This window comes from Carcharodon carcharias, chromosome 31 (assembly GCF_017639515.1).
Source record: "Carcharodon carcharias isolate sCarCar2 chromosome 31, sCarCar2.pri, whole genome shotgun sequence".
Lineage (NCBI taxonomy): Eukaryota > Metazoa > Chordata > Chondrichthyes > Lamniformes > Lamnidae > Carcharodon > Carcharodon carcharias.
In genome coordinates this window covers 26,338,969-26,410,605 of record NC_054497.1, presented here as the reverse complement: position 1 = coordinate 26,410,605, position 71,637 = coordinate 26,338,969, and the positions used below count along the sequence as shown (strand labels likewise).

The window sequence follows — 71,637 nt, the reverse complement described above, 5'->3', positions numbered from 1 at the left end:
CACCACTCCCCCACACCCCACTCCCCCACCACCACCACTCCCCCACACCCCACTCCCCCACCACCACCACTCCCCCACCCCCCACTCCCCCACCACCACCACAGTCCCACCCCACCACCACCACCACCACTCCCCCACCCCCCCACCACCACCACTCCCCCACCCCCCACTCCCCCACCACCACCACAGTCCCACCCCACCACCACCACCACCACTCCCCCACCCCCCACCACCACCACCACTCCCCCACACCCACACCCCACTCCCCCACCCCCCACCCCCCCACCACCACCACAGCCCCAACCACCACCACTCCCCCACCCCCCACTCCCCCACCACCCACCCCCCCACCCCCCACCCCACCACCACTCCCCCACCACCACCACAGTCCCACCCCACCACCACCACCACCACTCCCCCACCCCCCACCCCCCCACCACCACCACTCCCCCACCCCCCACTCCCCCACCCCCCCACCCCCCCACCACCACCACTCCCCCACCCCCCACTCCCCCACCCCCCCACCCCCCCACCACCACCACTCCCCACCCCCCACTCCCCCACCACCACCACAGTCCCACCCCACCACCACCACCACCACTCCCCCACCCCCCACTCCCCCACCACCCACCCCCCACCCCCCCACCCCCCACCACCACCACTCCCCCACCCCCCACTCCCCCACCACCACCACAGTCCCACCCCACCACCACCACCACCACTCCCCCACCCCCCCACCACCACCACCACCACAGTCCCACCCCACCACCACCACCACCACTCCCCCCACCCCCCCCACCACCACCACCACCACAGTCCCACCCCACCACCACCACCACCACTCCCCCACCACCACCACTCCCTCACCCCCCACCCCCCACCACCACCACCACTCCCCCACCCCCCACCCCCCCACCACCAACACAGCCCCTCCCCCCCACCACCACCACTCCCTCACCCCCCACCCCCCCACACCCCCACCCCCACCACCAACACAGCCCCTCCCCCCCACCACCACCACTCCCTCACCCCCCACCCCCCCACCACCACCACAGCCCCAACCACCACCACTCCCCCACCACCACTCCCCCACCACCCACCCCCCCACCCCCCACCACCACCACCAACACAGTCCCACCCCACCACCACCACCACTCCCCCACCCCCCACCCCCCACCACCACCACCACTCCCCCACCCCCCACCCCCCACCACCACCACCACCCCCCCACCCCCCACCACCACCACCAACACAGTCCCACCCCACCACCACCACCACTCCCCCACCCCCCACCCCCCCCACCACCACCACTCCCCCACACCCACACCCCACTCCCCCACCCCCCACCCCCCCACCACCACCACAGCCCCAACCACCACCACTCCCCCACCCCCCACTCCCCCACCACCACCACAGTCCCACCCCACCACCACCACCACCACTCCCCCACCCCCCACTCCCCCACCACCCACCCCCCCACCCCCCACCACCACCACCAACACAGTCCCACCCCACCACCACCACCACTCCCCCACCCCCCACCCCCCACCACCACCACCACTCCCCCACCCCCCACCCCCCCACCACCACCACAGCCCCAACCACCACCACTCCCCCACCCCCCACTCCCCCACCACCCACCCCACCACCCCCCACCACCACCACTCCCCCACACCCCCACCCCCACCACCAAAACAGTCCCACCCCCCCACCACCACCACAGCCCCAACCACCACCACTCCCCCACCCCCCACTCCCCCACCACCCACCCCACCACCCCCCACCACCACCACTCCCCCACACCCCCACCCCCACCACCAACACAGTCCCACCCCACCACCACCACCACTCCCTCACCCCCCCACCACCCACCCCCCCACCCCCCCACCACCACCACCCCCCCACCCCCCCACCACCACCACTCCCCCACCCCCCACCACCACCACTCCCCCACTCCCCAATCCCCCACTCCCCAACCAACCTGGTATCTGTCAAGTGAACCTTCTCTGAACTGTCTCTCACGCATTTATATCCTTTCTTAAAGAAGGAGACCATTTTGTGGGACAAATTTCCTAACTTTCTTTTTGCCGGTGATAACTGCAAGCCCCTGGTCTCTCTCTGTCTGGATACTTTAATACAATTTGTACACTCTGTGTGGCTGGTGACAGGTTTTTGATCTACACAGCATCAAAGTCTATGGGGAACAGGCAGGAAAGTGGAGCTGAGGCCACAAGGGTTGTGAATCTTTGGGACTCAGTTCCTCAGAGAGTGGGGGAGGCTGGGCCATTCAATAATGTTAAGGCAGAGGTGCTTAGATTCTTGACTAACAAGGGGGGAGGTGAAAGGTTATCGGGAGTAGGCGGAAATGTGGAGTTAAGGCCACAATCAGGTCGGCCATGATCTCATTGAATGGTGGAGCAGGCTCGATGGGCTGAAGGGCCTGCTCCTGCTCCTAATTTGTATGATCTTTTGCTACTGGACTCTCTCCGATAAACATGTCAGGAGACTCTGCGCTGTGGGTTGCCAAATCGGTTTGCACATATTCCTGGAAGTGTCATCACGAGACTTCCCATCCCTAAATGTCTCACTCCGTCAAATATTATCCCCCCTCCCCCCCCACAAGCCTCCCGCTGCCCACCCCACCACTCCCACCCATTCTATAGCATCACAGTGCTGTCCGCACTGAAGGACGCCGTTCAGCCTAGTGTACCCGTGCTGGATCTTTGAAAGCGGGGACAGGGTCCCACTCCCCTGTCCCGTCCCTCTCCGCCCTCAAATGTTTTAATAAGTGAGGAATTAAAATGTTTGGAGAAACTGAGGGAAACACACTTTCTTAAACATCCCACGGATCTCTCTCTCCCGCCTGTTGCTGACTGAAGGCACAGCTTCACTTCATTGCCGCCATACACAGCTTTCAATTCTTGGGTTATTAGTCGGGCGCATGGTCCTCCTCCGGTGCCCAGCTCCACCAGGCTGCCGAGATCAGAATCAGTGCCAGACATCCAGGGAGACTGTGAGATACCAGGGGTGACCATGTATCTCCAGGAGGGTGTGACCACACAGCAGTGACAGGTTGCAAAGTCTCTGCTTACTAAAAGGTCAGGGAGTGATGGTGCAGGAGGGCGGGGGGAGCACAGATGTTTCGAGAAAGGCAACATGGTGAGGTACTTGAGGGACAGACCCTGATCCTGAGTGACTCCTTCAGTCTCTAAGCCCCGTTGCCAAGTGGCAGGTCGTGGGCTCTGTGTTGCTGAGTCAGTCAGAAGCCTGAGGCCTGTGTTGTGCAGGGGGAGGCCCTTGATGTAAGGCTGAAAGCCTGAGGCCTGTGTTGTGCAGGGGGAGGCCCTTGATGTAAGGCTGAAAGCCTGAGGCCTGTGCTGTGCAGGGGGAGGCCCTTGATGTAAGGCTGAAAGCCTGAGGCCTGTGCTGTGCAGGGGGAGGCCCTTGATGTAAGGCTGAAAGCCTGAGGCCTGTGCTGTGCAGGGGGAGGCCCTCTATGTAAGACTGAAAGCCTGAGGCCTGTGTTGTGCAGGGGGAGGCCCTTGATGTAAGGCTGAAAGCCTGAGGCCTGTGCTGTGCAGGGGGAGGCCCTTGATGTAAGGCTGAAAGCCTGAGACCTGTGTTGTGCAGGGGGAGGCCCTTGATGTAAGGCTGAAAGCCTGAGACCTGTGTTGTGCAGGGGGAGGCCCTTGATGTAAGGCTGAAAGCCTGAGGCCTGTGCTGTGCAGGGGGAGGCCCTTGATGTAAGGCTGAAAGCCTGAGGCCTGTGCTGTGCAGGGGGAGGCCCTTGATGTAAGGCTGAAAGCCTGAGGCCTGTGCTGTGCAGGGGGAGGCCCTTGATGTAAGGCTGAAAGCCTGAGGCCTGTGCTGTGCAGGGGGAGGCCCTCTATGTAAGACTGAAAGCCTGAGGCCTGTGTTGTGCAGGGGGAGGCCCTTGATGTAAGGCTGAAAGCCTGAGGCCTGTGCTGTGCAGGGGGAGGCCCTTGATGTAAGGCTGAAAGCCTGAGGCCTGTGTTGTGCAGGGGGAGGCCCTTGATGTAAGGCTGAAAGCCTGAGGCCTGTGCTGTGCAGGGGGAGGCCCTTGATGTAAGGCTGAAAGCCTGAGGCCTGTGCTGTGCAGGGGGAGGCCCTTGATGTAAGGCTGAAAGCCTGAGGCCTGTGCTGTGCAGGGGGAGGCCCTTGATGTAAGGCTGAAAGCCTGAGGCCTGTGCTGTGCAGGGGGAGGCCCTCTATGTAAGACTGAAAGCCTGAGACCTGTGTTGTGCAGGGGGAGGCCCTTGATGTAAGGCTGAAAGCCTGAGGCCTGTGCTGTGCAGGGGGAGGCCCTTGATGTAAGGCTGAAAGCCTGAGGCCTGTGTTGTGCAGGGGGAGGCCCTTGATGTAAGGCTGAAAGCCTGAGGCCTGTGTTGTGCATGGGGAGGCCCTTGATGTAAGGCTGAAAGCCTGAGGCCTGTGCTGTGCAGGGGGAGGCCCTTGATGTAAGGCTGAAAGCCTGAGGCCTGTGCTGTGCAGGGGGAGGCCCTTGATGTAAGGCTGAAAGCCTGAGGCCTGTGTTGTGCAGGGGGAGGCCCTTGATGTAAGGCTGAAAGCCTGAGGCCTGTGTTGTGCATGGGGAGGCCCTTGATGTAAGGCTGAAAGCCTGAGGCCTGTGCTGTGCAGGGGGAGGCCCTCTATGTAAGACTGAAAGCCTGAGGCCTGTGCTGTGCAGGGGGAGGCCCTTGATGTAAGGCTGAAAGCCTGAGGCCTGTGCTGTGCAGGGGGAGGCCCTCTATGTAAGACTGAAAGCCTGAGGCCTGTGCTGTGCAGGGGGAGGCCCTCTATGTAAGACTGAAAGCAAATCCTTGCCCGATAAGAGGACAGACTAAAATCTAGGTGACCGATTGATCTTAAACAGGCTCCGCTGCCTGGATCAGTCCCTAATGCAACAAGGAAGGTGAGGTTAGGCAGCCTGGAAAAGCAGCTGAGCCAACACTCGGGCTGCCGGAGGTGGGGACGGGGCAGAGGGACGTTGGGGGTCACTCTCCACAAACTTCCACAGCTCACCCTCCAACCTCAGCTGAGGAGGGGGCAGAACACCAGGGTTTGCAAACTCCCTCAGCCGAGGTGATGACTTATCAGTGCAAGAAGCCTGTCTTAGCCCTCCGCCTGCCCTCCCCCCACTCTCCTGCCCTCCCCTCCTTGCCCCACCCCCTCTCTCCCCATTCAGTAGTGAACTTGTCGCAGGGTCCAATTGATACAGCCCCTACTTCGTAACCACCGCCACCTTACTCGGACGTGCCAATGGTGAATAGTTCCACAGTGTCCCACCGACACAGGGTCAAAATCAGCCACTTTGCTGAGTTTGATACAGGAGGAGGCCATTCAGCCCCTTAAATCTCCCCACCCCCAACAATCTCCCCACCCCCAACAATCTAAACCCTTAAATCTATTCCACCATTGAACTGGGCCATAGTTATCTGCATTCTAACTCCACCCAGCTATCTAGGCTCTGTAACCCATTGCCCCGCTTACCTAACAAGAATCTACCAATCCCAATTTAGAAATTTTCAATTGAACACCAGCCTCAACATCTTTTTTTTTGGGGGGGGGGCGGCGGTGGAGAGAGTTCCTCTCCCCTCTGTGTGAAGAAGTGTTTCCTGACATCACCCCTGAACAGCCTAGCTTTCATTGTAAGGCTCTGTCCCCTCGTTCTGGACTCCCCCATATCCCCCCTCAACCTCATCCCCCCCACCGGCAGCCTCCATCCCGTTGCCCTCTGTCCCGTCCAGTACCAGGATGACCAGGTCAAGCCGGTGGACCTCCTGCCACGTCTCCCTCTGGAGTCGCAATGACCCGGCCGCTAGGCCTCGGCTCAGTGGCATCAAGCTCTCATTCCCCCGGTGACCCCTGACTGACATCCAGAACGGGTCGAAGGAGGAGCCCAGAAGCTTCATCAGCCTCTTGGAGTTGAGTCCCTTGGTCTCGGTGAGTAATGATAATGGGTCTTTGCTCAGGGAGAGGGAGAAGGGCCTAACCGGGTCTGAAGCCTTCATCCTGATCCAAGAACTCTCAGCTTCAGGGCCTGGGTGTGGAGGAGGGTTCGGATTCATTCTCATCCTACCCGCCTGGGCATCTGAAGAGTGACTTTGCTTCTGTGCCAACGACCTGGGCTGCACACAAAGGAGCAGAACTGTGATGTGACAGGACACGAGGGCCAGGCCGGAATAAGAGAATTCTGGAGGCATCTGGAGCGGTTTCTGTCACTGACAGCCCGTGTGTGAGTTTTAGTCACCAGAAGCTTCATTTAAACCCACAGATGATCACGGTGTCCTCGACAATCAGACAGAGCAAAGCCTTTGCCAAATATTTCAGTCTGCAGGTGGAAAGGCTGCAGAGACAATAGGCTCAACAGTGAGGCAGCGAAACAACCCACACAGCAACGACTAACCTTCACCGCCCAGCAGTGATCTCCTTAGTCTCTGTAGGTGGGTGGCCCATCATTACAGCCCTCCCAGCCCCCTGTACCCCCACCAGGAGCACAGCAGCGGGTCTGGCACAATTTCCAAGTGTGCAGGTGATACAGCACTCGGAAGTGTTGTGAACTGTGAGGTGGATGGTGACAGACATCAAGAGGACGTGGACAGGCTGGTGGAAGGGAGAGATTAAAGTTAATGCAGAGAAGTGTGAAGTGGTTCATTTCAGTAAGATGGACAAGGAGAGGCAATACAAAATAAAGGGTCCAATTCTAAAGGGGTTTCAGGAGCAGAGAGACCCTGGGGTCTATGTGCAGTAATTATTGAAGGGGGCAGGACAGGTTGAGAAAGTGGGATCCTGGACTTTCTAAATAGAGACGTGTGGCTAGAATGTTCTGGTCCCTCTTGTGGGCAGGATCGTCCGGTTCTGCTGAAGACAGCAGGCCGCTGGATGGCCAACCCCATTTTCGGGCCCTGACCCCAACATTGACAAGGCCAGAAAGTTCCATAAGGATGTTTTCTCTCTTCCGGTGTTGCCCCTCTCTCCTTTAAATCTGCCATCATTATCATCCCTCTCCTCAAAAAATCAACCCTTGACCCCTTGCCCTATCGCCCTATCTCCAACCTCTCTTGCCTCTCCAAAGTCCTCAGTTGTGTTGTCACATCCCAAACCTGCATCTTTCCTGGAACCCTGTGTTTGAATCCCTCCAATCAGGTCCTGCTCCTGCCACAGTTCTGAATTAGCTCTTATTAAAGTCACAAATGACATCCGATGTGACTGTGACGAAGATAAACTTTCCCTCCTCGTCCTTCTTGTCCTGTCCGCAGCCTTTGACATGTTTAACCACACCATCCTCCTCCAATGCATCTCCACTGTCGTCCAGCTGGGTGTGACTGCTCTCGCCTGGTTTCATTATCATCCATCTAATCGTAGTCAGAGAATCGTTTGCAATGGCTTCCCTTCCCACTTCGGCACCATTCCCTCTGGTGTCCCCCGAGGATCTATCCTTGACCCCTCCTATTTCTCATCTACTCATCAGTGACATCATCCGTTAGTTTTCACACGTACGCAATGACCCCCAGCTCTACCTCACCACCACCTCTCTCGACTCCCCCGCTGTTGCTAATGTATCATACTGCTTATCCGGCATCCAGTACAGGATGAGCAGAAATTTCCTCCAGTTAAATACAGGGAAAACTGAAGCTATCGTTCTCACTCCCCAAGACAAACTCCATTCCCTAGCTACCGACTCCATCCCTCTCTTTAGCAACAGTCTGAGATTAAGCCAGTCTATTCGCAATCTTGGTGTGACATTTGACCTCGAGATGAGCTTCCAACCTCATATTCGGGTCATCTCTAAGTCGGCTTATTTCCACCTTAGTAACATTGCCCAACTCCGCCCTGGGTCAGCTTATCTGCTGCTGAAACCCTCATTAGTGACTCCGTGACCTCTAGATTTGACTTGGCTGCTCTCCAACATTCTATCCTCCATAACCTAAGGTCATCCAAAACTCTGCTGCCTGCGTCTTAACTCACACCAAGTCCCATTCCCCTATCACCCCTGTTCTCGCTGACTTACACTGGCTCCCAGTCACGCAATGCCTCGATTGTAAAATTCTCATCCTTGTTTTTAAATCCCACCATGGCCTCACCCCTCCCTATCTCTGTAATCTCCTCCAGCCCCACAACCCTCTGCGATATCTGTGCTACTCTAATTCTGGCCTCTTGCACATCCCTGATTATAATCGCTCCACCATTGGCGGCTCTGCCTTCAGCTGCCTGGGCCCCAAGGGAGGAATTCCCTCCCTAAACCCCTCTGCCTCTCTGCCTCACTTTTCTCCTTTAAGACACTCCTTAAAACCTACCTCCATGACCAAGACTTCGGTGACCTGACCTAATATCTCCTTACGTGGCCCGGTGTTTTGTTTTATAATGCTCCTGTGAAGCACCCTGGGACGTTTCATTACATGAAGGAACTATATCAATAGAAGTTGTTGTGGTAATGATGGACCTTTATAAAATTCTGGTTCAGTTTCGCCTCTTTATGAAGCATGTGAAGGCTTTGGAGATGGTTCCCAGGATGGCGGACTCTGGTGGTGAGGTTTACCTGGGGAAACTGAGGCTGTTTTCCTTAGAGGAGGAGTTTGAGTGGAGATTTGATAGAGTTGTTCAAAATTATGAGGGGGCTGGGCAGAGTAAATACCGAGGATATAATCGTAGCTCAATTGGGAGCGCACATGTTTCTAAACCTAGATAGGTGCTGGGTACAAGGCCCCTCCGGCTCTTGAGCAGGAAAGCTGAAGCTGATGCTCTGGTGTAGTCACACTGAGGGGGTGCTGCCCTGTCTGAGGTGTTGTCTTTTGGCTGAGATGTTAAATCGAGGCCCCTTCTGCCTGCGTGGGCGGCTACAAAGGATCCTGTGGCATCATTTGGAAGAGAAGCAGGGGAATTCTTCCCAGTGTCCTGGCCATTACTTATCCCTCAATCGACATCACAAAAAAAAACCAGATCATCTAGTCCTTATCACGTTGCTGGTTGTGGGATCTTGCTGTGCTGCAACATTTCCGACATTAGAACGGTGACTACCCTTCAAAAAAAGGAATGTCCCCATTGTCTGTAAAGGGATTTGAGATGTCCGGCCATTGTGTAAAGCGCTATATAAATGCAGGCATCTTTCTTCTTCATTGTCGGAGGGGGTGGGGTCCAGAACCAGAGGACGCCAACTTAAAACAGAAGAACCAATGGGGAAAGGAGGAAGAGCTTTCTCACACTGTGATTGGTTGGGAGCTGGAGTGCAGACTCTGAGAGGGTGGTGGAGGCAGATTTAATCGTGGTTTTCAATAGAGAATTGGATTATTGCCCGAAAGAAAGTGCAGGGTTTATGGGGAGACAGTTGGGGGAGTGGCACTCGGTGAATTGCTCCTTCAGCAGAGGTATGGCAAGCTGAGCGCCCTTATTCTGGGCTGTAACCATCCTGTGCTTCTGCAATCTCAGTCATTCACCACGCCTGTATCCTCCAATCCAATGCGGGGAGTGGCTCGGATCTGGAACTCGCCGCCCGAAATTGTGCTGGAGGCAGGTTCAATTGCAGCTTTCAGAAGGGAATCGGGTAAGAGGAAACGCTTGCAGGCGAAAGGGTGGGACGTGGGACAAACTGAGACGCTCTCACCAAGAGCCGGCACAGGCATGACGGGCTGAATGGCCTCCTTCTGTACGGTCACTATTCTATGATTCAGTGGAAGACCCTGGGTCCCTGGATCGGCCTCCGACCACAGACAGACTGCTACGTTGTGACGTCACTACAGCCTCGATGTTCAAAGCGAGTGAGTGGGGGGACTATCAGGAATCACAGAGGGTTGGGAATGTGTGAGTCCCATTCGAATGGACCTCAGGAGAAGTTGTTTCCCGCTCGCGAGAAGAGGTCGGATCGAGCGTTCGGTCGCTGCTGGGCTGGAAACTCAGATGCACAAGGCAGGGCTCGGACAATCGAGGAGAGTGGCAACAAGGCTCTGATTGGATAGCGCGGAGGAGTCAGATTATCCAATGGGTGGGGGGGATGGAGCCAGATTGTCAAAGGGAGGAGTCAAATTGTCTGGGTGGTGTCAGGTTACAGTGGGTCAGGTTATCGGTGGGGTCAGATTCTGAGATTGTCTGAGAGATCAGATTGTGTGGGGGAGGTGAGATTGTGAAGGGGTCAGATTGTGAGGAGGGTGAGTTTGTAAGTGGGTCTGATTGTTGGAGGGCGGTGAGGTTGTTTGGGGTGGTGAGATTGGCAGGGGGTAGTTAGATTATGTGGGGTGGTGAGATTGTTGGGGGCGGGGAGATTGTTGGGGGTGGGGAGATTGTTGGGGGTGGGGAGATTGTTGGGGGTGGGGAGGTTGTTGGGGGTGGGGAGGTTGTTGGGGGCGGGGAGATTGTTGGGGACGGGGAGATTGTTGGGGGTGGGGAGATTGTTGGAGGGCGGTGAGGTTGTTTGGGGTGGTGAGATTGGCAGGGGGTAGTTAGATTATGTGGGGTGGTGAGATTGTTGGGGACGGGGAGATTGTTGGGGGTGGGGAGATTGTCGGGGGTGGGGAGATTGTTGGGGGTGGGGAGGTTGTTGGGGGTGGGGAGATTGTTGGGGGTGGGGAGGTTGTTGGGGGTGGGGAGGTTGTTGGGGGTGGGGAGATTGTTGGGGGTGGGGAGGTTGTTGCGGGTGGGGAGGTTGTTGGGGCGGGGAGGTTGTTGGGGGCGGGGAGGTTGTTGGGGGTGGGGAGATTGTTGGGGGTGGGGAGGTTGTTGGGGGTGGGGAGGTTGTTGGGGGTGGGGAGATTGTTGGGGGCGGGGAGATTGTTTGGGGGCGGGGAGATTGTTGGGGGTGGGGAGATTGTTGGAGGTGGGGATGTTGTTTGGGGGTGGGGAGATTGTTGGTGGTGGGGAGATTGTTGGGGGTGGGGATGTTGTTTGGGGGTGGGGAGATTGTTGGGGGTGGGGAGATTGTTGGTGGTGGGGAGATTGTTGGGGGTGGGGAGATTGTTGGGGGTGGGGAGATTGTTGGGGGTGGGGAGACTGTTGGGGGCGGAGAGATTGTTGGGGGTGGGGAGGTTGTTGGGGGTGGGGAGGTTGTTGGGGGTGGGGAGATTGTTGGGGACGGGGAGATTGTTGGGGTGGGGAGGTTGTTGGAATGGGGAGTTTGTTGGGGGTGGGAAGATTGTTGGGGACGGGGAGATTGTTGGGGTGGGGAGGTTGTTGGGATGGGGAGATTGTTGGGGGTGGGGAGATTTTTGGGGGCGGGGAGATCGTTGGGGGTGGGGAGATTGTTGGGGACGGGGAGATTGTTGGGGTGGGGAGGTTGTTGGAATGGGGAGATTGTTGGGGGTGGGAAGATTGTTGGGGACGGGGAGATTGTTGGGGTGGGGAGGTTGTTGGGGGCGGGGAGATCATTGGGGGTGGGGAGATTGTTGGGGGCAGAGAGGTTGTTGGGGTGGGGAGATTGTTGGGGGTGGGGAGATTGTTGGGGGTGGGGAGATTGTTTGGGGGTGGGGAGATTGTTTGGGGGTGGGGAGGTTGTTGGGGACGGGGAGATTGTTGGGGGTGGGGAGATTGTTGGGGGCGGGGAGTTTGTTGGGGGTGGGGAGATTGTTGGGGGTGGGGAGGTTGTTGGGGGTGGGGAGATTGTTGGGGGTGGGGAGATTGTTGGGGGTGGGGAGATTGTTGGAGATGGGGAGATTGTTGGGGGTGGGGAGATTGTTGGGGGTGGGGAGATTGTTGGTGGTGGGGAGATTGTTGGGGGTGGGGAGATTGTTGGGGCGGGGAGATTGTTGGGTGTGGGGAGATTGTTGGGGGCGGGGAAGTTGTTGGGGGTGGGGAGATTGTTGGGGGTGGGGAGATTGTTGGGGGTGGGGAGATTGTTTGGGGGTGGGGAGGTTGTTGGGGACGGGGAGATTGTTGGGGGTGGGGAGGTTGTTGGGGGCGGGGAGATTGTTGGGGGCGGGGAGATTTTTGGGGGTGGGGAGGTTGTTGGGGGTGGGGAGATTGTTGGGGGTGGGGAGATTGTTGGAGATGGGGAGATTGTTGGTGGTGGGGAGATTGTTGGGGGTGGGGAGTTTGTTGGGGGTGGGGAGATTGTTGGGGGTGGGGAGGTTGTTGGGGGCGGGGAGATTGTTGGGGGTGGGGAGATTGTTGGGGCTGGGAGATTGTTGGGGACGGGGAGATTGTTGGGGGTGGGGAGATTGTTGGGGACGGGGAGATTGTTGGGGGTGGGGAGATTGTTGGGGCTGGGAGATTGTTGGGGGCGGGGAGATTGTTGGGGGTGGGGAGATTGTTGGGGACGAGGAGATTGTTGGGGGTGGGGAGATTGTTGGGGGTGGGGAGATTGTTGGGGGCGGGGAGATTGTTGGGGGCGAGGAGATTGTTGGGGGTGGGGAGATTGTTGGGGGCTGGGAGATTGTTGGGGACGGGGAGATTGTTGGGGGTGGGGAGATTGTTGGGGCTGGGAGATTGTTGGGGATGGGGAGATTGTTGGGGGTGGGGAGGTTGTTGGGGGTGGGGAGATTGTTGGGGGCTGGGAGATTGTTGGGGATGGGGAGATTGTTGGGGGTGGGGAGATTGTTGGGGCTGGGAGATTGTTGGGGATGGGGAGATTGTTGGGGATGGGGAGATTGTTGGGGACGGGGAGATTGTTGGGGGTGGGGAGATTGTTGGGGGTGGGGAGATTGTTGGGGGTGGGGAGATTGTTGGGGACGGGGAGATTGTTGGGGGCTAGGAGATTGTTGGGGGTGGGGAGATTGTTGGGGGCTGGGAGATTGTTGGGGCTGGGAGATTGTTGGGGATGGGGAGATTGTTGGGGATGGGGAGATTGTTGGGGACGGGGAGATTGTTGGGGGTGGGGAGATTGTTGAGGGTGGGGAGATTGTTGGGGGTGGGGAGATTGTTGGGGGTGGGGAGATTGTTGGGGGTGGGGAGGTTGTTGGGTGTGGGGAGATTGTTGGGGGTGGGGAGATTGTTGGGGGTGGGGAGATTGTTGGGGGCGGGGAAGTTGTTGGGGGTGGGGAGATTGTTGGGGGTGGGGAGATTGTTGGGGGTGGGGAGATTGTTTGGGGGTGGGGAGGTTGTTGGGGACGGGGAGATTGTTGGGGGTGGGGAGGTTGTTGGGGGCGGGGAGGTTGTTGGGGGCGGGGAGATTTTTGGGGGTGGGGAGGTTGTTGGGGGTGGGGAGATTGTTGGGAGTGGGGAGATTGTTGGAGATGGGGAGATTGTTGGTGGTGGGGAGATTGTTGGGGGTGGGGAGATTGTTGGGGGTGGGGAGATTGTTGTGGGTGGGGAGGTTATTGGGGGCGGGGAGATTGTTGGGGGCGGGGAGATTGTTGGGGCTGGGAGATTGTTGGGGACGGGGAGATTGTTGGGGGTGGGGAGATTGTTGGGGCTGGGAGATTGTTGGGGATGGGGAGATTGTTGGGGGTGGGGAGGTTGTTGGGGCTGGGGAGATTGTTGGGGGCTGGGAGATTGTTGGGGACGGGGAGATTGTTGGGGGTGGGGAGATTGTTGGGGGTGGGGAGATTGTTGGGGATGGGGAGATTGTTGGGGATGGGGAGATTGTTGGGGACGGGGAGATTGTTGGGGGTGGGGAGATTGTTGGGGGTGGGGAGATTGTTGGGGCTGGGAGATTGTTGGGGACGGGGAGATTGTTGGGGGTGGGGAGATTGTTGGGGGTGGGGAGATTGTTGGGGGCTGGGAGATTGTTGGGGCTGGGAGATTGTTGGGGATGGGGAGATTGTTGGGGATGGGGAGATTGTTGGGGACGGGGAGATTGTTGGGGGTGGGGAGATTGTTGGGGGCTAGGAGATTGTTGGGGACGGGGAGATTGTTGGGGGTGGGAGATTGTTGGGGATGGGGAGATTGTTGGGGGTGGGGAGATTGTTGGGGGTGGGGAGGTTGTTGGGGGTGGGGAGATTGTTGGGGGTGGGGAGGTTGTTGGGGGTGGGGAGATTGTTGGGGATGGGGAGATTGTTGGGGATGGGGAGATTGTTGGGGGTGGGGAGGTTGTTGGGGGATGGGAGATTGTTGGGGACGGGGAGATTGTTGGGGGTGGGGAGATTGTTGGGGGTGGGGAGATTGTTGGGGGATGGGAGATTGTTGGGGACGGGGAGATTGTTGGGGGTGGGGAGATTGTTGGGGCTGGGAGATTGTTGGGGACGGGGAGATTGTTGGGGGTGGGGAGGTTGTTGGGGGTGGGGAGATTGTTGGGGGTGGGGAGATTGTTGGGGGTGGGGAGATTGTTGGGGCTGGGAGATTGTTGGGGACGGGGAGATTGTTGGGGGTCAGCCCTCGGTGGTTTGGGGACAGGGTGCGGGTCTGTCGATTGCATGGAAGGGACAGGCTGAATGATCGAGCCGGGTGAAACCCTCCTCTCCTCCTGACCCACGAGCAGTGCTGGAAAAACCTTTACCTGCTCCATCTGGCAGTTCCCATCTCCCTCCCACTGTCGGGTTTCCTCTGCTCTGGGAAAGCTGGGTCCACAAATGTTAAAACCAAAGTGGTGATAACATCTGAGACAGGCAGCCTCATTTAAACATGATAATCAATGTCCCACCTCTCCCGCGTGGGTTGTTCATCCAACCTCAAATCAATGAGTTCACCCGGGAGTTGGGATGCTCACAGCGGGTTTCTCTTTTTTATTTCATATTTTATTCACCTTATCCCTCTCCTGGGGGATGGGGAATTGGGGTTAAGATTCCCCCAGTGTTTCTCTTCTTGCTGGGTTCTCCCTGAAGGGCTTGAGGTTTCACACCTAGAGGCCAGTGACACAGGCTCTGATCGAAACATTACAGCACAGGAGGAGGCCATTCGCCCCATCAATGCCAGTGTCAGTTGTATGAAAGAGTCTCCAATTAGTCCCACATCCCTGCCCTTTTCCCCATATCCCTGCAAATCATTCCTCTTCGAGCGTTTATCCAATTCCCTTTTGAAAGTCAATATTGAATCTGCTTCCCCTGCCCTTTCAGGCAGCACATTCCAGATCAGAGTAACCTCCTATTCTTCCCCAATTTCGCCAATTTTGTGTCCTCTGGGTTATTGACCTTCAGCCATTTAGAAACAGTTTATCCAACTTAATTCTGGCTAAATTCTGTCATGCTTCTTAACACCATGACCAAATCTCCCCTTAATCTTCTCTGCTCTAAGGAAAACAATCCCAGCTTCTCCTGTCTCTCCACATTAACTGAAGCTATTTGAGAAATGTAGGAATTGAGAAACCTAAAGAGTAGGCCGCAGCCTGCGTTGGAGGTTGTAAAGAATGGAGTCGGCAGATGTGGAAAATCAAGCAATGTTCAGGTGAGGGTTTAACACAAGTTTTGCCAATTCTGATCAGATATATTCATCAGGTGACCTTGTGCTTCCTTCTGCCATGCCCCGTCAGACACCATTTTCCCTTCTCCAATATCTTTATTCCTCAATTTCTAAAGTGTTCTAAGATTTAAAAAAATTTTTTTTTAATGCTCCTTTCATTTTCCCCTGAGTGACGCATATCCAGGACGATCCTGGAGAGTTGGCAAGCCTACTGAACACAGTACCAAGTAAAAGAAAGGAAGGGTGCTTGGAGAATTCCTGCCTCAATATCCCAGAAAGGGCGTCTGTGCTGTACACTTCCGGCCCCAGAGTCGGGATTACCTGACACTACAACAAGATTCTGGCTTTTGTATTTCGATACAGGAAGTCTCCATCATAACCCCTCCCCACCTCCCCCCACTCCACCATCTCTGGTCTAAAGGCTCTTGTCTCTACTCTTGACATCAAGGATACATCAGCTTGTGTACCGTTTCACTAAATGCGAAACACCTTCATTAAATCTCTCAGCAATTGTACACACTCACAATGAAACTGCTTGCTTAAGAATCCCACGAGCTAGGGTCCATCTCAGGTGACCAGTCCTTCTCCCAGCACAACTTCGGAATAGCTAACCAGGCTGTTCTACCGATTGCAGTAACAATGTCCCTGAGGGCTGTGTCTTCATACGCCTCCCTGACCCTGGCCCTTGGCTTATAAGGTAATTCCTTAAATTGGATCATCTGATTGGGTTATTGGTTATTAAGCCCACCCTGGCCATTGCGACCACCTCTACATGGTCCTATCCTGCCCTCGGTAGGGTGGGGTGTCTCTAGGTGCACGCCCACAATGGGGGGTGTCTCCAGGTGCATGCCCACAATGGGGGGTGTCTCCAGGTGCATGCCCACAGTGGGGGGTGTCTCCAGGTGCACGCCCACAGTGGGGGGTGTCTCCAGGTGCATGCCCACAATGGGGGGTGTCTCCAGGTGCATGCCCACAATGGGGGGTGTCTCCAGGTGCATGCCCACAGTGGGTGCTGTCTCCAGCTGTATGCCCACAATGGGGGGTGACTCCAGGTGTATGCCCACAATGGGGGGTGTCTCCAGGTGCATGCCCACAGTGGGTGGTGTCTCCAGGTGTATGCCCACAATGGGGGGTGTCTCCAGATGCATGCCCACAATGGGGGGTGTCTCCAGGTGCATGCCCACAGTGGGTGGTGTCTCCAGGTGTATGCCCACAATGGGGGGTGTCTCCAGATGCATGCCCACAATGGGGGGTGTCTCCAGGTGCATGCCCACAGTGGGTGGTGTCTCCAGGTGTATGCCCACAATGGGGGGTGTCTCCAGGTGCATGCCCACAGTGGGTGGTGTCTCCAGGTGCATGCCCACAATGGGGGGTGTCTCCAGGTGCATGCCCACAGTGGGTGGTGTCTCCAGGTGTATGCCCACAATGGGGGGTGTCTCCAGGTGCATGCCCACAGTGGGTGGTGTCTCCAGGTGCATGCCCACAATGGGGGGTGTCTCCAGGTGCATGCCCACAGTGGGTGGTGTCTCCAGGTGTATGCCCACAATGGGGGGTGTCTCCAGATGTATGCCCACAATGGGGGGGTGTCCAATACAATACAATTTAAATGATGCTTTGGCTTATACCATTTGACATTGTTTTGTTTTAATGTTGGTCAGTTAATGGGTCCTGTTTCCCATTTAGTGTTGTGAGTCTTGTTTTAACATCATTTTGGGCCGGTTTGATGTGGAGCCACATGTCCCGATTGGCACCATTTTGGAGCGACCTCCCTCGCTCCCTAATCCCCAACTCTCCGAAGTGGTCTCTCCTGCTCCCTGACTCACCCTCTCACCAACCCTTGCTCTAGCCAAACCTCCTGCTCTCCGACTAGCCCGCTTCCCTCTCCTGAACTCCTGCTGTGAGCGAGGGCTCCGGAGATGAGCAGCGAGATGCAGGAGGAGCAGCTTCAACTTGCCGGAGGTCAGTTCTCTTCAAGTGGGTTTGTGATCAGTTTAACCTCTCTCTGATCAGAAATCTCCTGGTAATAGATCCTTGATTGTGACAGTGAGACAGGTTACTCACCAATGGGTTGGATATGTCTGGGACACCGCTCCTCTCCGGCACAGTAAAGCTCCTGGGGTAGCAGCCTTGCTCACTCCACCTCCACCCATGCTGTGGACACAGGAGCTGCTCCCTGTGGCTTAAAACCCGGGCGGACATGGAAGGGGAGATTAATCTAGAAATGGGAGGAACATAGGAAATAGAAGCAGGAGGAGGCCATTCGGCCCCTCAAGCTGGATTCAACTAGATCAGGCTGATCTTCTACCTCAACACTATCTTCCCACACCATCCCCATATCCCTTGATTGGTATCTAGAAATCTATGAGCTCTGCTTTGAACATACTCAATGACCGAGCATCCACAGCGCTCTGGGGTAGAGAATTCCAAAGATTCACTGCCCTCTGAATGAAGAAGTTCCTTCTCAGCTCAATCCTAAATGGTCTGCCCCTTATTCTGAGACTGTGCCCTCTAGTTCTAGACCCACCCCCTCACCCCCACAAACCAGGGCAAATCCACCCTCTCAAACCCTGTAAGAATTTTGTACATTTCAATGAGATCGCGTCTTATTCTTCTAAACTCTAGAGCATACAGGCCCAGTCTCCTCAATGTCTCCTCATAGGCCAGTCCTACCATCCAGGATTTGTCTCGTGAACCTTCCTTGCACTCCCTCTATGGCCTGTATATCCTCTCAAGACCAAAACTGCACACAATACCCCAAGTGTGGTCTCACCAAGGCTCAATATAACTGCAGGAGGATTTCCTCACCCCTGTACTCAAACCCCCTTGTAATAAAGGCCAACATATCATGGACCTCACTGAACAGCAATTAGCCAATGGTTCGACTCTAGTTAATCCAGCAGACTCTGCAACATTGTCAGAGGAGTGGCATCTGCTTAAGACCCTAACTGGTCTAACAGGCTCAGCTGTGGGTATCAACAGCTCAGTCACCTTCTGCCACATCCCCCACCCTGATAATGTCCCTCTTATTTTCGGGTCACTTCGACACCAGGAATGTTCTAGAAAGTTAAAATCACATATTGTGGCTTGGCCAAATTCTGTCAGCGTGGTCCTTTGATAAGCAGGGCTCCAGGAGCCAGGTCGATAGGTGGTCATTCCCCATCAACACCTCACGATCAAACCCTACGCTGTGGAATTTAAAGTGATACGTACGCATTCAGAAAATAAAGAGCCACTTGCCCATTGAAGCTGTCCAGCACGGCTGTGATACCTTATACTTAATAATCTTAAACACTCCCCCATCCACCCAGAGCTAGGTAATCTCCTGAGAGAGGCAAAACCAGGAAAAAAAAACCAGGGAAACATAACTGAAATATTCCTCTCTGACCCACTCGAATTAGCTCCCTCTGAGCCTGGGTAACGTTACCAGGTACCTCCTCCCCACTCAGAAATAGGTCCAACTCTCTCTGTTCCCTAGCCACCGACTTTGTCCTTCTACCTAGCAACAGTCTGAGATTAAGTCAGTCTGTTCGCAAACTTAGTGTCACATTTGACCTCAACATGAGCTTCCAACCTAAAATTTGTGCCATCACTGAGACCATCAATTTCCACCTCTGTAACATTAGCCGACTTCACCCCCATCTCAGCTGATCTGCTGCTGAAGCCCTCATCCATGCTGAGCTAAGGCCTCAAACTACATTTTTATGAAATATATATATAATATATATATATATATCTCATCATGGCTACTTCCTAAAATTTTAAAAACTGGGCAAAGACTTTAAAAGCGCTGAAGCTATGTCTGCCTGTAACCCTGAACCTGTTAGTATCAGAGAAGCTGACACTTGTTATCTGTGAAGAAATGCCAATAACCCTGTGGGCTGCAGAGATCAAATTCAAAGGGAATGATACAAAGGCCATCCACATTTCATGAGCCAGGCCTGGCCACTGGAGTCTCCTAGTCTGTTAGCACAAAGGACCCTGCAACCTCCTTTCAAATTCTTAATGGTTGGAACATCAATAATCTCAGAAACCCAGACAAAGGAATATACACCCTTTGTCAAAGCCAAAGTGGAGAAGTAGGAGTCATGTGATATGACCTGCCCCTAGCTTGAGGAATCTGTAATACTGCCTCATGGAGCTGCAAAGGTCAATCTACTGTCTTTCATCTAGCAAGCAGCAGCTCAGAAAAAAGGGCTCCGTCCAGGTTTGAATGCCTGCCCCCATCTACACTGTTTCTACTGAGACTTCTGAATTCCATAGCATCACATACAAGACTACTTCATCTCTACGTGCCTATCCCACCATGGAAGCAATCTCTCCTGGAAAAGTGAATTATGCAGTATCAGTCTTTAGCCTGCTGACCTCTGTGAAGGAATACACCATTTGACTTTGATTCTGGACTCTAGACTCACATGAAACAATTATTCTTTGCTCTGTGGTCTTTGCCCTGTACACCTTTCTTTCTCTAACCCTCATTTAATGTGTGAGTGTACTGGGGTCTACATAGCAACATCCCCTCCCGTGTTTTGAGTGTGTGTGAATAATCTAACCCTTTTGAGTTTACCCTATCTCAAGTTTGTTATGGGGTTATTAATAAAAATTGGATCGAACCAAAACTGAGGGGCTTCTAAAGAGGGAAGTTGAATTCAGACACAATTATGTTTACAGACGGGTGGTGAGAGGAGAAATCAGGACTGTTTAGTCTTCTTCCTGTCCTTAACAATGCCTTTGTTACATCTAAACTTGACTATTCCAGCACATTCCGAGGTTGGCTCCCACATTCTCCCCTCCGTAAAATTGAGGTCATCCAAAACTCTGCTGCCTGTGTCTTAATGCGCACCAAGTTCCATTCCCCCATCACCACTGTGCTCGCTGACCTACATTGGCTCCCGGTCAAGCAACGCCTCTCTTTTAAAATTCTCATGCTTGTTTTCAAATCCCTCCATGGCCTCGCCCCTCCCTATCTCTGTAATCTCCTCCAGCCCCACAACCCTCTGTGATATCTGCTCTCCTCTAATTCTGGCCTCTTGCACATCCCTGATTATAACCGCTCCACCATTGGCGGCTGTGCCTTCAGAGGCCTGGGCCCCGAGCTCTGGAATTCTTTCCCTAAATCCCTCCGCCTCTCTACTTCACTTTCTCCTTGAAGACTCTCCTCGAAATCTAGGTTTTGGTATTGGTCACCTGATCTAATATCTCCTTATGTGGCTCAGTGTCAGACTTTGTTTTATAACGCTCTTGTGAAGCAGCTTGGGGACATTTTATTATATTAAAGGTGCTATATAAATATAAGCATCCCAATTTTAACCGACCCACCATTAGAAGCTGTGCCTTCAGTTACCCGGAGCACAAGCTCTGGAGTTCCCTCCCTACACCTCCCTGCCACTCTACCTCCCTTTTCTCCTTTAAGACACTCCTTAAAACCTACCTCATTGACCAAGCTTTTGGTCACCTGATCAAACATCTCCTTATGTGACTTGGTATCATTTTTGATTTATAATGCTCCTGTGAAGCACACTGGGATGTTTCATTACTTTAAAAATGCAATATAAATAGAAGTTATTGTTGTTGAAAGGATTCAGTGAACCTGTGTGCACCAGACAAAGTGGAGCATGTTCAAATGCCCCACTATTCTCTAGGATATCACACAAGATCTGCTCTTAGATAGTTTATAAATGTGACCCTTGAGCCTCCCTCACAGTTGAACCAGTCTTTAATCTGGCTAAATTAAGTCACATCCCACAGGAATCAACCTTGCGACATTCCGAGCGTTTTGGTTCGATATCGCACACCTTCAGCTGCTTTGGCGCTACTTGCTGGGGGGATGGGGGTGAATTTGGCATCCCCGCGCCAATCTTCTCACTGCAGATTGGGACAAAAAGCACCAATTTCCTGGTGCAATCTCCCCACTTCAGATGACATACCGGGTTAGGCTTCCTTGCCGGTCGCCTAAAACGAGGATTAGGCCCCATGCATTTGTTAGTGAGGGGCCTAACGTCAGCTTCAGGCCTGCCCAGCAGGGAAAACCAGTTCAACATTGTCAAAGATCAGTACTACTGGAATTCTATTTTCAGGTATACAAGGCCAGTTCAGACCAGTACCAGTCACTTCCAATAAAAACAGAAAATGCTGGAAAACACAGCAGGTCTGGCAACATCTGTGGAGAGAGAAACAGAGTTAACGTTTCGAGTCCATATGACTTCAGAACTAAAGAGAAGTAGAAATGCGATGGATTTTATACCATTTAAGAGGGGGTGTGGCAGGTGGAGCAAGATAGAAGGTCAGGGATTGGTGGGAGCTGAGGAGAGATTGACAAAGATGTCATGGGCACAGGGCAAAGGGGGTGTCAATGGTAGTGGTAAAGACCAAAGAAGGTGCTGATAGTGGCGTAAAGGTAAGATAGCAGAATGTGTTAATAGCAGAACAAGGGTGATTCTCTGTGAAAGCACAACATGTCAGGTGGCCCTGTGGGAGGTGGGGGTGGGCGACATGGTGTTGAGGAAAATTAAATTGGATTAAAAAAGAGGATTATGATGGAGGACAGAGTTCGTGGTCCTTTCCCAGTTTTATTGGTTTCGCACGTCTTCAGCAGCCTCGTCAATGGTCTTTAAGAGAAGGTCAGAGGCCACCAGAGATGCTCTACTATTCTACAGCACTATTCAGTTCACATTACCACCTCTCCAAACCCCCAACCTGTCCTCCTCCCTCCTAGGTCTTACCAGGAACCGCTGCTGGTGCGGCACCTGGTTTAATGTACCTCGGCGAGCCAGGGAGCTGTCTCCTTGATGCCCGATTGGTGTTCCCAGATCTCTGGGCTAAGCTGATGAAGCCTGAGGCTCAGGTTTGGTCACAGTTTGGGCTTTCCATTGCATCGCCCTAGCCCGGAGCCCAGCAAGTTTATTTCCCTTGAGTGCCCATCCAGTTTCCTTTAGAAATCGTTCATCGTCTCCACTTCGTCCACCCTCATGGTCAGTCAGTTCCAGGCCATTACGACTCACTATATTAAAAAGTTCTCCCTCACATCCCCGTCTCCTGTATCTCATGCCCCAAATCTTAAATCCATGCCTCCTGACCCTTGTACTCTCAGCTAATGGAAACAGTTTTCCCTTGGCAACTTATCTAATTCTGTCACAATCTTGTACACCTCTATCAAATCTTCGTTCAATCCCCTTTGTTCCAAGGAGAACAATCCCAGCTTCTCCAACCTAACCCGGCAGCTAAAATCCCTCATCCCTGGAACCGTTCTGGTAAATCTCCTCTGCACCCTCCCAATGGCCTTCACATATTCCCTGAACTGTGGTGACCAGGACTGGGGGCTAACCAGAGCTTTATAAAGGTTCAGCATAATCTCCGTTTTTGTACTCAATGCCTCTATTTATGCTTTGCTAACCACTCTCTCAATATGTACTGCCAACTTCGTAGATTTGTGTATGTGCACTCCGGGGTTCCTCTTGCACCCTTTAGAATTGTGCCGTTTAGCCTATATTTGCCTCTCTCTATCCCTTCTGCCAAAATGCATCACCTCACACTTCACACAGGACGCATTGAGAGCGCAATTAATAAAGCAGACAGTATCCTGGGCTTTATTAATAGGGGCATGGAGTCCAAGAGCAAGGAGGTTATGTTAAACTTGTTTAAGACATTAGTTTGGTCTCAGTTGGAGTATTGTGTCCAGTTCTGGGATCCGCGCTTTAGGAAGGATGTGAAGGCATTGGAGAGAGAGCAGAAAAGATTCACCAGAATGGTTCCAAGGATGAGGAACTTCAGCTATGAAGATAAATTGGAGAAGTTGGGACTATTTTCCTTGGAGGAAAGATTGAGAGGAGATTTGATAGAAGGATTCAAAATCACAAGGGTCTGGACAGAGTAGATAGGGAGAAACTGTCCCATTGGTGGAAGGATCGAGAGTGAGAGGGCACAGAGTGAAAGCAAAATTAGTAAAAGAAAACAAAGTAATGTGAGGAAAATCTTTCTCACACAGTGAGGGGTTAAGCTCTGGACTGCGCTGCCTGACAGTGTGGTGGAGGCAGGTTCAATCGAGGCATCCAAAAGAGAATTAGACTGTTATCTGAAATGGTAGAACGTGCAGGGTTACGAGGAGAACATGGGGAAATGGCACTAGGTGAGTTACTTATTCGGAGAGCCAATACATTCACGATGGGTCAAATGGCCTCCTTCTAATTGTAACAATTCTATGAATCTGTGATTCTCTGTATTAAAATTATTTTAAAATATTTTTGTAATTCCCGTTTGAAAGTTGCTATTAAATAAAGTTGCTTTTAAGTGGCAGTTGGATAAGTACAATATGGAGAAATTAAATTAATGATACACTAATGGAATTCGATGAAGAGGGCTGGGAGGAGTTTCGTGTACAGCACCGGCATTGAGTGCTGGGCTGAATGGCCTGTTTCTGTGCTGTAGGCCTTGTGAGTAACATGAACTCCACAAATGGCACACTTGGATTGAGTGGGAAGTTAAAATGTTAAAAATTTCAATCTAATTCCAACCTACCTCAAACCTGCCCAACTTCTATTTCTAACCAAGGCAGATGGGAAACCAATCCACTCTTGGTTTGCTGAAAGCATTTAAGGAGTTTGCCTGCCTCCATCTTATTTTCCAACCATGTTGGCTGGATAAAAAGAGGCAAGAAGTGCTGGATTCCTGAGACACAGGGACACAGCGCTATCAAATACCTCGTCACAATAGAGGAGAGTGCTGTAATCATTTCATGTGACTTAGTGAAGATGAATCCTTTTATGTTCTTTAGAGCTTGTTTAGCTCTGTTCTGTGACCCCCACCTGCTAAAAGGTCACACAATTCTGCTGTTTACCTATATGGCTCTGTGTTTGCATATGAAAACTGAACATAGGGCATATTAAGCACAGTAAAATTATATACTCTTAATGTTCAACTTAATTGAAAACAAATTCTTTGCTCTACCATTGAAATTAACTTCCACATCAAAAAGAGTATGAAGAACAGTGATAAAAAGATTTTGTTTATTTTCAGTTTGTGCAGTTAGTGGAATTATATTGTTAGGAGGCACAGGTGAATTGTTTAATTACGTAGACTGAGCACATTTAAGTAGGGGACCACCCGGTGCGGAGTGGAGGGTGGGGGGAGGAGGACCTCCTCGTAAGCCGCTCCTGAGCCTGGCCAAGGTGCCCATTAACAGCTCCAGGCAGTAGGAGGTCCAGAGGGTCGTTCGGCCTGACTGTCTGCCCCTTTAACGCAACAACAGACGGCTGGGTGACCCTGGAGAGGGAGCACATGGTGCTCACCAGCATGCTCGAAGCCTTCCACAAACATTGGGCACCACACCGGCTGGGGTGCATCATCTCTCCCAGTGACAACATTTTGATTTGATTTTATAGGCTTCCTTTGACATTTTGTTTTAATTACAGTGCCCACCAGGGGCTGTCACCCCCTCTTTGGCTATTGTGTTTTACTGACCATTTGCTTTTGTTTATGCACTTAAAAAGAGGCTATAAATAGGGGACAGCTGGGACACTGGGTTGTGTGGGAGGAGAGTTGTGAGACTGAACAAGTCAATAAACTCTCAATAAACAAAAACCCTGTGTCTTAGTTTTGACTTCATCAACTGGCTTGATTCTTATTAACATGTGCTTGTGGGCTTTTAGTCTGAGCATAACTATTGCACTTCGTAAACAGCAGGTGATACCAGGTCCTGTGGTGCATTGGGTAGTGTCCCTGCCCTCTGAGCTGGAAAATCTGGGTTCCAGTCCCACCGCAGGGTTTGATGGCCAAGGAAGGTTCATAACGCAGCTAAACAGGCTGAGTATTAACTTATAAATCCTTCAACACACGCCAACGGCAGGCAGTAAGAGTGGGAGAGATTGCTGGTCAGCCATGTGATGGAAAGAACATTGGAGCCTCTACCATCACTATCCATAGCTCCAGCCTACAGCATGAATGGAAAAGTGCAGGTTGCCACAGCAACTCTGACTCCCTTGGGGAGGTGGGTGGGTGTGGTGCAGTTAGTTGGACAGCTGGTGTAGATCAGATTGGTGCTAACAGTACAGGATTTGATCCCCATTCCTTCTGGAGTAGATTTGGGACCTGCTTCCTCACCCGACCCATGTGGAGGTTGCAGTGCTGCAGCTTGGACCTGCCTAGGGGCAGAAAATGTCAGACGGGGAAATATCAGGGTCGGTATAACCCTACTCCTGCTTCCACCGTCCTTTCAGGCAGTCCCAGAGCCAGAGCAACTCAATGTGTAAAACAAATACCTCGTCTTCCCCCATGGCTCTTTTTAAACCAACCGTTTGAAATCTTTGTCCTGTACCGATCGTCTGGTCAGGGGAAAGAGTTTAATTTTATTTACTCTAGCATAAATTGAATTCCTTTGTTAAATCTCCCATTAATCTCCTCCACTCTAAAGGACAACAATCCCAGTTTCCCATGTCTCTCCACATAGCTGAAACCCCTCGGGTACATCCCACGCTGCCAAGGAAGGGTTCTCTGTGTAAAGGGAATTCATAGAAAATACAAGGGAGTGAGAACATCTCCTGCCTGCCCTTGGAGTACAGGAAGCCTCAGTCTTACCCACTATCTCTGAGCTGAGATCAGCTAAACGTCAAGGTGACCCACCGTCCCAGCAACTGAGTGGCATTCCTGTACTCCATGATGCAGCTGAGCTATTAGACAGCTCACTGTAGTCTCACGGCTTCACGTGTCAGGTGGCAGCTTTGGCACTGACAACCCCCTGGCCAAACATGGCATCAACAAGCCTGGTCGCAGCTAGTCAACCTGATCTCTATCCTTACAGCAGGAGTCACCAGGTTTTTTGATAAGTCTTTCATGGGATGTGGGCTTCACTGGCTGGGCCAGCATTTATTGCCCATCCCTAATTGCTCTTGAGAAGGTGGGGGTGAGCTGCCTTCTTGAACCGCTGCAGTCCAGGTAGACTGTATTCCTTGTCCAGTGCGCACAAAATCCTTCGGATTCAGCGTCTGCACAATCTGTTCAAAGCCTGAAAGTCTAGCAAAGGAGAGGGTGATGGATCTCGGTAGAATTGCCTTTTACTGGTCTTGTTCCATTTTTATCCTGCCGTCCAGTAGCTGCTGTAGTCTGGATTATGGTTGCCAACTGCAGTTGGGTGAATTCCGGGAGGATTCATCACATGACTTTCCACCCCTGCCATTGGTCCATTCTCTGGTTAGACTGCCAGTTGGAAAAAGAGCAAATGCTTTGATAGCTAATGGATTTAATCATGGCCACTAGTGAAACATCCCTTTTTAACTCCTGTCTCCAATACATTTAGAACTAATAAGTGAAAATGTTTGAAGCAAATATAAAAAAAACTTTGTTTAATGCACCCTGGGATCCTAGAGGCTCTAGGCCAATCCTGGAGGGTTGCCAACCCCAGAATGAACCAAAGGAAGTGCCAACTGCTCTTTGCCAGTGCACCTTCTTCATGTGTCAGGTGGCAGCTTTGGCACTGACAAGCCCCTGGCCAAACATGGCATCAACAAGCCAGGACCTCATCTGTCTAAGATTCTGTCTGATTTAGAAACACAGGAACAGGAGGAGGCCATTCAGCTCCCGAGCCTATTCGGCCCCCCAGTAAGACCATGGCTGATCTGAATCTTAACTCTGTCTACCTGCCTTCGTTCTGTTATCCCTAATCCCCATACCTAACAAAATATCTATTGAAGAAGAAGTTCACTAACTTGCTGGAGTTTTTTGAGGAGGTAACAGGGAAGGTTGATAAGGGAAAAGCTGTTGATGTGGTGTACATGGATTTTCAAAGGGCATTTGAGACAGCGCCACACAACAGACTTGTGAGCAAAATTCTAGCTCCTGGAATAAAAGGGAAAATAGGCACTTGGATAAGAAATTGGTTGAGTGACAGGAAACAGTAGTGATAAATGGTTGTTTTCCAGATTGGAGGAAGGCTTGTAGTAGAGTTCCTCAGGGGTCAGTGTTGGGACCCTTGCTCTTCCTGATGTATATTAATGACCTACACTGTGGTGTGCAGGGCATGATTTCAAAATTTGCAGATGATTCGAAGATTGGAAATGTTGTCAACTGTGATGGGGATAGTCTTCAACTTCAAAAGGACATAGACATATTGGTGGGTTGGGCAGATAGGTGGCAGATGAAGCTCAATGCAGGGAAGTGTGAGGTGATTCATCTTGGCAGGAAAGATATAGTGAGACAGTATAAAATAAAGGGAGAGCCTCTAAAGGAGGTGCAGGAACAGAGGGACCTCAATGTATATACACATAGGTCACTGAAGATGGCAGGACATGTTGAGAGAGCAGCTAATAAAGCAAATAGTATATTAGGCTTTATCAATAGGAGCGTTGAGTGCAAGGGTAAAGAGGTCACATGCAACATGTGTAAGACACTAGTTAGGTCTCATCTGGAATACTGTGTCCAGTTCTGGGCGCCATACTTGAGGAAGGATGTGAAGGCATTGAAGAGAGTACAGAGGAGATTCACAAGAATGATTCCCAGGATGAAGAACTGTAACAATGAGGATAGATTGGAGAGGTTGGACTGTTTTCTGTGGAGGAAAGAAGGCTGAGAGGAGACTTGATGGAGGTATTCAAGATTCTGAGGGGTATGGACAGGGTAAATAGTGAGAACATCAAGAACTAGAGGGCACAGATTCAAAATAATTGGCAAAAGGTGTAAATGTGATGTGAGGAAAAATATTTTCACCCAGAGGGTGGTTGGAGTCAGGAACAAACTTTCTGAAAGGGTGGTGGAGGCAGGTTCAATTGAGGTATTCAAAAGGGAATTGGATTGTTACCTGAAAAGAGAGAATGTGCAAGGTTACAGGGATAAGGCAGGGGAGTGGACTAAGTGGAATGCTCTTTCAGAGAGCCAATGCAGGCTGGATGGGCTGAATGGCCTCCTCCTATACTGTAAAGATACTGAGTCACATTGGACTCGGAATGTTAACCGCTAATTCTCTGCACGGATGCTGCCAGACTTGCTGAGTTTTTCCAGAACTTCCTGTTTTTATATTAAAAATCTACCAATATTAGTTTTAGTTGTTTGGTAGTACAGAATGTGAGCTTTGCTGTAAAAAGGGATATGTCCAAGCTTTTCGTCTTGCACTCATGAGGACACTTCACAAGATTACCAAGTGTAAAGGGAACAATTGATACTGCTTGAGAAGAGAGTGTTGATTGGTTGGCAAGTGGACTCTGAGGCGTTGCCATGGAAAATGCACCAATTGATTGTGACTGATAGTTAACTGCCAAGCATCATTTGAAATTTAAACCAGGCAGCTTGACCCTGATTTGTCAAGGCATTGCTCTGAAGAGTGAGTCAGCGAATGGCTGTCACTTATTTTGTTTAGCTGAAACAGGTGCAATGTGTGTACATGTTCCATTTGTGTTACGATTGCATAGTAGCATCGTGAAAACCAATTTAAGATTGCGAGTGGGGCTCACTGTGAGGTGCCTTAGCTTGTTCTGGAAGCTACATATATTAATACACAGGGCCCTGTTCTTTGCAGACAGAAAAACATGTACACAGGTTCCCCAAGCTCCCGGGTAATTGGAAAAAAGGTGCAAGGTTTGAACATATTCCTTTTGTTTGCAGAGAATGGATCCGTGCATATGTCGCTTTTAGCAGGCGTAAGTAAACTATAATTCGAGTTCAGCTGATTTCTTTAAACCCATTCTTAGTGCACCTATTAGCGCGCTCCAGGTTGTTTAGTAAGTGCTGCCCAATTGTGAAATCACATCTAGTAGTAAAAAAAATGGCGCTATACTTAATACCATTGCCTTACTGGCTGACAAGTCTTGATTCAGAACATGTAGTAATGTCATCACCCTGCATTTTCTGTTCACTAATGGGAATGTGGGTGGGATTGTTCGAGTCCCTTGGTTCATGGGGCATACATATGAAGCAGACAAAAACCAAGCCATCCTCCATGAGGTGTGTGATCCTTTGGTTAAGATAACATGACCTTCTGAATTCTTTGCTCTAGCACACAGTTGTGCGAAGGTGGCTTACAGAATCGTACAGCACATGAAGACCATTCGACCCATCATGCCTGTGAAAATACAACCCAATTAGTCCCACTCCCCTGCTCTAACCCCATAGTCTTGCAAAACCTTCCTTTTTAGGTATTGATCCATTTCCCTTTAGAAATGTTACATTGAATCTGCTTCCACTGCCCTTTCGAGATCACAACAACTGGTTTGTGCCAATTATTTTAACCTGTCTCCTTTGGTTAATGATCATCCGGCCACCGCTGAGAATTTCTTCCTATGTACTCTTATCAAAATCCCTTATAACTGAAACACTTCTTATTAAATCTCGCCTTAACCTTCTCTGCTCTAAGGAGAACAACCCCAGTTCTTCACATGACTGAAGTCCCTCATCCCTGGTACCATCCTAGTAAATAGGAACCTAAGGATTTAGGAGCAGGACTAGGCCATTCGGCCCTTTGAGCCTGATCTGCCATTCAATAAGATCATGACGGATCTGCTTGTGGTCACATCTCCACTTTTCCCCCCACCCCACCCCTATGACCCTTAACTCGCTTGTCTATCAAAAATCTGTCTAATGCAGCTCTGAAAAAATTCAATGACTCATTGAAATTGAAATGTAAATCTCTCTGCACCTCCGCAAAGCCCTGGCATCCTTGCTGAAGGGTGACAGCCAGAACTGGAAACATCACTCCAACTGAGGCTATGGGCAGGTTTAGATTCAGAAATGGCACTGGCATCCAACAGGGATAAACTCCAACCATTGAAATATTAGTGCACTTACTGGGTTTGGTCTGTCCTTATTACTGTAGCTTACACAGGTCTGAGTAAAATAAATAAGTCCAGAATAATCAATACTCTCTAAAATCACCAAGTTTACTGCTGACTTTCTCCTCCGCTGACCATTCAGTACCCAAATGTGCAAATGCAAACTGGTGTCAGGCGATTTAAAAAGAAACCAGTTTTCAAACCGATCTGACTGGAAGCAGTGATGTAAGTTACAGTTCACACGGTGGGGGGGGGGGGGCGGGGGGGGGGGGGGGGCAGAGTTTCCGGGTTGGTGGTGGGAGCGGAACCCGCAGGCCCACATGTAAAACGACGGGTGGGGACATGGGGCGTGTGTCCCAACATCACTGCGCGTCGTTCCGATCTTTCGTTCGGCAGGTGCACACAGGAGTTGGCTGCGTGTCCGCTGAACTGTAAAAGGCCATTAATAAACCAATTTGCCAGAGCTGCCTGATCAATCTTAAGGTTGGCGCACAGGCAACCTTCGCATTTTTCATGAAACCTCATCCACGGGTGGGATGAGGTTTCATGAAGGGTTTATTAAATTAATAAATATTTTTTAAACATTTCGTTAACACGTCCCAAGTCATGTGACACTGTCACATGAGGGGCCACAGGTAAATGATTTTTAATTTTATTTTGAACTTTAAAACTGAACTTAAGCTCCGAGGAAGCTCTGTGCCTCAGGGAGATTTCTGCGCTCTTTCTCGTGCATGCCCACCTCTCCCCCCGCCCGCACAGGGAGCGCTGAGCGCTACTGGGTGCGCATCACGCTAGGCGGGCCTTAATTGGCTCCACGTCCAACAGGGAGAAAATTCTCCCCATGGGGTCCAAGTTGCTGTGGCAACCTGCACTTTAGACGCATGTTGTAGTCTGGAACTATGGTAGAGGCTCCAACACTCTTTGCATCACATGGCTGACCTGGAATCTCTCCCTGTCTTACCGCCTGCCATTGGCGTGTGTTGGAAGGATTCGCAGGTTGATACTCAGCCTGTTTGGCCATGTTTTATGAACACACCTTCATTGGCCATCAAGTCCCGGGATGGGACTCGAACCCAGGGCTTCAGGCTCCTAGGGATGCCACCCACTGCACCACGAGACCACTTTCAACTGGATGCACCATTTTGCATTTGCACATTTGGGTACTAAATGGTCAGCGGAGGAGAAAGTCAGCAGTAAACTTGGTGATTTTAGAGAGTATTGATTATTCTGGACTTATTTATTTTACTCAGATCTGTGTAAGCTACAGTAATAAGGACAGATCAAACCCAGTAAGTGCACTAATATTTCAATGGTTGGAGTTTATCCCTGTTGGATGCCAGTGCCATTTCTGAATCTAAACCTGCCCATAGCCTCAGTTGGAGTGATGCTTCCAGTTCTGGCTGTCACCCTTCAGCAAGGATGCCAGGGCTTTGCGGAGGTGCAGAGGAGATTTACATTTCAATTTCAATGAGTCATTGAATTTTTTCAGAGCTGCATTAGACAGATTTTTGATAGACAAGCGAGTTAAGGGTCATTGGGGTGGGGGGCAGATGGAAAAGTGGAGATGTGACCACAAGCAGATCTGTCATGATCTTATTGAATGGCAGATCAGGCTCAAAGGGCCGAATGGCCTAGTCCTGCTCCTAAATCCTTAGGTTCCTATTTACTAGGATGGTACCAGGGATGAGGGACTTCAGTCATGTGAAGAATTGGGGTTGTTCTCCTTAGAGCAGAGAAGGTTAAGGCGAGATTTAATAAGAAGTGTTTCAGTTATAAGGGATTTTGATAAGAGTACATAGGAAGAAACTCTCAGCAGTGGCCGGATGATCATTAACCAAAGGAGACAGGTTAAAATAATTGGCACAAACCAATTGTTGTGATCTCGAAAGTGCAGTGGAAGCAGATTCAATGTAACATTTCTAAAGGGAAATGGATCAATACCTAAAAAGGAAGGTTATGCAAGATTATGGGGTTAAAGCAGGGGAGTGGGACTAATTGGGTTGCACTTTCATAGGCATGATGGGTCGAATGGTCTTCATGTGCTGTACAATTCTGTAAGCCACCTTTGCACAACTGTGTGCTAGAGCAAAGAATTCAGAAGGTCATGTTTTCTTAACCAAAGGATCACACACCTCATGGAGAATGGCTTGGTTTTTGTCTGCTTCATACGTGTTGGATGTGATTCCACAATTGGGCAGCACTTACTAAACAACACTGAGCGTGCTAATAGGTGCACTAAGAACGGGTTTAAAGAAATCAGCTGAGTTCGAAATGTAGTTTACTTATGCCTGCTAAAAGCGACATATGCACGGATCCATTCTCTGCAAACAAAAGGAATATGTTCAAGCCTTGCACTTTTTTTTTAAATTAACTGGGAGCTTGGGGAACCTGTGTACATGTTTTTCTGTCAGCAAAAAACAGGGCCCTGTGTATTAACATATGCAGCTTCCAATACAAGCAAAGGCACCACACAGTGAGCCCCACTCTCAATCTTAAATTGGTCTTCACGATGCTACTATGCAATCGTAACACAAATGGAACATGTACACACATTGCACCTGTTTCAGCTAAACAAAATAAGTGACAGCCATTCGCTGACTCACTCTTCAGAGCAATGCCTTGACAAATCAGGGTCAAGCTGCCTGGTTTAAATTTCAAATGATGCTTGGCAGTTAACTATCAGTCACAATCAATTGGTGCATTCTTCTCATACAGTATCAATTGTTCCCATTACATTTGGTATTCTTGAGAAGTGTCCTGATGAGTGCAAGACGAAAAGCTTGGACATATCCCTTTTTACAGCAATGCTCACATTCTGTACTACCAAACAACTAAAACTAATATTGGTAGATTTTTAATATAAAAACAGGAAGTTCTGGAAAAACTTAGCAAGTCTGGCAGCATCTGTGCAGAGAATTAATGGTTAACATTCCAAGTCCAATGTGACTCTTCTATCACAGTATCTTTACAGTGTAGGAGGAGGCCTTTCAGCCCATCAAGCCTGCAATGGCTCTCTGAAAGAGCATTGCACCTAGTCCCGCTCCCCTGCCTCATTCCCATAACTTTGCATATTCTCTTTTCAGGTGGCATTCCAATTCACTTTTGAATACCTCGATCGAACCTGCCTCCACCTCCCTTTCTTGAAACTTGTTCCTGACTCCAGTCACCCTCTGGGTGAAAATATTTTTCCTCACATCACATTACCTCCTTTTACCAATTATTCTGAATCTGTGCCCACTAGTTCTTGATGTTCTCTTGGGTGGGAACAGTTTCTCACTATTTACCGTCCTCACCTCTCAGGATCCTCAATACCTCTATCAAGTCTCCTCTCTCAGCCCTCTTTTCTCCAAGGAAAACATTCTCCAATCTATCCTCATAGCTACAGTTCTTCATCCCGGGAGTCATTCTTGTGAATTTCCTCTGTACTCTCTCCAACGCCTTCACATCCTTCCTCAAGATTGGCACCCAGAATTGGATGCAGTACTCCAGATGAGGCCTAACTAGTGTCTTATACAAGTTCAACATGATCTCCTTATTCTTGTTCTCAATGTTCCTATTAATAAAGCCTAAGATACTATATGCTTTATTAGCTGCTCTCTCAACATGCACTGCCATATTCAATGACTTATGTACGTATACACCGAGGTCCCTCTGTTCCTGCATCTCTTCTAGAGACCTCACCTAGAGTACTGCGTCCAGTTCTGGACACCATAGGGCACATTGAGGAAGGATATGAAGGCATTGGAGAAAGTACACAGGAGATTCACAAGAATGATTCCAGGGATAAAGAACTGTAGCTATAAGGATAGATTGGCGAGGTTGGGGCTGTTGTCCTTGGAGAAAGGAATGCTGAGAGGAGTCTTGATATAGGTATTCAAGATCCTGAGGGATATGGACAGAGTAAATAGTGAGAAACTGTTCCCACTCAAGAGGGCATCAAGAACTAGAGGGCACAGATTCAAAATAATTTGCAAAAGGAATAAAAATGTGAAGAAATATTCTTTCACCCAGAGGGTGGTTGGAGTCTGGAACAAACTTCCTGAGAGGGTGGTGGAGCTAGGTTCAACTGAGGTATTCAAAAGAGAATTTGAAGGCTATTTGAAAAGAAAGAACATGCAAGGTTATGGGGATAAGGCGGGGCACTAGATAGAATGTTCTTTCAGAGAGCCAGTGCAGACTCGATGGGCCAAATGGCCTCCTCTTGCACTGTAAAGATTCCGCGATGCTCCACTTGAGATTCTCCTCCCATCGGTCATCTAAATTTAACCCTCTTCCCTTCTCCCTCCTATGCTTCTCTAGTTTCCCCTTAAATGCATCTATACTATTCTAATCAAACACTCCCCTCTGGAGGTGAGTTTCACATTCTTACAACCCTTTGGGTAAAGGCGTTTTTCTGAAGTCCCTTTTGGCTCTAGTTATGCTCTTCTCCACAAGTATCCACTCTTAGCAAAACTTTCCATAATTTTGCTGCTGGAATCCGAAGCTGTAATTCAGATTAAAATTCCAAGGTTAACAAAGATATTTAAAGACCGTATCAGACTTAAAGAAAAAGTATATAATTGCACAAAGATGGGTGGTAGGCCAGAAGATTGGACAGAATCTCAAGAACAACAAGTAATGACAAAAAGATTAATAAGGAGGGAAAAATTAGAATATGAGAGAAAGGTAGCTAGAAATATAAAGACGCATAGTAAGAGTTTCTATAGATACTTAAATAAGAAAAGTTAACAAAGTGAGCATTGGCCCTTTCGAAAGAGACGGGTTCAAGGAAGGTGCCATTAGATTGGAAAATAGCAAGTGTAACACCTTTATTCAAAAAGTGAGGCAGATGGAAAGCAGGAAACTATAGGCCAGTTAGTTTAACATACGAACATACAAACATACGATTGAGGAGTAGGCCACTCAGCCCCTTGAGCCTGCTCTGCCATTCAATAAGATCATGGGTGATCTGAATGTAACCTCAACGCCACATTCCTGCCTACCCCCGATAGCCTTTCACCCTCTTGTTAATCAAGGATCTAGCTAGCTGTCTTAAAATTATTCAAAAACTCTGCTTCCTTTTGAGGAAGGGACTTCCAAAGACAACCTACAGAGAAAAAATCTCTCATCTCTGTCTTAAATGAGTGACCCCTTATTTTTAAACTGTGACCCTCTAGTTCTAGATTCACCCACAAGAGGAAACATCCTCTCCACATCCACCCTGTCAAGACCCCTCAGGATCTTAAAGGTTTCAATTAAGTCGCCTCTAACTTCTAAACTCCAGTGGATACAAGCCTAACCTGTCCAGCGTTTCCTCATAAGACAACCCACCCTTTCCTGGTAAACCTTCTCTGAACTGCTTCTAAAACATTTACATCTTTATAAAGAAACCAGCACTGTACACAATACTCCAGATGTGGTCTCACCAATGCCCTGTACAACTGAAACATAAACTCCCCACTGTTGTAATCAATCCCCCCACAATAACTGATAACATTCTATTAGATTTCCTAATCACCTCCTGTAACTGGATGCTAACCTTTTGTGATTTATGCTCTAGGACACCCAGATCCCTCTGAATTTTAGATAAGCTTTTTTATTCTTCCTGCCAAAATGAACAATTTTCGCCCACATTATACTCCATTTGCCAGACCTTTGCAACTCACCTGTCACTTTGCCCTTACACCCTCTTCACAATTTACTTCTGTGTCATTCTGTGTCACCAACAAATTTAGCAACCATCCCTTTGGTCCCTTCATCCAAATCATTTATAATAAATAGTATAAAGTTGAGGCCCCAGCACTGATCCCTGTGGCACACCACTCGTCATATCTTGCCAACCTGAAAAAGACCCATTTATGCCAACTCTGCTTCCTGTTAGCCAGCCAATCTTCCATCCACACCAATGTCACCCTCTACACCATGAGCTTTTATCTTCTGCAATAACCTTTGATGTGGCACCTTATCAAATGCCTTCTGGAAATCCAAGTACAGCACATCCACCTTTTGTCCATGGCACTTGCCTCCTTCAAACATACAGGAGGGCTGGAACTAATGGAGAGCTCTTTCAAAGAGCTAGCATTCACAAGAGCCCAAATGGCCACCACTTATGCTTTAATCACTGATCCATTGACCAGAGTAATATAGAGCACCTGAGAGGGTTCCAGGGATGAGGCACTTTAGCTACAAGGTTAGGTTGGAGAAGCCAGGGTCATTTTCCTTGCAGCAAAGAAGATTGAGGAGAGATTTAATAGAGGTGTACAAGGTAGAAAAAGAAAAGCTGTTCCCATTAGTTTTAGGGAAGCAAATCTGCCATCCTTACCTGGTCTGGCCTACATGTGACTCCAGACCCACAGCAATGTGGTTGACTCTTAGACATGGGCAATTGGAGATGGGCAATAAATGCTGGCCTAGCTAGTGATGTTGACATCCCATGAACAAAGAAAATAGCTGGTGTACAGGGGCTAGGGATCACAGGTGTAAGGCTGTGGGCAGGAGGTACAGGGAGGATGTGAGGAAGAACTTTCTTATGCAACACCTTGTGACCTGGAACTTGCTACCTGTAAAAGGTGGGGGGAGGGTGGGTTGCCATGGAGATGGAGAATTACTGCAAAAGGAAATTGGATGGGCATTTGAGGAAAATAAACTTTCAGGGCTAGAGAAATGGAGCAGGGGGAATGGGACTGACTGGATTGCTTCTCGGAGTCAGCATGTACTCGATGGGCTGAATAGGCTTTATGTGCTGTCATGAGTCTGTCACTTTATGGAACCACTCTTGCTGCCGATGAGCTGAGTAACTCTGTCAGCGCACCCAAATCCAGAGCTTTGGCTGGCATATCTGTGAGAGAGAGAGATTATCGCTAAACTCAAATTCACTACAGAAGGATCTATATATGGAAAAGTATACCCACAGGTGAAGTAGGAGGCTCATGTAGAGCAATAAACACAGTTTATTTTTATAAAAACAAAAAAACTGCGGATGCTGGAAATCCAAAACAAAAACAGAATTACCTGGAAAAACTCAGCAGGTCTGGCAGCATCGGCGGAGAAGAAAAGAGTTGACGTTTCGAGTCCTCATGACCCTTCGAAGGGTCATGAGGACTTGAAACGTCAACAGTTTATTTTTTATTTACTCATTCGTGAGTTGTGGGTAGCGCTGGCAAGGCCAACATTTATTGCCCATTCCTAACTGAGAAGGTGGTGGTGGTGAGCTGCCTTCTTGAACCGCTGCAGTCCATGTGGTGTAGGTACACCCAGTGCTGTTAGGGAGGGAGTTCCAGGATTTTGACCCAGCGACAGTGAAGGAACGGGGATATATTTCCAGGGGTGGTAGTGAATGGCCCGTTTCTGGGATGTAAATCCTACGTAATACAACAATAGACCTTGATGTGTAAGTACTTCCAACTGGCAGAGCCCTAAACTTCACAGGACTGACCTCACACACACATGCTTCAGCTTTACATGTACACTATAGCCAGGAATCCCAGATACACAATATCCCAGGATTTGATTTAACGTAACATCTCAGAATCAATGGATCAAGTGGCTGCAATATTTTGGTTTTATGAAAGCAAAGATAAGGCAATATTGTTTTCATACAAGTCTGACATCCTTCAGAAAACAGGCTGTGACAGTTAAACCAAATCCCACAAACTTCAGTTGAATTAGCATTACTGTGCAAAATAACGGTCAGCACGTTTATTTCTTTGGTTAACCCTCGATCACCGACATCCTTTATGTTACATACGAGCTGGTTTCCCAACGTTTTGGGCTGCAAGGCTTCAGGTGTCTTTCAGGAAATTACTTTATGTTTCCGCCCAATCTCCACAAAGGCTTCCACACATCGGTCAATATCCTCGTCGCTATGGGCAGCGGAAATCTGCACCCGGATCCGCGCTTTGCCCTTGGGGACCACGGGGTAGCTGAAGCCAATCACGTATATTCCTGAGTCAAAGCAAGGCAAGACGAATGACCGATTGGAAAAACGCTCTGGACAGACAAGAATTCCCAGAATACCCGCCCACCAGTTCTTGGATAGTAGGAATCCTATTGATTCAAAACACTGAACAAAATATATTACCCCACAAGCTGCAAGTGAATCTCCAGCAACCCTTAAGCCTTGATGGAAAAAGTGGTCAGGGAGCAGAAAACTGAATGAACCATGTTTGATCATTCAGGCTCTGAAGAGGAGTCATACGGACTCGAAAAGTCAACTCCGTTTCTCTCTCCACAGATGCTGCCAGACCTGCTGAGCTTTTCCAGTATTTTCTGTTGCTCATTCAGGCCATGGAGATGGTGCAGGGTCAAAGAATTGAGGAGGAAAGACCAGAGAACCTTGGGCTCTTTATCCTTAAAATAAAGGAAGTTCAAGGTTAAAAGGTGATGGAAAGTGTGAATTAAGGGCAGTAAAAGAACAATAAAATAAACATTTATATAGTCTGCGCCACCATCTCAGGATGTTCTAAAGCACTTCAGTGCCAATGTAGCACTTTTGAAACGCAGTCACGGTTGTAAAGTAGGAAATGCTGTGCACAGCAAGCTCCCACAAATAGCAATGCAATCATGACTAATTTGTTTTAGTGATGTTGGTCAGGACATCAAGGAGAACTCCTCTTTGAAACAGTCCATCTGAGGGGGCAGACGGGGCCTCGATTTAGCAACTTATCCGAAAGACAGCGTTGCCAACAGTGCAGTTGCACTCCCTCAGTACTGCACAGGAGTGCCAGTCTGGATTATGGGCTCAAATCTCTGGAGTGGGACTTGATCTTGCCACTTTCTGACTCAGAGGTATGAGTGCTGCTACTTGTAATGGGTAAACGTTCAAAGCCAGTGTCAGGAGAACATCAGCAAAGAGTGATCCACAGGCGGAATGGCTTTCAGGGCAGTGTGTGGATTCTGTGAAGAGTCAGGTAGAGTAGATGACTGCAGGCAGGAGGGGCACTCAGTCACTGATTCCGATTGGAAAACTAAGATAGGCCAAATATCCCACCTCATTTAAAGCACCCTACCACCTCCACTTCAGCCAATAGCAATTCTGTGGCCATTAAGAAGAAACATCCTTGTGCATTTTATATTACAATAGTGGACAAGGGTTTGCCATAGAACACAGCACAGCATATTAAGAGCATTAACACATGGAGCAATAAAAAGGCCCAAAAATTTAAAACCCACAGGGAGGAGGGGACGGCTGCTGTGGTCAGACACGGTCAGGGACAGAAGGGAGGGTAATAACTCCAACAACTCAGCAAGCAGCTGCCCTCAAACTGGGGCACACAGATAATATAGAGGCTCAGTCTGCGGGCTACCTCGTTTCAACATGTCCTCTGCGATGGATGATGCTAGCCGGGCGTCTCCCAGCATCACTGGACAAATGGGATGGTCCATTCCGCCAATGGTGAATCCTGCAGCCGTCATCTGACTGCGGAATCTGTGCAGAACAGGCAAATCAGAGTCAATTCAGACCAGTGTAGAAACCTTTCAACAGGATCAGGATCTGAAAGCAGGGGGAAGTTTAGGAAGGGGCTTCCGAGCTTAGGGCTAGGCCAGCTGAAGGCACGCTAGCCGATGGCGGAGAAACAAAAATCAGGGATGAGCAAGCGGCCAGAATTGAAGGAAGGGGTGCAGAGGTATAAGGGTTGTGGGGCTAGAGGAAAGCACCAGAGATAGGCAGGGGCGAGGCCATGGAGCGATTCGAAAACAAAGGTGAAAATTTAAAAATTGAGGTGTTGCTAAACCAGTAGTCGACGTGGGTCAGTGAGAATAGGGGTGATGGATGAAGAGGACTTGATGCGGGTTCGTACATGGGACGCAGAGTGTTGGATGAACTGAATTTGTAAGGGTGGTAGGTGGGAAGCCAGTGTTTCTGCTCCGTGGTAAGCCTCCATCCACTCTTCCCCATCCAACTACCACCATTCCCTTCCATGCCTTTCTCCCTCACTTGTTTATTGAGTTTTTCCTCAAATGCATCCCTGTGGTAGAGAGTTTCATAGTCTAACCACTCTCTGGCATTTATGCTGCGCTTTTCACCATTAAGGAGGCCAACGCAATTCTCAGATAACCACAGCGATGAGCATTGTGAGGTAGATGGGGAACACAGGAGATGGCCAAACACATGGACAATGGGGGACATGCGTGATTTTTCACTGGAGGAGACAAAATTGCAGCACTTGGTGGGCAGGGGGGGGTGGTGGGTGGTGTTGTCTCCAGAGGACAGGGTGCTGTCAACTTGATGGAGTATCAGGTCAGAGGGAACTATACAGAGGGCAGAGTCAGAGGGGCAGAGTGATTGAGGGAGGGGTGGTAAACACAGTGCTCAAGGAGACGGTAGAGATAGGTGAAGCAAGGAAATGCAAGGGTTTATAGACAAGATGCATGTTGGATTTAATGCACTGGGGGACAAGTTGAAGGTTAGAGGATGGGAGGCCAGCAAGGAGAATATTAGAATAGTGACTTCCAGAGGGGGCAAGATGACGAATAAAGAATTCAGAGCAGGAGAAAACGATTAAACATTTTAGTAAGTTAGTTCTCCTCAAAGCAGAGGAGGGAAGTGAGGGTGACAGACAGGCTCACTCCTGGATAACTTACCTTTTGGTTTTTGATGTCATAGTTTGGGCGATTATGTTACTGTCCATCAGGAGGTCGAGGGCTTTGGAGGCACAACCGACCACAGGAGGGGGCAGGGTATTGGAGAAGAGGTAGGGTCTGGATCGCTGACGCAGTAGCGCAATCAGAGCCTTAGGTCCTGCGGTATATCCACCTTGAGAAGACACGTAAAGTTTCAGTGTGTCATAAAATCAAAGAATGATGCAGTGTAAGAGATGACCATTCGGCCCATCGTGCCTGTGCCGGCTCTTTCAAAGAGCTATCCAATTAGTCCCACTCCTCAGCTCATTATACTGTCTCTATACCTACAGATGCTTCCTTTTTAACCATTTATCCCATTCCCTTCTGAAAGCTACTCCACTCTTAGCGGCAGTGCATACCAGACCAAACAACGCATTCAGTGAAAAAGATTTCTTCATTGCCCTTCTGGTACACTTGCCAATTACCTTAAACCTGTGCCCTCTGGTGAAGTCCATGTGGTAGCGAGTTCCACATTCTACCCACTTTTTATTCTTTTGTGGGATGTGGGCATCACTTGCTAGGCAGCATATCCCTATGGAATAAAAACAGAAAGTGCTGGAAAAGCTCAGCAGGTCTGGCAGTATCGGCGGAGAAAGAAACAGCCAGTCTTTCGAGTCCAATATGAAGTCTTCTTCGGAACCCTTCGCTGTTCCAAAGCGGAGTCATATTGGACTCAAAACGTTAACTCTGTTTCTTTCTCCGCAGAAGCTGCCAGTCCTGCTGAGCCTTTCCAGCACTTTCTGTTTTATTTCCGATCTCCAGCATCTACAGTGTTTGGCTTTTGTTTTACTAATCCTATGGAATGAAGGTCAAGTGGGGGACTGAAGACGATGGCCTTGGTCTTCGCAATATTTAAACGGAGGACATTTCTGCTCATCTCAGACTGGGTACCAGGCAGTCTCAATTTAGAGGCAGCGGAGGAATCAAGTGAGGTGGGGGTCTGGGAGAGCCGAGCGTCATTGTACGCATAGAAACTGATGCTGCATTCTTGGATGATGTCAACGAAGGGCAGCATGTGGATGAGAAATGGTGGGTGGGGGGAGGGAAGCTAAGGGTAAATCCTTGGCGGGGAGGGGAGAGACACCAGAGGTAATGGTGCAGGAGCAGGAAGAAAAGCCTGGCCACAAAGAGAAGGCCTTCCATGACTGTATAGGTAAGAATGGTATTAAGTGATTGGAGTCCCACCTAGCTGGAAGGTGTTGGAGGAGGATGGTGCCATGTTGAAGGCTGCAGATAGATCGAGGCGGACAAGGAGAAAGCACCAAAGAAGCCCAGGAGCTCCTTGTACTTGCAGGAGGTGACGGAGATAGGGGTTTAGAGACCGGCGATTTGCAGTTCAGGAAAGATAGACACGACAAGAGGAGTGAGATCACATGAGACAGCAAGATCGAGGGGGTGCCTGTGACTATGGATTGGGGAGTTTGGGCAGAGGAAGAGATTTAGGGAGGATAAGGAGGTCAGTGAGCTCAAGGGGAGCGAGAACATGCTGAGTTGAGATGGAGGTTGAAATCGCCATGGATGAGAAGTTGTTTGGTGCAAAAGCAGAGGCAGGAAAGCAGTGAAGCTATCTATGGTGGGAAAATTTTGATGGTACTTGGGTTGGCGGTAGAGAATGAGGATTTAAGGTGAGAAGCGAGAGGGATGGAACAAAGTGAGACACTCAGAGGAGGATGAAGAACCAGGAGGCCTGGAGAATCAGCGGCAAAAAAAACTGGTGGCAAAGCTGAAAGTCACAATAAGATCCAGAAATGGCAGAGAAACATACTCCAGCCCAGGAGTGCGGAGGTCTAGGTGGAAACCAGGCTGCAGCTGAAAAACCGGTAGAATAGTCACAGACTCAGCAGGGAACAGCAGCAGTGAGGGAAGGGCTGTACCCGATATAGCGCCGGAAAAGTCTTACTTTTGAGACCAATTTTTTAGGCAAAAGTTATGGGTCAACTTTATACAGGTAATATTTTGGCTGGGGGTTCACGTGCATGCACGATTTGGGCCCCAGACAGTATCCTGTACATGGGCTGGCTGTCTAGACGAGTCCACTGATTGGCCAGCTGCCCTTGCCTGTTGCTATGCTCTGGACAGTTGCATCCTGGTGAGGATGGATCTGCCACAGTCAGACAAGTTGTGCTGTTCAGTTCCGAGCCCCGATGCAGCAGGGGGTGAGATTGGCAGGCTGCTGTCACGGTTTCCCTCAGGGAAAGCTGTGACTTGGGCTGTCTGTGACGGCAACACTAGCGGAGCATCAGCTCAGGCTGCTCCCGATGGGCGAACTTTCCTGGATAGCGTCTCCTAGCTGCCACCTTTATTTCGGTGAAAGTGCGAAGGGGTCCCAGGGAGGAAGTGTGGGGCAGACAATGACTTTGATCCCTGAATAACCATGGTCAACTTTTACATAAGGCATACGAAAAAGTTTGAAATTTTAAGCCAAAAATCATGGGTCAAACCAAGATCAACTTTTACATAGGTCTGTACAGAGGTTTAAAATTTAAGCAGCAGGACCGAGACAGACAGCTGTTGAGTAACTCAGTGCAGAATCAGAGTCATAATGCCGTATTTGAGAAAAGAGTGTTCACAGAGAAAGACAGAGCAGGAATGGTCAAGGCAGCAGTGGAGGTTTAAACTAGCAGTCCGGCTATACATTGGGCTAAAATGGACCCACAATTTCAACCATTAAATGGTGGACTCATCTAGATAGCCAGTCTATGTACAGGAAGAGAGGAGATTGAGGGAGGGAGACTAAAGGGATTGGCCAAGAGGTCACAGTAAGAAGCTATCCAGGAGCCAGTTCAGTTTTAACATAAATTCTCTGCTATCTCTCGAGAAATGAAACCCCAGGGCTTTGTCTGCACTCACCTGCTGCTCCACCCAGTGCCTTTCCGAGAGTGGAGTTTACAATATGAACTCGGTCCATCACTCCCAGCAACTCATCCGTGCCCCTGCCCCAGAGAGAGAGAGAGAAAGAGAGAGAGAAGTTTCACTCAACATTTCATTTCCGCTCAAATGTCCGGAATTCAGATTCACTTTTTTTTCCCCCAATTGGGCTTAGTGGTGGGGAGAAAGGGAAGGAGTTGTCTTTGTCAGAATTCACAGAATTGGTGTTCGGTGAAGACAGGGCTGATCACTGGCAATTAGAAGATTTTCCTTTGGGCAGTCAGCTGTGATTCAGTGTGAAGCTCCCTCTGCTCTGCCCCAATGATTCAGAGCAGCACCCAGTACTGCAACCCATAACAAATGTAACTTCCCCCCCCCAACCACCCACCCCATGCCAGCAATAGTCAACTTGGCATTTGGTACCATCCACTGACCTTTGGCATGGAGCTGCAAGGGAGGAGTAGGGGGGAGGCAAATAGCCCTTCCACATTGTGGGGAACATTAAAAGTCCACACCCCAAAACCTAGGAGACAGGGTGGGAGTGAATCGTACCGTAAGGTGGCTTACTGCATGGGCATCTGACCTCTACCTTCCCCCCCAGCCTGCCATTATCTGACAGGACGGGCACATCCACCAGAGCAGTTCCCTACCGTCCATTAGGTCCTATAAATCCGGTAGCGTGGCATTCATCAATGAAAACCAGAGCATTGTATTTCTCTGACAGGTCACAAATCTCTTTCAGTGGTGCCACATCACCATCCATGGAGAAAACGCCATCGGTAACAATCAGACGCATCCGGTGTTTCTGGAAGAGAATTCCACAGAGTTTACAACGCATTCTGTCTAACTGGTCTTATGTCCTCCCACTTTCATTTCACCCTATTAACATATCTTTCTAGTCCTTTCGCCCCATGTCATGTGCTTATCAAGCTTCTCCTCAAACACATCTACATTATTTGCCTCAGATACTCCATGAGGTAGCAAGCTGCTACACTATAACACCCCGCTGGCTGTAAAGGGCTTTGGGATGTTCTGTGTTGTGGAAATACAAGTCTGTGTCCAGATGGTTGAAAAACATCTCCCTCCACCAGGTCCTGTTTTCCCAACTCTCAAATGGTCCATGTTCCGGGGGAAGACAAAGAAAATGTTTAAGGACGCTGTGAAGTGCGGCAGCATTGATATAGGTGGCTGGGAGGAGCTTGCTACCAAAATAGCGACAACTTATCCATCAAGCTGCATCACATTGAGTCCTGATGCCTTAATGATGAGGCAGAGTGGCAGCAGAGAAGGAAAGAAAAGGAAGTAAATGCTGCACTCCGGATCCCACTACCTTGTGGGACATCCTGCCCCCTGTGCCCAAAGATCTGAGAGTCGAGAATCGGCCTGTTCAGTCCCATGAAGACCCATGTCTGAAGGCCCAGCCAGCAAAGCCGACATCCCGTGAATGAATAAAAAAAAGAAACTCGTAACCCTGTGTAAGGTGTCATCCTCGAATTGAGGGACAGCCGACGATGGCAGCTCACTGGAGGAGGGGGGTTCCACAAATACCCCACCCTCGATGACAGGGTAGCCCTGCAGATCGATGTAAAAGATAAGGCTGAAGCATTTAACAATCTTCAGCCAGAAGTGCCGAGTGGATGATCCATCTCGGCCTCCTCCGGAGGTCCCCAGCACCACAGATGCCAGTCTTCAGCCAATTCGATTCACTCCGCATGATATCAAGAAACGGCTGAAGGCACTGGCTACGGACCCTGACGATATTCTGGCAATGGTACTGAAGACTTGTGCTCCAGAACTTGCTGCGCCCCCTAGCCAAGCTGCTTCAATACAGCTACAACGGTAGTATCTACCGAGCAATTTGTCCTATATACAAAAAGCAGGACGAGTGTGGCTAAGGAGCCCTAGCAAAACTGGGGTCAATGGGAATCGGGGGAAAACTCTCTGCTGGTTGGAGTCATACCTAGCACAAAGGAAGATGGTTATGGTGTTGGAGGTCAGTCATCTCAGTTCTAGGACATCACTGCAGGAGTTCCTCAGGGTAGTGTCCTCGGCCCAACCATCTTCAGCTGCTTCATCAATGACCTTCCTTCCATCATAAGGTCAGAAGTGGGGATGTTCACTGATGATTGCACAATGTTCAGCACCATTCACAACTCCTCAGATACTGAAGCAGTCCATGTCCAAATGCAGCAAGACCTGGACAATATCCAGGCTTGGGCTGACAAGTGGCAAGTAACATTCATGCCACACAATGACCACGCCCAAAGAGAGAATCTAACCTTCACCCTATGGCATTACCATTACTGAATCCCTCACTATCAACATCCTGGGTGTTACCATTGACCAGAAACTGAACTGGACTAGCCATATAAATACTCTGGCTACAACAGCAGGTCAGAGACTAGGAATCCTGTAGCGAGTAACTCACCCCCTGACTCTCCAAAGCCTGTCCACCATCTATAAGGCACAAGTCAGGAGTGTGATGGACTACTCTTCACTTGCCTGAATAAGTGCAGCTCCAAAAACACTCAAGAATCTCGACAACACCCAGGACAAAGCAGCCCGCTTGACTGGCACCCCATCCACAAACATTCACTGCCTCCACCACTAACACAGTAGCAGCAGTGGGTACCACTTACAAGATGCACTACAAGATACAAGAGGGCTGTAAAAGCATCTATAAGTGTTTAAGAAAAAACAGATTGAAGACATAGGTAGGTCCCTTACAGTCCAAAATGAAAGAATTTATAATAGAGAACAAGGAAATGGCAGAGCAATTAAACAATTACTTTAGTTCTGTCTTCATGGAGGGAGACACAAATAACTTCCCAGAAATGCTAGGGAATCGAGGGAATAGAGAAGGGGGAATTGAAGGAAATTACCATCAGTAAAAAAGTGCATGAGAAATTAATGAGACTGAGAGCCAATAAAGCCCGAGCTGATAATCTACATCCCAGAGTACTAAAGGAAGTGGCCATGGAAATAGTGGATATGTTGGCTGTCATCTTCCAAAATTCTGTAGATTCTGAAACTGTCCCAGAAGATTGGAGGGCAGCAAATGTAACCCCAATATTAAAAAAACGAAGTGGGGGGGGGGGAGGGGGAGAGAAAACAGCGAATTACAGACCAGTTAGCCTAATATCAGTAGTAGGGAAAATGCTAGAGTCTATTATAAAGGATGTGATAACAGGAGACTTAGAAAATATCAATCGGATTAGACAAAGTCAACATGGATTTATGAAAGGAAATCATGGTTGACAAACCTGCTGGAGTTTTTTTTTTGAGGACGTAACTGGCAAAATAGATGAGGGTGAACCAGTGGATGTGGTGTATTTGGATTTTCAGAAAGCTTTTGATAAAGTCCCACATAACAGGTTCATGTGCAAAATTAAAGCACATGGAATTGGCATGGACTGAGAATTGGTTAGTCGACAGGAAACAGAATAGGAACAAATGGGTCTTTTTCAGAAAGGCAGGCAGTGACTAGTGAGGTACCACAAGGATCAGTGCTTGGGCCCCAGCTATTCACAATATATATCAATGATTTGGATGAGGGAACCAAATGTAATATTTCCAAGTTTTCTGACGACACAAAACTGGGTGGGAATGTGAGCGATGAGGAGGATGTTAAGAGGCTTCAAGGCGATTTAGACAAGTTGAGTGAGTGGGCAAAGAAACGGCAGATGCAGTATAATGTGGATGAGTGTGAAATTATCCATTATGGTAGGAAAAACAGAATGGCTGAGTATTATTTAAATGATGATAGATTGGGAAATGTTGATGTACAAAGGGAAAACAAAAACAGAGTTACCTGGAAAAACTCAGCAGGTCCGGCAGCATCGGCGGAGAAGAAAAGAGTTGACGTTTCGAGTCCTCATGACCCTTCGACAGAACTTGAGTTCGAGTCCAAGAAAGAGTTGAAATATAAGATGTACAAAGGGACTTGGGTGTCCTGAAAGCATGCATGTAGGTGCAGCAAGCAGCTAAGGCAGCAATTGGTATATTGGCCTTCACTGCGAGAAGGCCTGATTACAGGAGCAAGGATGTCTTACTGCAACTGTACAGGGCCTTGGTGAGACCACACCTGGAATATTGTGTGCAGTTTTGGTCGCCTTACCTAAGAAAGGATATGCTTGCCATAGAGGGTGCAGCAAAAGTTCACCAGACTGATTCCTGGGATGGCAGGATTGTCGTATGAGGAGAGATTGGGCCGACTAGGCCTGTATTCACTGGAGTTTCGAAGAATGAGAGGGGATCTCATTGAAACATTTAAAATTCTGACAGGGGCGGCTAGACTGGATGATGTTTTCTCTGGCTGGGATGGTGGGGGTTGCGGTTTAGAACAAGAAGTCACAATCCCAGGATATGGGGTAGACCAGTTAGGACTGAGATGAGGAGAAACCTCTTCACTCAGAGGGTGATGAACCTGTGGAATTCTCTACCACAGAGGACTGTAAAGGGCAAATCACTGAATATATTTGAGGAGGAAATAGATAGATTTCTAGGCGCTATAAGTATCAAGGGGTATGGGGAGAGAGCGGGAGTATGGCGTTGAGCTAAAGGATCAGCTATGATCATATTGAAAGGCAGAGCAGGCTTAAAGGGCCGAATAACCGACCCCTGCTCCTATTTTCATCAAGCCTCCTTAGACAGCACCTTCCTGCAAGCATGTCTTTCTTTCCTCACATTCTCACCAATCTCTGGATAAGGAAAGACTTGCATTTACATTGTGCCTTTCATGATCACTGGACATCTCAAAGTGCTTTACAATGTAGATTTTGTTGAAGTTCAGTCAGTGTTGTAATGTAGCAAATGGAAAGGAGTTTCTCTTCAATTCCCTGTTGGGTTTATATTTATGGTCCCTAGTTTCAGTTTCGCCAGTAAGCACAAACATCCTCTGCGTACACACTATTCATAATCTTAAAGAACTCTACCATGTGGCCTGCCAGCCTATTCTCTCCTAGAGAACAGAGCCCCAGGCTGTTCAGTCTATCCGGACAGCTGTGACCTCCCAGTTGAGGTATCATCCTTGTAAACTTTTTTTGCATCTTCCCCAGTGCCTCTATAATGGTTTTTGAGGAAACCAGAACTGTGCAGAGGAGGGGAGCTGTACTGCTTTTCTTAAAGGGGCAGCTTAGAGGACTGGGTCAGGAAGCCTGGAACACACTCCCCACCCCCCCACCCTTTAACAATATATCACTCCATGGAAGTTAGGAAGAAAAGTGAAAATAATTTAATAATAACAATAATACAACCAGAGAAATGTGAATGTTTATCATGAAATCATACAGCACAATAGGCCATTTATCCCATCCTGTCCAGTGTTCGCTCTCTGAAAGAGCTATCCTATTAGCCCCACTCCTCTTTCCCCATAGCTCTGTAATTTTTTTTTAAGTTTACCCTTTTGAAAGCTATTAAATCTGCTTCCACCTCCTTTTTAGACAGTGTAGCCCACATCGCTAACTCAACATTTAAAGAAAACTCTTGTTTCTGGTTCTTTTACCAATTACCTTAAGTCATTCTGTATCCTCTGGTTCACTGACCCTCCTGCTGGTCGGAACAGTTTCTCTTCATTTACACTAACCAACTTTCTCCACTTTGAGACCACTCCCAGCTTCTCCAGCCTCTCCACAGAACAGAAGTCCCTTACTCCATTCTAGTAAATCTCCTCCGCACTCCCTCCAAAGCCTGGACATCCTTCCTAAAGCATAGTACCCAGAATTGGACACAATGCTCCAGATGATTCCTAACCAATGATTTATAAAGGTTTAGTTTAACTTTCTTGCTTTTGTACTCGATGCTTCTTTATCTATAAAACCAAAATCACTTATTTGGAAAAAAAAGTGTTGCCCTGCCACCTTCATAGGTTTGTGTATGTGAACTCTCATCTCTTTATTCTTGAATCTCCCTTTCAAGCTGTAGCATTTAGTTCACAATGCTTGTTACACTGCTGAGAAGGCTTTATAAAGATCTACATGCTCCCCTGCCCCCAAAAAGTATCCTCGCGATGAAAAGCAGATGAAGATCCAGTGCTCATATGGAAGACTCGAACAAGGACAAGGTGATAAAGCAAATTGGAAAACTAATGGTTACAGGACGGGAGAAAGAGGAGGAAAAGGGATTTCAAGAGGGTGAAGAAATGAGTACACAAAAGGGAGCCAATCACCACCTGACTTTTGTTGGATGACCATTTTCGTAATAATAATAATAGTGAGTTACTGCACAGGCAGCTAAACGAGTGCTGTTAAACATACCTGGGTTTCCTTCAACTTGGCCTCCAGGTCACTGAGGTCCAGGTGTCTGAAGCGGTACTTGGTGGCCTTGCACAGCCGAACTCCATCAATGATCGATGCATGGTTGAGTTCATCCGAGAGAATGGCATCTTCAGGGGTTAACAGGACCTGGAAAAGGCAACGGCTAGGAGGTTAAACCGCCTGGCAGGAATCGAGGACTCAGGTCGTTTGGTGGGAACAGACAGCATGTTCTTGGCATCCATGTTGGGTTTAGGCACGGCCCTGGCATATTATGCCACAAAGTGGTAGGTGCGAATCTGGCTGCTCACCTGATTTCCATCGGGAGGCAGTGCCAAAAGCCCAGCCTCAGCGGGAGGAGATGCCAGGAGAGTCGGTGGGCAGTGCCTGTGCTTATTAAGCAATGGGGATCACTCTCTCATTTAGATTAAACATTTTATCAAAGCGAGATTACATGCAGCAAGCATAGAACAACATTACTGGGGAAAACTGTTCATCTCACTGCTTGCACATTTGAGGAAAGGATGAAGCTGAAGTCAGCATTTTCCTTATTCCAAGTTTATTTCAAAGACTGCAGAGCAATGGCACCAATTCCTCTTGTTCCTCCCAACACCCAGTATGAACGGTTTTTTTTCCCACATTTGCAATAAATCCCTAATCGTTCCCCAATTGGCAGCAACTGCTGTAAATTCAAACTTAAAGCATGCACTCCATTGCAGCAGGATCCCAACATTAACATAAACTACTCACTCCCTTTCAGACTGCGCTTTAACCATTCTATGTCCCCACAATCTGACTGTCAGTATGCGGCACTGTGTGGCGGACTTGACTGATTAAAACAATTTCAGGTAAAGTAATTCAGTGAATATAAGAATGCTAGTTTAGGAAGAGCAACTGGAGCCCCGAATACAGCGGCATCATCATCCCATCTTGCACATCATCCCTTTTCAGTTCTCTTTTAAAAAATATAATTGAATTCACTTCCACTCACCCAGTCAGGCAACATATTCCAGATCATAACTTGCTCTGTCAAAAATGCAAATCATCCTCACGTCAAAGCCCCTCAATTTTGAACTCTGGTGTTCAATAAGGTTATTAAAATTATAATGACATGTGAAAATACTCCACAAAGTAAGGCTGTCTCTAACCAGTAATGTTACAGTATGAGCTGATGGAGAGAGATGCCTGGCAGTGTGTTGCATTATTTGGATGATTACCCAGGTCCTTGATGAATCCTCCAATGCCACACTGAACAGATACTGCGTTTCCTTACAGTTTATTGTATCTCATTTAAAACACTTCTTGCTCCGACCATGAGTTTTTTGGCTGCAAGAGGCTTTAGCTGGGCCTGCTTGGCATCCACCTCATTCAGGGGTGGGACAGAGGGCACAGCGAGGCTGCAGCATAGGGCGTCACGTAGGAACCGATCAGGAGGCACCGATAGATTAACCACACGGTCACGCTAAAGGAGATGGCAAGGGAACACAGAAGGAAAATGGGGCAACTATATTCTGCTGGACAATCACATTCATTGTCTATCTGCTAATGTGCTCCAGACAAATGCAGAACCATTGGATATTCCTCGCTCCGGCTTCGAATTGCAAACATGTAAATCCGACAGTTAAAAGTAAATCCAGCTCCAGGTGTAAACGTGAATCAATAATCTGTCTCGTTCCTCGTAGTTAGATCTCGGACAAGACAGGCACATTGGAACCAAAAGAAATACTGTGACAGGTAGTTCATATCAACGCAAGGTCTGACATACTCAGAGGGCATATGACTCACCTCAAAAATCCCAGCATTGGCATCAAAACAGCTGGCATACAGAATGGCATCCTCTCTCTGGTGGAACTTTGCGAGCTTGGCCTCTAAGTTCTTGTGCAGATTCTAGGGATATAAGCAGGAAGAGGTTAGGTCCCACTCCATCTCCCTCAGCGACACTGTACACATCACTTTCACCCTCTGTCAAGCTAATCCCGCCGCAAAAACAAATAATATAAAAATGCTTTCCAAATCAATTCACAGTGATCTTGTCCCACTTGAGGGCAAAATCACAGCCACGTTGCATTGCAAGGTTAGCGCCTCCAGCTGGACAGTTAGTGTAGAGGACATGTAGAAGATGGGAGGGTGAGGATGGGGGTTGGGGGGGGTAGAAGCTGGGAGGCTGGATGGTGAGGGAGCAAATGAGGGACATGTAGCAGCTAGGAGGGTTGATGGGGAAGGAGAGAATAGGGGACATGTAGAAGCTCGAGGCTGGATGGGGAGGGTGAGAATGGGGGATGTGTAGAAGCTGGGAGGGTTGATGGGGAGGGTGAGTATGGGGAAATATGTAGAAGCTGGGAGGGTTGCTGGGAAGGGGAGGGTGAGGATGGGGTAACATGTGTAGAAGCTGGGAGGGTGAGAATGGGGAATGTGTTAGAAACTGGGAGTGTTGATGGGGAGGATGAGAATGGGGGATGTGTTAGAAGCTGGGAGGGTTCATGTTGAAGTAGTACACAACATATCTCACGATTTTGCATTGGAGGCAGTTCAGAGAAGGCTCACTGGATTCCTGGGATGAAGGGGAATGTCTCATGAGGAAAGGTGGAGCAGGTTGGGCCTATACTCACTGCAGTTTAGAAGAATGAGAGGTGATTTTATTGAAAAATTCTGAGGGGGTTCGACAGGGTCAGTGCTGAGACAATGTTCCTCCTCTACAATCTAGAACTAGGGGCCACTGCTTCAAAATAAGAGGTCTCCCAATTAACGTAGAGATGATGAGCAATTTCTTCTCTCTCTCAGCCTTTGCAATTCTCTTCAGAGAGCAGTGGAGGCTGGGTCATTAGATATATTAAAGACGGTGTTGGACAGATTTGTGATTGACAAGAGAGTCAAGGGTTCGGCTGGGGTGGACAGGCAGGGAAGCGGAGTTAAAACTACAATCAGATCAGCCATGATCTTATTGCATGGTGGGGCAGGCTTGATGGGCTGAATGGCCTACTCCTGTTCCTATTTCTTGTGTGTTCTCATAGTCACACTTTATGCCAAGAGGTGGTTTAGTGCCCAGGAACTGGTGCCTGTCCCTCAGCTCAGTGTTAGAGGGCAAAATGGAGAGAGGGGGCTTTGGGTTGGATCAATTGTGAAATCGTAAAGGAGGAGTTGGGCCAAACTGCCTTTGTTTAGTCCTGTGTACTCTTATGAACTGACCTGGGTGCCACAAATGAAACGGACGGAGCTCAGCCCTGCTCCATACTGATCCAAAGCTTCGATTCCTGACTGTATCACCTCAGGGTGACTCGACAGGCCCAGGTAGTTGTTCGCACAGAAATTCAGAATGGCTGCAGGAGAGAGAAAGAGAGAGAGTGTGAGAGAGGGAGAGAAAGAGAGAGCACGTTGACAGATCATTCCCTAGGGGTCTGACCACCCACAACATCACAGAGAAAGGAGGGGGCGAAAGAAAGGTCACCACAATTACCAACCAATCCCACCCAGCCACTGCTCTCTGCGCAGTGAACACTGAGCTTTACTATACCTTGGGGGCCAGCACAGTTTTGGTAATTATCAAATTTCACTATAAGACAAATCAAATGATGAAAAGACAATCTAAAACAATTTCATTTGTGATCACACATCAAACTGAGCAAGTCTGCAAAGTGAGGAAAGAAACTCAGTAATGCTCAGTGCGCTCTGCAATAAAGTGAAACACAGAGCTAAGTGACTGGAAAACATCGTCCTCGTGACACTGGGCCCACTGCCGAGGACGGAGGGGGGCAGAGAGTAGGGGAAACATTGGCGAACGAGACAATCCTTAGACAGCTCCCCTCACCCCTCCCTTTTCACTCAGAGTCAATGAGCTCATCAACTACACTGCAGGCCCCGTCGTGATTGGGAGCTTTCCAGTTTTCCGGCACAATCGGTTGTTCTCATTTGCTTAAGGGTACAGCGAGAATTGATCTCCCTCGATGCTGCCTGACCTGCTGAGTATTTCCAGAATTTCCTGTTTTTTGCAACAGTTGGAATCAAGTGTTGGAAAAGGAAGATGAAGAAAGAAGCAGGATCATCCTTACACTATTCAGCAATGCTGATTGGATAATGCATGTGCTGGGAAGACTGTAGCCATGATGCCCCACAGAGTTAAACAGCTCGCTGAGAATAATGGGGCACATGTGTAGAATGATGACTTTCACAGGGCACCCACATGCTGTCAAACTGTGGGAGAGGATCTGAATGATCATGAACACTTACAGCTGCAAATCTTCATCCAAATCTTTCGGCAACACATGTTAAACGATGGGAAATTACAGGAATAAACGACTGCAAACTGGCCCTTTAAACAATGAGCAGCTCAGATAGAAGGTCAGTACTGGACCATCAGCGCTACAATCTTCTACAACTTAGAAGAGTGAGGGGTGATTTGATTGAAGTGTACAAGATCCTGAGCGACCTTAACAAGGTGGACATGGAAAGGATATTTCCTCCTGTGGGTGAGTCCGGAACTAGGGGGCACTGTTTTAAAATTAGGGGTCGCTCTTTTAGGGGCAGAGACGAGGAGAATTTTTTTCTCTCAGATGGTTGTGCGACTTTGGAATTCTCCGCCTCAGAAGGTGGTGGAGGTGGGGTCATTGAATATTTTTAATGCAGAGGTAGATAGATTCTTGTCAAGCAAGGGAATCAAAGGTTACTGGGGGTCGACGGCGATGTGGAAATCAAAACACAAAAAGATGAGCCATGACCTTATTGAAAGGCGGAGCAGGCTTGAAGGGCTAAATGGTCTACTCCTATTCCTATTTCTTACGGGGGCCTTGTACTGAACACGACCGGCACAGCCCAGGTCCCATGCTGACCGGCACAGTGTTACAGTCCAGTGCCCTGTTTTGAGGGTCACATTGTGGCTGCAGGTTACCAAATGCTTTAAATTCTTGTCACTGAACTGTTAGTATGACACAGAGATAAAAACAAAAAAACTGCGGATGCTGGAAATCCAAAACAAAAACAGAATTACCTGGAAAAACTCAGCAGGTCTGGCAGCATCGGCGGAGAAGAAAAGAGTTGACGTTTCGAGTCCTCATGACCCTTCGACAGAACTTGAGTTCGAGTCCAGGAAAGAGCTGAAATATAAGCTGGTTTAAGGTGTGTGTGTGGGGGGAACAAGGCAACAGAGAAATCCGGAAATCTTGTCGCAGAGAGGAACAGAACTTCTTCAAGGAGGTAGGCATTTCTTGAAGAGCAGTGGCAGTCAATTAAACACAGAGATAAAAACAAAAAAACTGCGGATGCTGGAAATCCAAAACAAAAACAGAATTACCTGGAAAAACTCAGCAGGTCTGGCAGCATCGGCGGAGAAGAAAAGAGTTGACGTTTCGAGTCCTCATGACCCTTCGACAGAACTTGAGTTCGAGTCCAGGAAAGAGCTGAAATATAAGCTGGTTTAAGGTGTGTGTGTGGGGGGAACAAGGCAACAGAGAAATCCGGAAATCTTGTCGCAGAGAGGAACAGAACTTCTTCAAGGAGGTAGGCATTTCTTGAAGAGCAGTGGCAGTCCAGCATCCGCAGTTTTTTTGTTTTTATCTCTGTGTTTAATTGACTGCCACTGCTCTTCAAGAAATGCCTACCTCCTTGAAGAAGTTCTGTTCCTCTCTGCGACAAGATTTCCGGATTTCTCTGTTGCCTTGTTCCCCCCACACACACACCTTAAACCAGCTTATATTTCAGCTCTTTCCTGGACTCGAACTCAAGTTCTGTCGAAGGGTCATGAGGACTCGAAACGTCAACTCTTTTCTTCTCCGCCGATGCTGCCAGACCTGCTGAGTTTTTCCAGGTAATTCTGTTTTTGTTAGTATGACTGGTTCAGTCAGGCTGGTACCAGCTCAGCCCATTAACACTGTATTTTCTGAGGCAGAGATGGTCCCTCTCTTATGAGGATTATGGCATGAAATCTGTCTGATGCAACACTTAACAGACGGGGGCATGTTCACACTGCCAGCTAAACTGGGAAACGGGGACAAGAGCCCCACTCACTTGGTGGCTGTGTCAGAGCAGAGAGGGAGCTGAGCCTTGGAGACACTGAGACCCTTTAGACTGTACGATGGACAATCAATCACAGCCAGTACAATTGTTACATCACTCAATACAGAGACATACGTACAGCATATCTCCGATACACTATTTACAGGGCTTTCAATGGTGTAATATTTTGACAGAGAAGCCACAGAGGGTGTGTTTCTTTTGGGGAAGAGCAAACATAAGACAGACATCAAGAAACCGAGTGGGGAATTAAGAAACTTGTTAACTCAGAGGGGTGAGAACGGGGAAGCTGTGCCCACAGGGGCTGATTGAGGTGGAGTGTTGATGTGTTTAGAGGGGGAGGGGGAGGCCTCATGGGTTTGGCTGATAAATCAGGGGTTAGAGGGGGTCTCCCTCTCCCCCAACCCCCGCTCTCTCTCCCCCTCCCTCTCCCCTCTCCTCCTCGCTCTCCTCTGCTCCCTCCCCCCTCCCCTTCACTCCCCCCACCCCCTCCTCCTCCCCCATCCCTCTCCCTCCCCTTCCCCCTCACCCCTCCCTCTCCCCCCACCCCTCCCCCTCTCCCTCCCCTTCCCCCTCCTCCCTCCCTCTCCCCCCACCCCTCTCCCTCCCCTTCCCCCTCACCCCTCTCCCTCCCCTTCCCCCTCACCCCTCCCTCTCCCCCCACCCCCTCCTCCTCCTCCCTCTCCCTCCCCTTCCCCCCTCCTCCTCCTCCTCACCCCTCTCCCTCCCCTTCCTCCCTCCCCCCCTCTCCCCCGCCCCCCCCTCTCCCCTCCCCCTCCCCTACCTCCGCTGCTGCCCTGAACGCTGATGTGCGCTCCCTGTTTGGAGGTGATGACTCTCTCGTTTTTCCAGGTACCGGCCCCCCGGATACTCTCCAGCTCGGCCTCCAGCAGCGCGTTGAGCTGGGCCAGGGCGCTCCGGGCCCGAGTCAGACTCCGGCCCCAAGCGGGAGCCCGGGCTGCATAGAAACAGCGGGACAGCATGGCGGACAGTGACATCATCAAGGGGGCGGGGCACGTGACGTTCGGGGGGCGGGGAGAGTACGTAACTCAAGGGGCGGTGCTCGTGACATCTCCTGGGGGCGGTGCTAGTGTCACCACTGGAGGCGCGGCAAGTGACACCAATGGGGGCGGGGCAAGTGACACCACTGGGGGCGGGGCAAGTGTCACCACTGGGGGCGGGGCAAGTGACACCACTGGGGGCGGGGCAAGTGACACCACTGGCGGTGGGGCTAGTGACACCACTGGTGGTGGGGCTTGTGACACCACTGGGGGCGGGGCTAGTGAGACCTCTGGGGGCGGGGCTAGTGACACCACTGGGGACGGTGCTAGTGACACCACTGGAGGCGGGGCAAGTGACACCACTGGGGGTGGGGCAAGTGACACCACTGGTGGCGGTGCTTGTGACACCACAGGGGGTGGGGCAAGTAACACCACTGGGGGCGGGGCTAGTGAGACATCTGGGGGCGGGGCTAGTGACACCTTGGGGGGCTGCCCTTCGTAACCATTCATTAGATTGACCCAAATAAAAACAAAAAAACCTGGAAAAACTCAGCAGGTCTGGCAGCATCTGCGGCGAAGAAAAGAGTTGACTTTTCGAGTCCTCATGACCCTTCAACAGAACTGAGGAAATAGAGAAATGAGGTGAAATATAAGCTGGTTTAAGGTGGGGGGTGGGGGGGTGTGGGTGGGGGGAGAGAAGTGGAGGGGGGTTGGGTGGGGGGAGAGAAGTGGAGGGGGTTGGTATGGTTGTAGGGACAAACAAGCAGTGATAGGAGCAGATCATCAAAAGATGTCACAGACAACAGAACAAAAGAACACAGAGGTGTTGAAGTTGGTGATATTATCTAAACGAATGTGCTAATTAAGAATGGATGGTAGGGCACTCAAAGTATAGCTCTAGTGGGGGTGGGGAGACCATAAAAGATTTAAAAATAATGGAAATAGGTGGGAAAAGAAAAATCTGTATAAATTATTGGAAAAAACAAAAGGAAGGGGGAAGAAACGGAAAGGGGGTGGGGATGGAGGAGGGATGTTCAAGATCTGAAGTTGTTGAATTCAATATTCAGTCCGGAAGGCTGTAAAGTGCCTAGTCGGAAGATGAGGTGCTGTTCCTCCAGTTTGCGTTGGGCTTCACTGGAACAATGCAGCAGGCCAAGGACAGACATGTGGGCAAGAGAGCAGGGTGGAGTGTTAAAATGGCAAGCGACAGGGAGGTTTGGGTCATTCTTGCGGACAGAGCGCAGGTATTCTGCAAAGTGGTCGCCCAGTTCACATTTGGTCTCTCCAATGTAGAGGAGACCGCATTGGGAGCAATGAATGCAGTAGACTAAGTTGGGGGAAATGCAAGTGGAATGCTGCTTCACTTGAAAGGAGTGAGGAGAGAGGAAGTGAAGGAGCAGGTGTTGTATCTTTTGCGTGGACATGGGGAGGTGCCATAGGTGGGAGTTGAGGAGTAGGGGGTGATGGAGGAGTGGACCACGGTGTCCTGGAGGGAATGATCCCTACGGAATGCCGCCGGGGTGGGGGGTGAAGGGAAGATGTGTTTGGTGGTGGCATCATGCTGGAGTTGGCGGAAATAGCGGAGGATGATCCTTTGAATGCGGAGGCTAGTGGGGTGATAAGTGAGGACAAGGGGGACCCTATCATGTTTCTGGGAGGGAGGAGAAGGTGTGAGGCGGATGCGCGGGAGATGGGCCGGACACGGTTGAGGGCCCTGTCAACAACCGTGGGTGGAAAACCTTGGTTAAGGAAGAAGGAGGACATGTCAGAGGAACTGTTTTTGAAAGTAACATCTTCGGAACAGATGCGACGGAGGCGAAGGAACTGAGAGAATGGGATGGAGTCCTTACAGGAAGCGGGGTGTGAGGAGCTGTAGTCGAGGTAGCTGTGGGAGTCGATAGGCTTGTAATGGATATTGGTGGACAGTCTATCACCAGAAATTGAGACAGAGAGGTCAAGGAAGGGAAGGGAAGTGTCAGAGATGGACCACGTGAAAATGATGGAGGGGTGGAGATTGGAAGCAAAATTAATCAATTTTTCCAGGTCCCGACGAGAGCATGAAGCAGCACCGAAGTAATCATCGATGTACTGGAGAAAGAGTTGTGGGATGGGGCCGGAGTAGGACTGGAACAAGGAATGTTCCACGTACCCCATAAAGAGACAGGCATAGCTGGGGCCCATGTGGGTACCCATAGCCACACCTTTTATTTGGAGGAAGTGAGAGGAGTTGAAGGAGAAATTGTTCAGTGTGAGAACAAGTTCAGCCAGACGGAGGAGAGTAGTGGTGGATGGGGATTGCTTGGGCCTCTGTCGCGCCGACAGTTCTCAATGAAAAGATCAAGAGAAGGTAAAAATAGGTAGGAGAAAAGAGGTGAAATATAAGCTGGTTTAAGGGTGAGCGGTGGGACAGGTAGAGCTGGATAGAGGGCCAGTGATAGGTGGACATAACCAAAAGATGTCGTAGACAAAAGGACAAAGAGGTGTTGAAGGTGGTGATATTATCTAAGAAATGTGCTAATTAAGGGTAGAAAGCAGGACAAGCAAGGTACAGATAATCCTAGTGGGGGTGGGGTGGAGTGAAGGAATCTAAAAAGATTAAAAGGTAGAGATAAAACAATGGGTGGAAATACATTTTAAAATAATGGAAATAGGTAGGAAAAGAAAAATCTATATAAATTATTGGAAAAAGGGGGGATCGGAAAGAGGGTGGGGATGGAGGAGAGAGTTCATGATCTAAAATTGTTGAACTCAATATTCAATCCAGAAGTCTGTAAAGTGCCTGGTCGGAAGATGAGGTGTTGTTCCTCCAGTCTGTGTTGTGCTTCACTGGAACAATGCAGCAGGCCAAGAACAGACATGTGGGCATGAGAGCAGGGTGGAGTGTTGAAATGGTAAGCGACAGGGAGGTCTGGATCATGCTTGCAAGGTGACAATGACTAGCTATTTAACAATGCTGATTGACACCTGAGAAACTCCCACCACTCTTCTCCAAAATAGTGTGCCATGGGATCTTTTATGTCCTCACTGGAAAGCAGATGGGGCCTCGGTTTAACATCTCATCCTAATGACAGGGCCTCTGACAGTGCGGCACTCCCTCAGTACTGCGCTGCAGGATCTGCCTAGTCACTGGAGAGGAACGCACAAACTTTTGACTCAGAAAATTGACATCCAGCTGACACGATGGGGCACATGGTGCTCCCATGTTCAGGCTGACATTAGCAACCACAGCACAGATCGCAGGGACTGAATCTGCACATTTCTGGTCAATGTGGCCCAGTTACACAATGGACACACTCCGTGAACTCTCGGGACCTCCTTCTAAGGCTTCCCTCCTTTGCTGCTTTGCTCAGTCTGGTAGCCCCACTGTCCCAAAACAGCTTCTGCCAGGGAAGCTGTCATGTCCCCTAAACCCAGGCTCCGACAACTTAATGCTCTCTTCAGATTAGGCTGCCGTAGGTTTAATCCACATGGTGATCAGTGCTGAACGGCTGACACTGGTCTCTGAAATAACCTTGTTCGCTCCTGGTCTGTATACTGTATTTGGGAAGAGAAGACCCTTATTTAATAAAACCACCATTGAGTATGTGTTAAAGTTACTGCAGAAACAGTTTGAATAGAAACATAGAAACTAGGAGCAGGAGTACGCCATTCAGCCCTTCAAGCCTGCTCCGCCATTCATTATGATCATGGCTGATCATCCAACTCAATAGCCTGCTCCCGCTTTCTCCCCATATCCTTTGATCCCTTTTGCTCCAAGAGCTACATCTAACTCCTTGAAAACATACAATGTTTTGGTCTCAACTACTTTCTGTGGTAGTGAATTCCACAGGCTCACCATTCTCTGGGTGAAGAAATTTCTCCTCATCTCAGTCCTAAATGGTCTACCCCGTATCCTCAGACTGTAATCCTGGTTCTGGATTCCCCCACCATCGGGAACATCCTTCCTGCATCTACCCTGTCTAGTCCTGTTGGAATTTTATAGGTTTCTATGAGATCCCCCCTCATTCTTCTGAACTCCAGCGAATATAATCCTAACCGACTCAATCTCTCCTCATATGTCAGTCCCGCCATCCCAGGAATCAGTCTTTGCTGTACTCCCTCTATAGCAAGAACATCCTTCCTCAGATAAGGAGACCAAAACTGCACACAATATTCCAGGTGTGGTCTCACCAAGGCCCTGTACAATTGCAGCAAGACATCCCTGCTCCTGCACTCGAATCCTCTCGCATGAAGGCCAACATACCATTTGCCTTCTTTACCACCTGCTGCACCTGCATGCTTACCTTCAGCGACTGGTGTACAAGGACACCCAGGTCTCATTGCACATTCCCCTCTCTCAATTTATAGCCATTCAGATAATAATCTGCCTTCCTGTTTTTGCTACCAAAATGGATAACCTCACATTTATCCACATTATATTGCATCTGCCATGCATTTGCCCACTCACTCAGCTTGTCCAAATCTCCCTGAAGCATCTCTGCATCCTCCTCATAGCTCACCCTCCCACCCAGCTTTGTGTCATCTGCAAATTTGGAGATATTACATTTAGCTCCCTCATCTAAAGCATTAATATATATTGTGAATAGCTCCTTGTGCGCAATTGTTGTTAGGTTCCTGTATGGGTCAAACAGTCTCCGTGTACCAATGTCCAGGGCAGTGTGTGTGAAAGGAAGAGGCTGGTGTGGCTGAAGACTGCAAGCAGCATAACACTGAGAAATGATGCTAAACCTGTTTACACCATGAAAAATACCACACCCGCTAATGTAGCAAGTACAACAACAACTTGATGGGAAGACCAGGATGGGGGCCACCTCCCCCATCACTCAGCCGACAGAATGATGCTCCAGGATGGTCCCAGTTCCAAAGCCAAACAGGTCCATTCACAACTGTGTCGGCCTGACTCAACAAGACAATGGCGAGGGAAATCCACCCAATGTCCTCAGTGGAAGCTTGACCAAACTCTCAAAGAGCGCAGTGTTCTTGAAGCTTATGAACGTACGAAACAGGAGCAGGAGTAGGCCATTCAGCCCCTCGAGCCTGCTCTGCCATTCAATAAGATCATGGCTGATCTTCTTGTGTTTCGATTTCCACATTCCCATCTAATCCCCAATAACCATTGATTCTCCTGCCTGACAAGGATTTATCTACAGAGATAAAAACAAAAAAACTGCGGATGCTGGAAATCCAAAACAAAAACAGAATTACCTGGAAAAACTCAGCAGGTCTGGCAGCATCGGCGGAGAAGAAAAGAGTTGACATTTCGAGTCCTCATGACCCTTCGACAGAACTTGAGTTCGAGTCCAAGAAAGAGTTGAAATATAAGCTGGTTTAAGGTGTGTGTGTGGGGGGCGGAGAGATAGAGAGAGAGAGATTTTTTGTTTTTATCTCTGTGTTTAATTGACTGCCACTGCTCTTCAAGAAATGCCTACTTCCTTGAAGAAGTTCTGTTCCTCTCTGCGACAAGATTTCCGTATCTCTCTGTTGTCTTGCTCACCTTCCTTGCTTTCCATTTCCCTCCTAGTGTTTGACAAGGTGTTTACTAAAACCCGCTTTCCCTACAACCACACCACCCGCCCCCCCCCCTCTCTCTCTATCTCTCCGCCCCCCACACACACACCTTAAACCAGCTTATATTTCAACTCTTTCTTGGACTCGAACTCAAGTTCTGTCGAAGGGTCATGAGGACTTGAAACGTCAACTCTTTTCTTCTCCGCCGATGCTGCCAGACCTGCTGAGTTTTTCCAGGATTTATCTACCTCTGCCTTAAAAATATTCAATGACCCCACCTCCATCACCTTCTGAGGCAGAGAATTCCAGTCACACAACCCCCTGAGAGAAAAAAATTCTCCTCATCTCTGTCCTAAAAGGGTGACCCCTAATCTTAAAACAGTGCCCCCAAGCTCTGGACTCACCCACAAGAGGAAACATCCTTTCCATGTCCACCTTGTCAAGGCCGTTCAGGATCTTTTATACTTCAATCAAATCGCCCCTCACTCTTCTAAACTCCAGTGGAAACAAGCCCAGTCTGTCCAAACTTTCCTCATAAGACAACGCACTCATTCCAGGTATCAATCTAGTAAATCACCTCTGAACCGCCTCCAATGCATTTACATCCTTCCGTAAATAAGGAGACCAAAACTTCACACAGTATTCGAGATGCCAGCAGTGGAAGAGAGGCTGTCAGCCCGAGCGATGACCCTCCCCCGCAGCCAGGTCTAATCTGGGCCTGCAAGTGTCCCCCATGGTCAGGCCCGGGATCAGGCCCTCAGCGAGGCCCTCCAACCTGTCCCTCCCCACCAGATGTCCAGAGCTCAGGAGCGTGGGACTGGAGTGGAGCAGAGGTTGAAGAGGGAGCGGATTCCTTGGGAGAATGGAAGAGGGGCCCGCAGAACTCTCGCAGTGAACGGGAATATGAAAAATACTGCCTCATTCAGGCAGCAACTATTCCGGGCAGCCCAGGGGAGTTGTGGATCCTCCTCCAGCGAGCGGGAAGGAGGTTTCTATTTGTTCTTGGGATGTGGATGACCCTGGGAAAACTGCAGTTAGCCTCGGTTGCCTTGTGAGAGGGACCTTCTCCTCGAATTGCTACCGACCTAGCAATGATGATGATTTGTTACAACTATCTAGAATTCCAGTGTCCCATCTGTTTAGCAGCTTCACACGCCTCAGGCCCTCATTTTCCTGCTCCCTCCCCTCAGGTGTCCCACTCCTCCCTGATAGTGAGTTGCCAACCCTCCAGGATTGCCCATGAACTGAAGATTAAACTCCAGACCGAAGCTGTGAGCAAAAGCTGAGGAAATATCCCAGGGAGATTAAAATATTCTGCTCCTTTTCATCCTCTTTGTAAAAATCTTGTGGAGACGAGGGAAAAGGCTGTTTCGCTAACACTCCAGATTAATCCAATTGTCTAACAATTGAAGCGTCTTAAATTTCCAACTGGAGAATGGACCAATGGCTGGAGTCCGGGGCGGGGCATTTTTCAGTGGGAGTTCCAGGAAATCCAACTTGGAGCATGAATGCAGAGTTGCCAAGCTGATAAAGAGAGCTCCTGCAGTGACCAATGGGGAGGAAGGTCCTGGAGACACCAATGGGGACAGAGCTCCTAGGGAAACCAATGGTAAGAGAGCTCCTAGAGGAACCAATGGGAAGGGGGCTGCTGGATAAGGCCAAGGGGGAGAGAGCTCCTGCAGAGACCAATGGGGAGAGAGGACCTGCAGATATCCAGGAAATTCCACTAGAATTGTTCGACTGTGCGGTACAGAATATTCTTAGACCTGTGCATGGTGTATTTGTTTAATGTTTTATTAAAATGCAGGATATTTAAATTCTTAAATCAAGTTTTACACAAGCTCAGAAAACAAGTCAGAAAACCAATGTTCTTAGATACATCTAACAGGAGTTGACAAAGGTCCAAACAATTTGAAAATGTAAGCAGTGTTGGAAATGCAGCAACTCCTTACAATGCAGCTCTGAGCCAGTGTCACCCAGGATTCTACAGTGGAGCTCGGAGCAAGTGCAACCCATGCACTCGATAGTGGAACTGTGAGCCAGTGTCACCCAGGCATTCTAGAGTGGAGCTCAGACCCCAGTGTCTGACGTGGAGCTTGGAGCCAGTGTCACTTGGAAATTCTACAGCAGAGCTCAGAGCCAGTGTCACAGGAAGTTCTACAATGGAGCTGGGAGGCAGTGTCATCCAGGCATTCGACAGTGAACCTCGGAGCCAGTGTCACCCATGCATTCCACAGTGGAGCTTGGAGACCGTGTCACCCAGATATTTACAGTGAAGCTCGAAGCAAGTGCAACCCATGCACTCTATAGTGAAACTCTGAGCCAGTGTCACCCAGGCATTCTACAGTGGAGCTCAGAGCCATTGTCTCCCATGCATTCTACAGTGAAGATTGTAGCCTGTGTCACCCAGGCATTATACAGTGGAGCTCGGAGCCAGTGTCACCCAGGCCCTCCACAGTGGAACTCGGTGCCAGTGCCACACAGGTATTTACTGTGTAGCTTGGAGTCTGTGTCCCCCAGGCATCCTACAGTGGAGCTCAGAGCCAGGGTCATGTGGAAATTCAACAGAGAAGCTCGGAACCAGTGTTACCCAGGCATTGTACAGTGGAGTTCAGAAACAGTGTCACCCAAGCATTCCACGGTGGAGCTCGGAGCCTGTGTCTCCTGGAAAATCTACAGTGGAGCTCGAAGCCAGAGTCACCTGGAAGTTCTACAGAGAAGCTCGGAACCAGTGTCACCCAGGCATTCTACAGTGTAGCTCGGAGCCAGTGTCATCCAAGCATTCCAGAATAAAACTTGGAACCAGTGTCACCCAGGCATTCCACAGTGGAGCTTGGAGACTGTGTCACCCAGGCACTCCACAGTGAAGATCAGTGCCAGTGTCAACCAGGTATTTACAGTGAAGCTTGGAGCCCGTGTCCCCCAGGCATCCTACAGTGGAGCTCAGAGCCAGGGTCACCTGGAACTTCAACAGAGAAGCTCGGAACCAGTGTCACCCAGGCATTCTACAGTGGAGTTCGGAACCAGTGTCACCCATCGATTCCACAGTGGAGCTCGGAGCCTGTGTCTCCTGGAAATTCTACAGTGGAGCTCACAGCCAGTGTCAGCCAGGCATTCGACAGTCAAGATCGGAGGCAGTCCCTTCAGGCATTCTACAGAAAAAATCAGAGCCAGTGTCTCCCAGCCATTCTACAGTGGAGCTAAGAACCACTCGCACCCAGGCATTCAACAGTGGAGCTTGGAGCCAGTGTCACCCAAGCATTCTACAGTGGAGTTGATATCAGTGTCACCCAGGCATTCTGCAATGAAGCTTGGAGCCAGTGTCACCCAAGTGATCTATAGACAACATTGGAGCCAGTCCCTCCCAGGCATTCCACAGTGGAGTTCAGAGCCAGTGTCACCCAGCCATTCCCCAGTGAAGCTCGGAGTCAGTGTCACTCAGGCATTCTACAGAGAAGATTGGTGCCAGTGTCATCCAGGTATTTACAGATAAAATCAGAGCCTGTGTCCACCAGGCATTCTACAGTGGAGCTCGGAGCCAGTGCCTCCCAGTCATTCTGCAGTGGAGCCCAGAGCCAGTGACACCCGGAATTTCTACAGTGGAGGTCTGAGACAGTGCAGCTCAGACCAAGTGTAACGCAGGCATTCTACAGTAGCGCTCAGATCCAGGCATTTTACAGTGAAGCTTGGAGCCAGTGCCACCCAAGCATTCTACAGTGCAACTCAGAGCCAGTGTCCCCCAGGCATTCTACTGTGGAGCTTGGAGAATGTGTCACACAGGCAATCTACATTGAACATCAGAGCCAGTGTCACCCATGCATTTTACTGTGGAGCTCGGAGCCAGTGGCACCCAGGCATTCTACAGTGGAGCTCAAATCCAGTCTCACCAAGACATTCTACAGTGAAGTTCGGAGTAAGTGCAACTCATGCGCTCTATAAAGGAGCTGGGAACCAGTGTCACTCAGGCATTCTACAGTGGAGCTCAGAGCCAGTGTCACCAGCAAGTACTACAATGGAGCTAGGAGCCAGTGTCACAGTGAAGATTGTAGTCTGTGTCAATCAGGCATTCTACAGTGGAGCTCAGAGCCAATGTCACCAAGGCATTCTACAGTGAACATTGGAGCCAGTGTCACCCAAGCACCCTACAGAGGAGCTCGAAGCCAGTATCACCCACGCTTTCTACAGTGGAGCTCAGAGCCAGTGTAACCCAGGCATTCTACAGTGTACGTTGGAGCCAGTGTTGAACAGGCACTCTACAGAGGAGCTCGGAGCCAGTGTCACCCAGGCATTCTATAGTCAAGATTGGATCCAGTTCCTCCCAGGCAATCTACTATGAAGATCAGAGCCAGTGTCTCGCAGCCACTCTCCAGTGAATCTTGGAGCCAGTGTCCCTCTGGCATTCTACAGTGAAGATCAGAGTCAGTGTCACCCAGGCATTCAACAGTGATGATTGGTGCCAGTGTCACCCAGGTATTTACAGTGAAGCTTGGAGCCAGTGCGTCCCAATCATTCTACAGTGGAGCTCAGTGCCAGTGTGACCTGGAAATTGGACAGTGGGGCTCAGAGCCAGCGTCAGCCAGGCATTCTAGAGTGCAGTCGGAGCAAATGTAACCCAGGCATTCTACAGTGCAGATCAGTGCCAGATCAGTGTCACCCAGGCATTCTCCAGTGAAGCTTGGAGCCAGTGTCACTCAGGCATTCTACAGTGGAGCTAAGAGAAAGTGTCACCCATGCATTCTACAGTGGAGCTTGGAGCCTGTGTCACCCAGGCACTCCACAGTGGAACTCGGTGCCAGTGTCACCCAGGTATTTACAGTGAAGCTTTGAGCCTGTGTCCCCCAGACACAGTGGAGCTCAGAGCCAGGGTCAACTGGAACTTCAACAGAGAAGCTCGGAACCAGTGTTACCCAGGCATTCTACAGTGGAGTTCAGAAGCAGTGTCACACATGGATTCCATAGTGGAGCTGGGAGCCTGTGTCTCCTGGAAATTCTACAGTGATCAGAGCCAGTGTCAGCCAGGCATTCTGCAGTTGAGCTCGGAGCCAGTGTCAACCAGGCATTCAACAGTTAAGATCAGAGCCAGTCCCCTCAGGTATTCTACAGCGAAGATCAGAGCCAGTGTCTCCCAGCCATTCTACAGTGGAGCTAAGAGCCAGTTGCACCCAGGCATTCTACAGTAGAGTAGATGCCAGTGTCACCCAGGCATTCTGCAATGAAGCTTGGAGCCAGTGTCACCGAGCATTCTATTGTGAAGCTCGTAGCCAGTGTCACCCAGGTGTTCTACAGTGGAGCTCGGAGCCAGTGTCACCCAACCATTCTCCAGTGAAGCTTGGAGCCAGTGTCACCCAACCATTCTCCAGTGAAGCTCGGAGCCAGTGTCACCCAGGGATTCTACAGTGAAGATTGGTGCCAGTGCCTACCAGGTATTTACAGTGAAGCTCAAAGCCAGGGTCACCTGGAAGCTCTACAGAGAAGCTCGGAACCAGTATCCCCCAGGCATTCTACAGTGGAGCTGGGGGATTGTGACACCCAGGCACTCCACAGTGGAACTCGGTGCCAGTGTCACCCAGGTATTTACAGTGAAGCTTGGAGCCTGTGTCACCCAGGCATCCTACAGCATAGCTCAGAGCCAGGGTAACCTGGAACCTCAACAGAGAAGCTCGGGACCAGTGTCACCCATGGATTCCACAGTGGAGCTGGGAGCCTGTGTCTCCTGGAAATTCTACAGTGGAGCTCAGAGCCAGTGTCACCCAGTCATTCTCCAGTGAAGATTGGTGCCAGTGACATCCAGGAATTTACAGTGAAGCTCCCAGCCTGTGACCATCAGGCATTCTAGACTGGAGCTCAGTTCCAGTGCCTCCCAGTCATTCTGCAGTGGAGCTCAGTGCCAGTGTCACCCGGAAATTCCACAATGCGGCTCAGAGCCAGAGTCAGCCAGACATTCTAGAGTGAAGTCGGAGCAAGTGTAACCCAGGCATTCTACAGTGCAGATCAGTGCCAAATCAGTGTCACCCAGCCTTTCTCCAGTGAAGCTTGGAGCCAGTGCCACTCAGGCATTCTACAGTGGAGCTCGGAGCCAGTGTCAACCACGCATTCCACAGTGGAGCTGGGGGATTGTGACACCCAGGCACTCCACAGTGGAACTCGGTGCCAGTGTCACCCGGAAATTCCACAATGCGGCTCAGAGCCAGAGTCAGCCAGACATTCTAGAGTGAAGTCGGAGCAAGTGTAACCCAGGCATTCTACAGTGCAGATCAGTGCCAAATCAGTGTCACCCAGCCTTTCTCCAGTGAAGCTTGGAGCCAGTGCCACTCAGGCATTCTACAGTGGAGCTCGGAGCCAGTGTCAACCACGCATTCCACAGTGGAGCTGGGGGATTGTGACACCCAGGCACTCCACAGTGGAACTCGGTGCCAGTGTCACCCAGGTATTTACAGTGAAGCTTGGAGCCTGTGTCCCCCAGGCATCCTACAGCATAGCTCAGAGCCAGGGTCACCTGGAACTTCAACAGAGAAGCCCGGAACCAGTGTCACCAGGGATTCTACAGTGGAGTTCAGAACCAATGTCACCCATGGATTCCACAGTGGAGCTGGGAGCCTGTGTCTCCTGGAAATTCTACAGTGAAGTTCAGAGCCAGTGTCGGCCAGGCATTCCAGAATAGAACTTGGAGCCAGTGTCACCCACGCATTCTACAGTGGAGCTCATAGCCAGTGTCACCCAGGCCTTCTACAGTGCAGATCAGTGCCAGATCAGTGTCACCCAGCCCTTCTCCAGTGAAGCTTGGAGCCAGTGCCTCTCAGGCATTCTACAGTGGAGCTTGGAGACTGTGTCACCCAGACACTCCACAGTGGAACTCAGAGCCAGGGTGACCTGGAAATTCAGAAGAGAAGCTCGATACCAGTGTCATCCAGGCATTCTACAGTGCAGTTCAGAACCAGTGTCACCCAAGCATTCCACAGTGGAGCTCGGAGCCTGTGTCTCCTGGAAAAACTACAGTGGGGCTCAGAGCCAGTGTCAGCCAGATGTTCTAAACTGGAGCTCGGAGCCAGTGTCAGCCAGGTGTTCTAAACTGGAGCTCGGAGCTAGTGCCTCCTAATCATTCTACAGTCGAGCTCAGTGCCAGTGTCATCCAAGCAGTCCAAAATAGGAGTTGGAGACAGTGTCACCCAGGCATTCCACAGTGGAGCTCAGAGCCAGTGTCACCCATGCATTCTATAGTGGAGCTTGGAGACTGTCTCACCCAGGCATCCTACAGCATAGCTCAGAGCCAGGGTCACCTGGAACTTCAACAGAGAAGCTCGGAACCAGTGTCACCAGGGATTCTACAGTGGAGTTCAGAACCATTGTCACCCATGGATTTCACATTGGAGCTGGGAGCCTGTGTCTACTGGAAATTCTACAGTGGAGCTCAGAGCCAGTGTCATCCAGGCATTCTACAGTGAAGCTTGAAGCCAGTGTCACCAAGCATTCTATTGTGAATCTCAGAGCCAGTGTCATCCAGGCGTTCTACACACAACATTGGAGCCAGTCCCTCGCAGGCATTCTACAGTGGAGCTCAGAGCCAGTGTCAGCCAGCCATTCTCCAGTGAAACTTGGAGCTAGAGTCACTCATGCACTCTGCATTGAAGATTGGTGCCAGTGTCATCCAGGTATTTACAGTGAAGCTCAGAGCCTGTGCCCCCAGGCATTCCACACTGGAGCCAGAAGCTAGAGTCACCAGGAAGTTCTCCAGAGAATCTCAGAACCAGTGTCACCCAGGCATTCTACAGTGTAGCTTGGAGCCAGTGTCATCCAAGCATTCCAGAAAAGAACTTGGAGCCAGTGACACCCACGCATTCTACAATGGAACTCTTAGCCAGTGTCACCCAGGCATTCTACAGTGGATCTAGAAGCCAGCACCTCCCAGTCATTCTACAGTTGAGGTCAGTGCCAGTGTCATCCAAGCATTCCAGAATTGAAGTTGGAGCCAGTGTGACCCAGTCATTTCACAGTGGAGCTCATAGCCAGTGTCACCCAGGAATTCTACAGTGGATCTCAGAGCATGAGCAACCCAAGCATTCCACAGTGGAGATGGGAGCCTGTATCTCCCAGGCATTTTAGAGTGGAGAATGGAGTCAGTGTCACCTGGAAGTTCTACAATGGAGCTGGGGGCCAGTGTGACCCAGGCATTCTGGCGTGAAGAGCTGAACCAATGTCAGCAATTCACAGTGAGGCTTGGAGCTGGGGCCCCCAGACATTGTACAGTGGAGCTCAGAGCCAGTGTCACCCAGGCATTCTACAGTGAAACTTTAAGCCAGTGTCACCCAGGCATTCTACAGTGGAGCTTGCAGCCAGTGTCTCCCAAGCACTCTAATGTTGAGCTCAGTGCCAGTGTCACCTGTAAGTTCTACAGTGGAGCTCAGAGCCAGTGTCACCCAGGCATACTACAGTCAAGATCGGAGCCAGTCCCCTCAGGCATTCTACAGCGAAGATCAGAGCCAGTGTCTCTCAGCCATTCTACAGTAGAGCTAAGAGCCAGTTGCACCCAGAAATTCTACAGTGGAGCTCGGAGCCAGTGTCACCCAGGCATTCTGCAGTGGAATTGATGCCCGAATCCCCCAGGAATTCTGCAATGAAGCTTGGAGCCAGTGTCACCCTGGCGTTCTACAGACAACATTGGAACCAATCTCTCCCAGCCATTCTCCAGTGAAGCTCAGAGTCAGTGTCAGCCAGGCATTCTAGAGTGAAATCGGAGCAAGTGTAACCCAGGCATTCTACGGTGCGGATCAGTGCCAGCGACACCCAGCCATTCTCCAGTGAAGCTTGGAGCCAGAGTCACTCAGACATTGTACAGTGAAGATCAGTGCCAGCGACACCCAGCCATTCTACAGTGAAGATTGGTGCCAGTGACAACCAGGTATTTACAGTGAAGCTCGGAGCCTGTCCCCCCCCAGGCAGTCTACAGTGGAGCTCGGAGCCAGTGCCTCCCAGTCATTCTGCAGTGGAACTCAGAGCCAGTGTCACCCGGAAATTCGACAATGTGGTTCAGAGCCAGCGTCAGCCAGGCATTCTAGAGTGAAATCGGAGCAAGTGTAACCCAGGCATTCTACAGTGCAGTTCAGTGCCAGCGACACCCAGCCATTCTCCAGTGAAGCTTGGAGCCAGAGTCACTCAGACATTGTACAGTGAAGATCAGTGCCAGTGACACCCAGCCATTCTACAGTGGAGCTTCGAGCCAGTGTCACTCAGCAATTCTACAGTGAATATCAGAGCCAGTGTCACCCAAGCATTCTATGTAAAGATTGGTGCCAGTGTCATCAAGGTATTTAGTGAAGCTCGGAGTCTGTGTCCCCCAGGTATTCTACAGTGGAGCTCAAAGCCAGGGTCACATGGAAGTTCTAC

At 49.7% G+C, this 71,637-nt stretch overlaps 1 protein-coding gene across 1 annotated transcript; it reads right to left on the bottom strand.

The window, feature by feature from the left end:
* Positions 1 to 37,549: 37,549 nt before the first annotated feature.
* Positions 37,550 to 56,768, bottom strand: gcat (glycine C-acetyltransferase). The gene is made up of 9 exons (XM_041177464.1): positions 56,532 to 56,768; positions 52,931 to 53,061; positions 51,530 to 51,631; positions 49,748 to 49,894; positions 44,144 to 44,298; positions 43,476 to 43,558; positions 40,587 to 40,758; positions 39,308 to 39,429; positions 37,550 to 37,946 (listed from the first exon to the last, which is right to left on the bottom strand). Exons 1-9 carry the CDS (start codon positions 56,746 to 56,748, stop codon positions 37,795 to 37,797), a joined length of 1,281 nt encoding a protein of 426 aa, XP_041033398.1. The 5' UTR covers positions 56,749 to 56,768; the 3' UTR covers positions 37,550 to 37,794.
* Between the last annotated feature and the right edge of the window lie 14,869 nt (positions 56,769 to 71,637).

Excerpts from the sequence above, each read along its gene's own strand:
- gcat (XM_041177464.1), bottom strand. The coding sequence starts at position 56,748 with ATGATGTCACTGTCCGCCATGCTGTCCCGCTGTTTCTATGCAGCCCGG. Across the intron at positions 51,632-52,930 it reads GTTTCATTTGTGGCACCCAG|AATCTGCACAAGAACTTAGA; the intron begins GTCAGTTCATAA and ends TTATATCCCTAG. Across the intron at positions 44,299-49,747 it reads CCAAGTTGAAGGAAACCCAG|AAACACCGGATGCGTCTGAT; the intron begins GTATGTTTAACA and ends ATTCTCTTCCAG.